The 72089-nt window shown below is 44.8% G+C and overlaps 1 long non-coding RNA gene across 3 annotated transcripts; it reads right to left on the bottom strand.

Annotated features, from left to right (window-relative positions):
* Positions 1–30690: 30690 nt before the first annotated feature.
* Positions 30691–52068, bottom strand: LOC143819380 (uncharacterized). 3 transcript variants are annotated; one of them, XR_013224940.1, is made up of 5 exons: positions 51881–52068; positions 46219–46494; positions 43743–43891; positions 37130–37235; positions 30691–32714 (listed from the first exon to the last, which is right to left on the bottom strand). It is a non-coding gene; the product is annotated as an uncharacterized LOC143819380 (long non-coding RNA). The 3 variants fall into 3 exon arrangements; XR_013224942.1 differs by having other exon boundaries at positions 37130–37232; XR_013224941.1 differs by lacking the exon at positions 51881–52068 and adding an exon at positions 47947–48068.
* Between the last annotated feature and the right edge of the window lie 20021 nt (positions 52069–72089).

The raw sequence follows: 72089 nt of genomic DNA, 5'->3' as shown, positions 1-72089 counted from the left end.
GTCCCTAAGAGACTGGGTCTAGCCTTAAAGAGACAGCATCAGAGAGATCAGAATGGTAAGTGGTCCGTGTTCCTATCTAATTCACTGACTCTATGGTAAGGAATCTTCTCCTGCTGTAGACTGAGGCAAGAGACATTGCACAGGGCACAAATTCCAACAGCAGCAACTCTGATTGTCTTACTAACTGTGGCCATCCCTGTTTATCTTTCCAAATTCTAATGTGATTTAGGCTGCTCTGGCACAAGGTACTTTCCTGTAATTCCCTTTTGATGGAGGAAGACACGCACCTCTTTAGGGTAATAGATCTGTGGAATCCAGCTATGTAATTGCATATAACATCTTCCTAAGTACTTAGTGCCATGCATTCTTCTGCTTCCAAGTTGGAGCATTTTGTATGAAGGTTAGGAGCTGTTTATCTCTTCATCTCTTTCAACAGTTGAAGAAGAAGAAGAAGAAGAAGAAGAAGAAGAAGAAGAAGAAGAAGAAGAAGAAGAGTTGCCTTTTATATGGTTCTCAGTGGACACAGCACACTTGTTCCCTTGCTGGGCTTGGATGTCTGAGTATCCAATTTCAGGAAAAGAAGCTAGTATTTTCTACAAAATCCAATGTTACCAGTTATAATGGAGCGGAACGAACTTACCTGTGCCACTCGGCTGGGGAAGGACGGGCAGAGGAATAGGCGGCTCGACGCACGTGTGCCGGCCAGGAGCGCTCGCTGTGGTGTGCGCACGTTAGGTGGGCAGGGCTTCAGTGTCTCGTTGGGACGCTGGGATGTCGCTTCCCTGCCTCTTCGCCGGAATACAGGCGAGCGATCCCACCCTCCCACCTTCTTTTCTAATTATTTGTGTTTTGTTTGTATTGTTCTTGTCACAGCATATGGAACACAGGAGAATGAGCCTGTTAAGGGAGCCAGTGTGTGATCGGCCTCCCCTTGGGGACTGGGGCCTCCTTAAGGGGATGGTAGTAACGAGCACCCAGCCGACCCGGCGGGGTGGGCAAGGGAAACTCGTTAATTGACCAGATAGCTCTGGAGGTAGTCAAGGTGGTTCGCGCCCTTTGGCCCTCTATATGGGTTATCTCCTGTGAGTAGGAAATCTGATTTGAAGTCTGTATTCCCGGCAGGGAACATTGATGGACTTCTTGTCAGGTTTCATGTGGGTGGGCAGTCAGTGAACTGCTTAGGTAAGGCTCATTCCCCTCATATAGCGCCAACTCTCTGTGGGAGGTTTTTGATTAAAGCTGTGGCCATTTTAAGCCAACATTTGAGTCTTCCTTCTGCCAGACTGGCCTCGTACCAGCCAATCGATGCCACTAGCAGCCAGTTTATAACAACAGAAGGACTATCAAGATAGAGCTAAACAATTTAATTCATAAGTTGTCATCTTATGGCTATTATCCCAGAATTTTTATCTAAAATTTAGAATCTCTCATATACAGAAACATAAAATTTCATGGTCTAACTGTGAATGCCTTTCTGCTTGCTAATTCAGATTATTATGCAGGGAATGCTTCATACATGCCAGCGTATCATCTGCTTTCCGCTTTCCTGGATACACAATATTTGGCGATTTGCACCTGGGTGAAATTCCTACTGAAATGTGACATGGTTAGGTCAGAAATGGTGGATATATCGGTCAATGGCTGTTACAGATAATCATGTAATAGGACAACCATGCTCAAAAGAAGTATATCATGAAATCTAATAGACTCGTTAAAAAAAACAAGAGAGGGAAATTTGGTTGTAAGATGATCTCAGTTGGGGAGATTCTCAAAGTCCAGAACTAGAATGGTGGGTAAGAATAGACCAGATCACATGACCACCTAGGGAGGAGAACCTCAGTAGTGGTAATGGATACTCCTGCTGAGATTAATGGAAAGGGAATTTACAAAACGTTCTTGAAGTTTTCTGCTCTGACAACTGCTGCTACAGTTACCCTGAGGCTTCCCAATATACAATGCAACTTCTTCACATGGGGGGGAGGGCGGGAGGAAAAGAACAACCCCTTCATCCTCTTTCAGAATCTCTCTGAAACACAAATATTTATCATGCTTAAGTGAAGACAGCAATTGGCTATTCCACACTGTGACGGTTAACCTCGTCAAAAAGGGAATACATCTGGCTCTTGGTGTGTCTCTCAATTTGACTCACTTAACAAAGTTGTGAGTCACTGACACAATCGTGGCTGAAAGGATGCTTATGTATTCCCACACAGATGGGTTTTAATCTATTGTCCTCTGTTTGTACAGAAACCTAATCCCCTAAACTGGCATGAGGGAAAATGACAAGACTGCTGGAATAAAACAAATAGGACAAGAAATCCTTGCTGTTCTTTATTTTTTTTTAAATGTCTCCTTTCTGCACACAACACTAAGGAAAGCTATATTCAAGAGGGATGCTGCAAGAAGCAGGGAGAAGTCAAATCCTGCTAGCAAACAAGACCATTTTGTATTGTCTCGACTGGGGGAAAAGAAACATCCAGCTACGTTTCCCTACTTAATACCAATAAACAGCTTAGTAGAAGAAGAATGCTTTTCGGAATTATGCCTACTGTTAAGAAATTTTCCCTGTTGTAGGAGACATACACCAAGGTATGGGTTGAGTTTTCCACTAAGTTAGAGCACAGGTTGCAGACAATGTGCCTGGTGGTACATAATGGAGGTGGTACACAATGGAGTAAGAAGGTTTAAAAAAATATATCAAAGCCCGGGCTCCCATTCAAGTCCATGTGTTATGTTGCAAACAAACAGGCCAGAAGGAAGGCGACTCTTGGTTGCCAATATGGAGTGATCTAAGTAGGTGAAAGCTGGCCAGAATTTACTAGCCTGAACCAGAATATAGAAAGCCATAAAATGAGACCAGAGTCTTGTGAGACCTGAATTGGTTCCCCAGGGCTCGTAACTGCCCCAAGTTGGATGGCAAATAAGTCAAATACTTTAATTTTTCATCCCAGCAGAGAAACATCTCAATGATCTTTATTGAAACAAGCAATCATTCCCATTGGGGCATGATCTCCTCTCTTTCCCTCTCTCTCCAGTCTGAGAAAGCCAGGATCATGTCCCCCTCTTGATTTACATGAGAGTAGACCTACCAAAGCCAAAGGTGCGGCTCTCCTATACAATCCACCAGTCAATCTTTGTCCCTTCACATCTTTCTCCACTGTGGGGAAAGCCCTACTTTTTGTTGCACCTTTTTAATGTGTTCAGGTTTAATATGTCAGGGGCCAAGTAGCAGTCAAAGAAAAACGTAATCTCTGGGCTTCAGAGCTGCTGTTTGAGAGCCGACTGAGCTTTAGATGAGAAACAACGGGGCTACTTTCATGTAAGGAAGTCAGGTGAAGCTAACAATAGTGCCATTCCCAGAAGTGGCATGACATGCACAGAAATGCAGTCTGAAGAACACCTGTGAGAAGATCAGACTCACCGGAAAAGACAAAAGTGTTGGGCAAAGTTGAAGGCAGTGGGAAAAGGGGAAGCCCTACCTGAGATGGGTGGACTCAGTAAAGGAAACCACAGTGGCCAGCTGTGCAAGGCTGTTAACAATAGGACCTTTGGGAGGACATTAACTCTTGGGGTCACCCCAAATTGGAAGTGACGGTGTCACTCCATAGACACATAATAATTTTTATTCTCAGTACACATACATCAGCCACCAGGGCAGTTTGAGCTTGATCCATGAGCTTGCACAGAGTGTAAACTCAATATTCAGTGGAAGAAAAGTAGGGTTTTAGACTCTGCTTTTCACTGCCCAAAGGAATCTCAAAGTGGCTTACAATCACCTTCCCTTTCCTCTCCCCACAACATATACCCTGTGGGGTAGGTAAGACTGAGAGAGCCCTGATATTACTGCTTGTTCAGAACAGCTCTATCAGTGCTCTGGCAAGCCTGAGGTCACCCAGCATGTGGATGAGGAGCGGAGAATGAAACCCGGCTCCCCAGATTAGAAGCCAGCACTCTGAACTATTCCACCAAGCTGGTTCCCACATGGAACACGGTGGGTAACGTTTGCTGTGCTGTACATGGCGAAGGCTGCACATTGTTTTTGCATATTGATATTTCACTACCTCATCTGAAGATGATCATGGAAGTAGTTAGTTCTGGTGCAAAGCTGGGTTATCCAGATTGCAGGTTTGGAAAAAGTGTGGGAAACCCTTTTTTCTAGTCTGGGAATATCTGGCTGAACTAGGCAGAGGACGGGCAACGTTCAGCTTGCCAAAAAAAAATAACAAATGTCTGCATGCAATCCCTGGCGAAGCCGGTCGGTTATTCCAGCCAGTAATTTTTCATCATGGTAAGAGTTTGCACAGAATGTGATTGAGGATTGCCATTCACTTGTCGAACCAGCCTTGGATTTAGCCTCCGTCCTCTGTCTGTTCTGTGTTCAAAGTTGAGAAAGTCTCTGAACAGACGCCTGGCATGTCCTTTCTGTTCAGCCAGATGGTATTTGAATCTCCTATTAAAATTTTTAGACTCTGCTCTTTTGCTCTTTCTTTTCTTTTACATTTGCAAGAGTGTAACACACACACGCACACACACACACAAATGGGTCCTTTTTCTCTGCCGCCAGGATATGCTAATAAAGTCTTCCTATGGCAGCTTTATTGAGGCGTGGGGAATTTTTGCTTCTTTGCAGCTCTGCACAGGTAGCTGTAGAGAAGGGGATCACTTGCTTTCTCTGGGCTTGGAATCTTGTAGCTATTATGAATGGGGGTTTTTTGTTTTGGGTTTTTTTTCCTTATGTGCTTCATGTTCCCTCTCCTGTAAACAGTATTCCTCAAAAGTGAATGTCCATAATTTCCTTTATATAACAGTGATCATACAAAAAATGTATCCCAAAAAATGGGTATGATTAATTTGTAACACTTAATCGTGCCCATCTTTCTTATTATTTGATTTCTTGGACCCTCCCCCCCTCCCCCCAATCCAACTGGGCTTGGGGTAATTCACAGCAATTTAAACATTAAAAGCAATCCACAATAAAATCAACCCCATATATATTATTTTTTTTAATTATAATTTTTAAAATGCTCCATCATTCTGCAATTCTGAAATTATATTCAGATTGCTATTGTCTTGCTGGAGAATTCCCAGCCATTTTTGGAGAGGATCCTGCAATGGAGGGAAAGATTGGGGTGGAGAGAAAGGAAAAAGATGGGGAAAGGGTCCAATGTAGCTCTAATCTAAAATCACCCTGTATGCCAGGTGGAAGAGTACCATTTAACAGGCCCTGCAGAATCTTTCCAACTCCATCCAGGGCATAGATCTGTTGAGGCCAATGAATGTAAACAAGTTGGTACTGGCTGAGCACAGCATTCTTTGGGGAACCTATTAAGAGAAATGGTTCCTCTAATATATATTAATTAATTATGCCCATATGTATATGTTTGTGCATGTCATCTAGATATAGGTGTATTCATTTCATTCCATTCATTCAAAGAAGCCTACATAGTGCATAGATTTTTAGACCAAAAAAAAAATAGAAAAAAGAACAGTCATCACTTTTGGAATAAGTAAATATTGAATGCATGATTAAAAATACCAAAATTGCTAGATAATAACTGCATAGTTAACTGGGCACTGAATTAATGGCAGCAGCTCGACTTTTTTGTACAGCTGAAATTGGCAACTGCTGGAGATATATGATATTCATTTCATTATCTATCAGTGCAGAAGGTGAGACAACCTCTACATGAGACTGGTTGTGATGTATGCCAGAGGTTTCCATGCTTGCCCTGATGCTATTTAGTATCCATATGAGATCCCTAATTGAGATCACCCAGAAGTCTGGGAGTGCATTGTCATCAGTATGTTGATGGCTCTTGTGATGAAATGACACTTCACCCAAGTATCTGTGTAAGAATTTTTGATTTTGCCTGATTAATGCTGAAACTCAAACTGAGAAGCAGGCTGGTCCTGCCCCCTTTTCCTATTCCAAGTGGTAGAGGAGCAATAAATGTCCCATAGGATAATTAACAAGGCAACCCAAGAAGGCAAAATAAAGACACTCAGTCTGAAAACCGATGAAGTGGTTTTCATCTTATTTTTCCCAGCTGTATTGAAATCACAGGGAGAGCATTATGGGGACTGTGGGAAGGAGAAGACTGACTCTGTGAAAGAATGAATGCTTTAGGAAGCAGCCATGTTAGGTACTCAAAGGAAGCCATGTTTCCACAAGCAGCTATTCTTTGGAGGATTCATTTGGAGGTTGTCATTCAGGAAAGGCAAGCTTTAGAAAGCTGTCATTGACTGGCATGTGGTCTGATGAAGGATGACTAGTAAGATGGAAAAGGTAATTAAAATGATCTTACTCAGAACAATCAACCTGGATGTGAGAATCTCTGATTACTCCCAATAAGCAGGCTTTATTTATGAAAAGAAAACTCTTTACTGCAAGATTAACAAACTGGATGTCATGGGATCTTTGCTAGGACTGAGGATTCTAATCAAACTACTTTATGTACCCTTTGCCATTGGCCCTTTCCTATGCCAAATGGTTTGGACACAAAGACATTCTCTGCATGAAGGTGCCTGTTGAGATTGAGAGTCCTGGGAAGGATGACAGTTCCCAGGTGCATTACAGTGGTGAAGCAGAAAGCTTGAGGTCCGGGGCCCACTACATTCATGCCAACTCTAGTCCGTAATAAAAGATCAAAACCAAGGTGGTGAGGCTGAAGATCATTAAGCCTTGTATATCCTCTCTGCAGTGCAGGTAAAGCTGCTATTACAGGCATGACCATTGTCAAGAATCAAATCACAGAGCAGAAATACACAATGTAAAACAACATGGCATATAGGATGGCAAAAGCATAGCATGGTTTTGACAATGAACCAATTAAGTTTTTAGCAAATTGGAAGATGTACTTTACTCTTGCAGTGTCAGAAGGCTTGTAGAATGGAACTCTTTATAAGAACCTGGTTCATATCATAGGTTGGAAGGCGGCATGAAATAGCCTGGCTTCAGCAGTTCATGAAATCTAAGCAGGGACAGTTCTTGGACAGGACACCACCAAAGAAGACTCTGCAGAGGGCAGCAATGCAAACCACATTTGCATGTATTGAAGGGCTTAAGGAGACAGTGGTGTGCCTTCTCTTGAAAAAAAATATTGCTGGACCTGCGGGACCCCGCCAGCTGCTACCTGGTCATGCATTTTACATTTCTGGGAAAGATATTTGAGTGGGCCGCAGAAGACCAGCTCCTGGGATTTCTGAAAGAAATTTCTGCCCTAGATCCATACCAGTTTGGCTTTTGTCCTGGCCACGGGGTAGACACTGTGCTGGTCACCCTGCTGGATTATACCAGGGTGGTTTAGCCATCCTCATGCTTTTAGATCTAACGGCCTCATTTGATGTGGTCGATCACAAGCTGTTGTTCCACTGCCTCACTGGGGCCAGAATTAGGGGAACTGCACTGAAATGGCTGGTCCCCTTTCTCCAGAACTGGACTCAGAGGGTTGCAATGGGGGAGGAGATGTCTAGCCCCTTTGTGCTCCTATGTGGGGTACCACAGGGGACAATAATCTCCCCCTATACTTTTTAACATCTATGTGTGCCTTCTATTCCAACTGGCCTGGGGCTTTGGGCTGGGATGTCACCAATATAAAGATGACACTCAGCTCTACATCCTAATGGATGGATGGATGGCCTGACTCCCCCCCGCCCCCCCCCCCAAAAAAATTTGCCAGTTGTTCGGAAGCAGTGGCTGGATGGCTCAGGCCTTTTTGGCCCTGGCCCCAACCTGGTGGAATGAGCTCCCAGAAGAGCGGAGGGCCCTATCTAGGTTGCACAGGGCATGCCAGATGGAGATCTTCCACCAGGTGTTTGGTTGAGGCCAGGAAGATGACTGGGGTTGTCAGCTGTGGGTCCCCCCTGGCTATGTGTTGAGATCAGTCCCCAGGTTTATGTCCTCTAGGTTATTGCCTAGATCCCCAAGGCTGGAATAGTAGAGCTGGGACTGAGAGATTCTCTTTTTGTAGTTTATGCTGCCATTTATTGCTCTGTTTGTCCTGGAATTTTAGTGGGGGATTATGGGGTTTTATTGTGATTTGTATTACTTTTATATTGTAAACTACCAGGAGATGGGTGTTGCTACAAGTGGTGGTATAGAAATTGAAATATAAATAAATAAGCAAACACAAAATTTAGAAAATTGGAAAAAAGGGATGGTGTGGGGGATGGCGAAAGGGTTAGCTTTCCTGAGCCATTACAATCCAAGATGAAATCTGGAAAAGATGGGAGGCCTTGAGTCAGGTGGACCCACAAGTTTGGAAGTGTTGGAGTTTATTCTCAAAGAAGACTTTCTATAATGTCCTAAATATAAATGTGGATCACCACATACTTATTTCTAAGCATCTTAAAAATACCATGAAAATACCTAATAACCCAAAGTCTGTCAGTTTCAGTTTTATTAAGGTTTAATAGCTCATAAGCCATATACCAAAACATTCCTGATTTTTTTTAATCGAGTAAAACAGAAGTTTGCTACATCAACAACACAATTTTGACAGCAACTGCTCCAGGAGATCTTCCATGGCACTGAACATAATCAGTTCAGTTATTTTCTTTTCAAAGAGGTGCTCAAATCATTAGCAAGAAGAGCAAATGGAGGTTCTTCTTAGAGTAGCTGCATCTAACTGTACGCCATTAGACATAATTTATCCATCCTAACCTTAGACCTTAAAAGCCTGCACATTAATGTAATGTGTCACTTAATTAAGGGAAGCAGGGAAAGACTCAAAGATTATAGCCACCGGAGCTGTCAAGCATCCTAGCCGACAAAAAAGAAGGAAAGATGAGCACAAAAAACAGATCATAAGTGGAGGAAATATTCCCCAGTGGTACCAATGGAACTAATCAGGAAATTAAAACTGGAAAGTTCAAGATTTTTTCCTAACACTCTCTATTGAGAAGACAAAAAGTAATGTCAAAATCACTTCTAAGAGACTTTGAAGTTGGTGGAGAAGGACTGGAAAAGGTGGACACTTGTATATTCTTGGGATTCAGATTAGAACAAGATGGCCAGCATGCTCGAGAAGTGAAGAGAAAGCTAACCCCAGGAAGAAAGGTTCTAACAAACCTTGGAAGTATTTTGAAGGACAAAAGTATTTCGCTCGTAACAAAGATCAGAATTGTCAAAACCATGGTCTTCCTCTGATAATGTATGTATGTGAAAACTGGACCCTAAGGAAGAACGTGAGAAAGAAGATAGATGCCTTTGAATTCTGGACCTGGAGGTGATTTACTGAGAATACCACAAACTGCAAGAAGTACAAATCAATCTATTTTGGATCAAATTAAACACAACTACTGTCTTGAGGCAACGATTGGTAAACAAAACGTCTCTTACTTTGATCACATAATGTGTGCAAATGGTGGATTCAAACAAATGATGGTACTGGGTAAGCCAGTTTGGTGTAGTGGTTAGGATTGCGGACTTCTAGATCTGGCATGCTGGGTTCGATTCTGCACTCCCCTACATGCAGCAAGCTGAGTGACCTTGGCCTCACTATGGCACTGATAAAGCTGTTCTGACTGAGCAGTAATATGAGGGCTCTCTCAGCCTCACCCACCTCACAGTGTTGTGGGGAGAGGAAAGGCAAGGCAACTGTAAGCCACTTTGAGCCTCCTTTGGGTAGAGAAAAGCAGCCTATAAGAACCAACTCTTGGCCTTTGTTCAGAAAGTTACCATGAGTTGAAAATGACTTGTCGGAATGGAACAACCACAATCATTAGATGGGGTCATCCGAGCAGGCACCTCCTTACCTGTCTTCATTCAAACCCTGATGTACAGTTCAAGCACTGACAGGTTTGGAAACCTCACAGACCTTGGGTTTCCATACCACTCTCCCTTAAGTGCCTTGTCATCCATACAATATTATTTTCATTTAAAAAATGAGATCATGGAAGAGAACTGAGAATACTCTATTTAGATCTGTCACAATAATCCAACCCCAAGGAACAGCTCAGCCACTGACAGGAAGTCAGTTTATTGAAGAAATACCCATTTCACTGATATTCATTTGTGACTCTGCTTCTACAGCTCCAGGGGAAAAAAATGCCATTTTCATTTGAATTCAAGATCATTTATAACACTCATAAATATCGGAATGCTAATATCATCCAAATATCTTCAGAATCAAACTCTTTTACAGGTTTAGCTATCTTTGCTCCTGAAAAGACCCATAACTTCCAATAGATTTGATATAACTCAATTATGTTGGCCTGTTAAGAAATTATCGCAATCCAGCCCTGCTCTGCATATTTCACTTAATTATCACTCAAAAGCTGCTTTCCCTTGGTATGCAAAAGAAATGATTTGAAACCCAAAATGACTGTTATCTCTCCCCACCATTGCAGATATCACACAGAGAAAAATGTAACCACGAGAGAAATATCGGTACTTGAAGGCTGGCAAATTAATCGAGTGTGCATTGAGTAGTTTCTGTCCCTATCTGAATACAGATCCTTGAAAGTATTGCTGGGAATGCCTCCCCTAAACCAAATAACACAGAATGCTACTTTACCTAGGTACGTATAGTCCAACATACTGTTTCCTATTGGCCTGATCTCTCTGGAAGCTCCCAAGCAAAACAGGAAGGCAATGACTCAACCACTGCTGCCTTCATTGTGGGGTATTTAGAGGTATACCAGTCTGTCGTTTAGTTAGGAGTTATAGCTCAATAGTAGACTGTTGGCTTTTTACACAAAAGAACCCAGGTTCAATTTCCAGTTGAAAGGATCTGGTTATAGGTAAAGTGAACAATATCATGTTGAGGCCCTGGAGCTTCATATCCTGCCAAATTCTTATCCCAAGAACTTCAGAGAACCATAGAAGGGGCTGTACAGGTCTTCTAGTTCAGCCCCTTGATCATTGCACGGTCAGCATGATCCATGATAAGTTTCTGTCCAGACGCTGTTTTAAGATCTTCAGTAAGGTGGAGCTGCTGAACTACTCTGAATGTTTTTTCCCCCTTGATATCTAGCCAGTACCATTCTAGACACAGTTTAAAGCCATTAATCCTATCATCTGCTGCCAACAGGAACCACTCCCTGCCCTCCTCCAAGTGACAACCTTTCATATAATTTAGGAGAACAATAGTATCCTCTCTCAATCCTTTATTTTCCAGGCTAAATTTCCCCAAGTTTCTCAGCCTGTTCTCATTGGGCTTGGTCCCCATGCCCTGGATCATCCTTGTCACTCTCTTCTGCACGCTCTCAACTCTGTCCACGTCCTTTTATGAAGTGAAGCCTCCAGAACCACACACAGTACTCCAGGTGTGCCCTGGTCAATGCAGTACACAGTGGGACTATGACATCTTGCAGTTTTGATGTGATGCCTCTGTTGATACAGCTGAAGACTGTGTTTGCCTTCTTTACTACATCACTACACTGTCTGCTTATATTTAGCTTACAGTCCATAAGTGCACCATGATCTTGTTCACACACACCACTACCAAGAAGTGTATCTCCCATCCAGTAACATTTGTTTCTGCATGACAATGGAAACAAGACAGCAGAGTGGGTCAAAAAGAAAGTTCTCTTGAGCTCGAAGAAGAAGAAGAAGAAGAAGAAGAGTTGGTTCATGCTGCTTTTCTCTACCCAAAGGAGTCTCAAAGCGGCTTACAGTTGCCTTCCCTTTCCTCTCCTCACAACAGACACTCTGTGAGGGAGGTGAGGCTGAGAGAGCCCTGATATCACTGCTGGGTATGAACAGCTTTATCAGTGTTGTGGCAATCTCAAGGTCACCCAGCTGGTTGCGTATGGATGAGCGCAGAATCAAATACAGCTTGCCAGATTAGAAGTCCGCACTCCTAACCACTACACCAAGCTGGCTCTAACAGCTTTATAGTTATGATATACAATGGATTCATGCTTCTCTCAACTTCCTCCTTCATTGTTGGACATCCACTTGGTGTCATTCATCTGTCCTTTCTCCAGGTCTTCTCTAAGGGGATATTGGAAGAGAGTTAAAGAGCATAGCATCCAATTTTCACTGCAAGATGCTGTGCTATCACTTGTACATTACATCAGCAATGGATGACCTAACTTTTCAGTTTAATAATTCTTGATGTTGAAGGGTCCATAGAATCTTTTTGGGGGGGACTATGGGTTTGTGTGAATTTTATGGGAATGTGGGCATTTTATTTTATGCTTACTGTTTTAAACCACTGCAAACCGGCTGGGACAAGAGTGGTGGTCAATCAATCAATCAATTAACCAATCAATCAATCAATAAACCATCTTACTATTTTTATAACTGAGTAACCAAGTACTGAGTAACCAAGTACGCATTTGTTGTTGTAAATTTTTATTTTGTAGGTCTCATACTTTGGCCACCTCATGAGAAGGAAGGACTCCCTGGAGAACAGCCTAATGCTGGGAGCGATTGAGGACAAAAAAAGAAAGGTACGACAGAGAACAAGGTGGCTGGATGGAGTCACTGAAGTGGTCTGTGTGAGCTTAAATGGACTCCGGGTAATGGTAAAGTACAGGAAGACCTGGAGGATCATTGTCCATGGGGTCACGATGGGTTGGACATGACTTCACAACTAATACCAAAAAAGACCATATGAATAAATATTAATGCTTGCACATTGGCCCAATCTTCCCTTTGAGGCGACTCTGGGATCGAGCACAGTACCAGCTTGTGTATGTAACAGCTAAGATGTATCCATCTAAAAAAAAGATCAGTTACATTGTCCTTTATTCCTGTTCTCTACCCCCCCCCCCCCAGTCCTTCTTCCTCTGAGAATTCCAGAGGGCCTGATTGGTCGTTCATTGCCAGGTTCTCTGCCTAGCTAACAGATTTCAAATGTGACCGGCAGATAAGGACAAAAGGGGACTGACCTGCTTTTCTTCCTCACATTGTCCTCAGCATGTCTTTTCTCAAACCTGTCTTACTCTAATCCTTTAGAAAATAATGCAGTCTGAGAACATCATGGTGTTCAGACAGGAAGGCATGGTAGAAATTATTGATTCATTTTAAGCCCCATCTCCCCCCAAAAAGACCTCCAGTGGTTTGACAGGGAAATGGCAGCTCACATGTCCAAGACAGGTATGTGCAGTGAGGAACTGCTTTGCAAGAGGTTGGTAATTTAGAAAACTGATAGTTTGCCATTGTTTACAAGGTAATTGAGCCCTTCAGAACTCAAGGCAGACAACAAATAGTAGTTGTACAAATCTTAATTTGTATGGAAATAATGATGCAAAACAGTAAATGGGAAACTCCTCTGCACACACTGAGCTGCTGCTGCAAATGCCTTTGAATTTGCAGTGACAATGAAAGCAATTTTGAGGCTTCCTCCTTGTTCTATATTCTTCACTTGTGTGTCTGTTGCTGGTGAGGGGGGGGGGACTGCTCTACATGTGCTTTGCTCCCTCCAGTGGTTAATTTGATATTACATCTATGTCCAGCATAAAAGCCTGCCATTTAAATATGCAGGAAGCTATGCCAGACATAAAATGATGTAATCTAGAATCGGCCACACAGAACAACAAAAAATTGTACACACCAACTAGGAAAATCAGAATGTGAGATCCTTTACTGTATGGACTGAGCCTAAAACTATCCCCCTAATTATAACCATTTGAGAAAAACCTCTGCTGGCTCAAAATAACTCTAATTTTAGCTCTCGTTTTATCCCCAGAACTTATCCTTGAGGTTGGCTGAGCAGCAATAATTATAACTTTTCCAGTGAGGTCCTTTGCTAAGAAGAAACTCTGACAGCAAACAACTGTTCCCCTATTTCACATTGGTTCTTCAGTATCAGTAGAATGCACTGAAGTTAGTCTTTTCTTCCTGTTTTATCTGGCCGTTTTAGCATGAACAAATTAAAAAGAGATAAAAAGCTATTTGGGTAATTGTACTTTAGGAAATAAGGGAAGGTGCTCTGCTTAATGATATAGCGATTTATGGAATTTAGGGAGCCCATGAAACCACAGTGAAAATTAAATGCAGGAATGAGATCTGTGGAGAATAGGATTAGCTGTGTGGGAAATGATTATTGGGTCTTTAGAGGGATCAAGAAAAAATATATGACAAAAGAACGAGCTTTTTGCAAAGGTTAACAGTCTATATAATGGCAATGAAAGTTCAAACTAAGTAACTACCACACCAGAAGGATTCTGGTTTATCATGATAGCAGCAGTGGTTTGGGTTGTGTATCAGCTATGGGCAAAAGAGGGTGACATATTCTAACACGTGTTTTTATATGTCTCCTTTCTGGGGAGCTTTTGAAACCAGACAAATCAGTTTCCCTTCCCTGCTGTTTTGAAATCTTATAGAATAGTGATCCCCAACCTGTGGGCTGCGGACCACATGTGGTCCTTCGACTAACTGGAGGTGGGCCCCGAAGAACGCCTTCTCCCCCCCCCCCCGGCCCTTTACTTCATCCCCCCCAGCCCTTTACAACACACTTCGTTGTTGTGGCGTGTCTGTATCCTATTTTTAAGGGATGTTTAAATATTACCATAGCGATCAGAGAGCGCTAGGGCAGTGGTTGAGAGTAGAGGAGTAAACTACCCCCCCCCACCGGGCCTCAGTAAAAGGCGTTGAGTGGTCCCCGGTGAGTGGTCCCCGGCGTTGAGTGGTCCCCGGTGATAAAAAGGTTGGGGACCACTGTTATAAAAGGTAGGGATACATGAACCCATACCTGTTTTGCTTTATTAGCCCCTGTTTTGTGGAGTCCTGATTCTTCACATTATGAGAAGACAAGGGTCACCAGAAGAGACAATAAATGCTAGAAGAAGCTGAAGGGGCCAGTGAGAAGAAGACCCAAAATATGATGGATCAACTTGAAAATGGAAGCCACAGCCTATAGCTTCCAAGACCTGAGCAAAGCTGTTAATATTAATAATAGGATGTTTGAGATGTCACTCATTCATAAGATCAGCATAAATCGGAAGCAATTTAACAGCATTTAAAAAACACAATTTCCCCCACTCACATTCTTTTCTTTTTTTAAAAAAAATACAAATTCAGTAGTTTTTGACAATATAAATTCAGTGGTTCTGTTAACTTTGGAGCCATTCTTGACAGTTTTTCATGTCATTATTAGTGTTTATTGGATTTCCAGTGGATTGTCATGTATCCATGTATAAATTGCATCCATTGTTACATACTTACTAATCCTTGCAGGGTGGGGGTATGGAAAGGCATGAGTACCCCCTGCTCTCAGAGATAAAGAATTCTCTCTTTTGTAAACATTCTTTATTAGCTCACTGCTGGCAGCCAGTTTAGCAGGCTTGTAAAAGAACCATACAAAACTGCCAGTGTCTGAGACAAAGCAGCAAGTATCCCAGATTCCCCAGCTTGGTGTGGTGTTCAGGAGTGTGGACTTCTAATCTGGCAAGCTGGGTTCGATTCTGCACTCCTCCACATGCAGCCAGCTGGTTGACCTTGGGTTTGTCACAGCACTGATAAAGCTGTTCTCCTTGAGCAGTAATATCAAAGCTCACTCAACCTCACCTACCTCACAGGGTGTCTCTTGTGGGGAGAGGAAAGGGAAGGCCGCTTTCAGACTCCTTGGGATAGATAAAAGTAGGGTATAAAATTTATTATTCTTGGGAGGCAATTGTAAGCCACTTTGAAACTCCTTCTGGTAGAGAAAGCAGTGGATAAGAACCAACTCTTCTCCTTCTCCTTCTCCTTCTCCTTCTCCTTCTCCTTCTCCTTCTCCTTATTCGTATTCTTCAATAAAAGCAACCAAGAGCTTTAACAGCACAGGGTATACAAACTAATCTTCTTCTTCTTCTTCTTCTTCTTCTTCTTCTTCTTCTTCTTCTTCTTCTTCTTCTTCTTCTTCTTCTTCTTCTTCTTCTTCTTCTTCTTCTTCTTCTTCATGCAGGCCAAACAGATGTTCAACATGGATTTCATCCTGATTCAGTCACAAAATATGGGGCCTTGTCTACTATGTGGCTCCCTCTTATAAGAGCACTGTGGCACCATCCTGAACATTGAAAGGGCTGAGAATCAAATTATCTCAGATTATGATGAAACCCATAATCTGCAACAAACTGACTATGGAAGGAGTGTGGGTTGAGACATGGGAGACAGGCAGTGGTGGCAGAGCTGGGGAGGGGTGGCGTTGAGCCACACTTGCTGCGCTGCTGCCACCACTACTGCCTGTCTTCCATGCCTAGCCCTGCGCTCCTGACAATGGGGCCAGCCATGCAAGATAGGTAGCAGTAGTGGTGGCACAGTGTGCAGGGTTCAGCCCCATGCCTGTCCAGCCACTGCTGGTCATCTACTGGGGCAGAACAAACAGACTAACAAACATCACATCCATAGCTATTTCCATTTCAGGGGTTTGCCAGTAGATGTGTTTCCACATGAAAATTGTTCTTCTTGTTTTTGTTGTTGTTATATACTTGGCCAAAATGGAATTCTAAATAGCCCTTTTTCAGTGATTTTCTGGTCTACAGTCTTGAACTTGGTGGATGTATATAAATGACCCAACTTCACTAAGTTCATCAAGATTCTACCTGGCCTTTTGAGAAATTATGAACTCTTAACTCCAGTTCCCCAAGTCTATAAAACACACAGTTGGATCACTCCTGCCAGCTACATACATCTGGCTTGAATTACTTCTACCTGTTTGGCATACTGTCTACAGGGCTTTTCAGTGTGTGGATTCTTATACAAATAAATCTCAAAGAGCAATATACCCCTCCCAGTCACTGCCAATGCAACAGTCACATTAAGTGAAATACTGGCTGGGGAGGGGTGACATTTCAAAATTCTAGTCAACTGAATTTTCCAAGTAGCATTCAGATTTGATTATTTATAAGATATAATAATTTTTTCTGCATGCATCCTCAAGAAATATACAGTAACAGCCTATATTGAATGGATTTCAAAAATAGCATTGTACGGCCAATAGAAAATGCAGACATGCACACCACAGTCAGATATTATCACTCTACCAAGTGGTGACATCCTGACCCCTATGTGGAGAGCGAAAGTCTTGTAATGAAGCCTAGGATAAAGGGGAGGTGAAGTTCTTCGTATGAAGAGGGAACCCATAGAAGTGTGTGTGTGTGTGTGTGTAGGGGTGGACTTCTATTCCCAATTTTAACTGAAAATTGTAGGGGACATTCTGAAACATGATGTGGTTGCCAAGACAACAAAGAATAGCACTTGAAGTCTCAAATGGTTATCTCACAAGAATGCCACTGCCATTTTGGTTTCTGGATACCAAATATTCATCTGTCTTTTGTTTCCAATGTTGGGCACCAGGGGGATTAAAGGGGACCAGTGTGATACACATTAAAAAAATACATTCCCAATTTTATGCAAAGATCTAAAATATAGGGGGGGGGGAGAAGTAGACAGATGGGTTGTGATTTCTCATTGGTTACCCAGACATTATAATTTATTGCTTAAGATAAAAACAAGACTACAAAACAACAACTGGGACTTTAAACCCATGAAAAAAACAACTTAGAGTCACCATGTTGACACCCACAGAGGGCTGGCTGGATGCAGACATGACCATCCCAGCAGCCTGTTGGCCGGGCATGCTGCCGGCTCGCAGCACACACAACATCAGGGCAAGGTGGGACCCGTGGTGCCCATAAAAGGCAACACATACATGGGTCCCGGGCCTCTTGCCCAGGACGCCACGGAGAGCAGCTTCGGAGAGCAACATCACAAGGGCATCTCTGGACTCTGCGGGTTTTGGTGCAGTCCACTGACGGCTAGGTCAGGCTCCCTCTCCCATACTGTGCCTTCCCTCCTGTGGGGAGGTAATATAGCTATAACCATGTTCATACCCAACATTGTTGTGTCATGTCTTATTCCAGCCTAAATGCCCTCCTGCAAGTCAATTAGTTTGTTACGCCCAAGTAAACAAGATCCGTTTGGGCATACTCAGAGTTAAGCCATGTACTGACACTGAAGGGTAGCTAATTCATAAGAGCACAGCCACCACCAATAAAGCCCTATCTCTATATTATGTTAGATCCTAAACATGCAAAATGGAACAAAATCTAGCAGGGGGGGCACACTATAAGACCATTGTGTTGGTAAGTCAAATGAGGCTATTGTACACTAAATGTGCCATATGCCTACTTAAAATTAGCCATTATTATTAACGGCAGTGTTCCCTGGCTTCTATAAAAGAAACGTGCTTGAGTTTGGGCACAAATCACTGCTTAATTTTGGAGGCGTGTCACTTTCTCTGCTTTCTCTGGAGTGGTTTGCAATACTGATCTTTTCAATTGGAAAAGAGGGAATCTTTTTTTTTTTAATGTTCTGTTTGTAAATTCCCCTAATTGCTGCCTCAGCTGCTGACTGTGGGGGGAAAGGCAACACTCTGAAAATTGACAGATGGTGTTCCAAGTTTAGCAGGCCGGATCACAGAAACATTCCTGTTTACATCAGGGAAAGAGCCGAAAGTCTCTGCCACGCAAGATAACAACCATTACGAAAACCATCATGTAAGAAAGACCTCAAGATTTGTCTGCTGAGATGATTTTCATTGTTGGGAAATATTGGCGCTAATGGCTGAATGGTTCTTTGACATTTCAGTTACTCCCTTTGTGGCTTTGGTGAGAACTCTCTCTGATCACAAGGGCTGCCACTAAAAACTCATCCTCCATGCTGAACTCTCCCATTTTCCGTCTGTTCAGTGTAGTAAACTGCAGCTCATGTCCTGACATCATGATGTGCATTCTTCTCCCAAACACCCCCTTGCATATACCAATGACGAAAGGTGGGGAGTATGGAAATCCGCAACGTGATGGCCAAAGGACACATAAGGAGGTTTTATGGCTCCCCAAGGAGGAGGGAAACTCACCATAGGACTGGTGTTTGTCAACATTTATCACAATGTGAAATTCTGTCCTCAAAGGCCATGAATCAGTTAAAATTTGTAGTATACATAGAGATGATCGAGATGTTTTTCTGTGACAACAGCCTCTCTATGATATAATGTGTGAGGTTCTTTATAGTCATTTTGGGTTTTATTTTTCAAAGTAATGGAAGCCAAACAGTCCCTTACTTGCACGTTTTTGGACGTTTCAGTAACAAAGTTTGCATGTGTAGATTATTTGCATTTTTACTTATGCATATATTGTATCATAAGTATATAACTCATGCATAAACTACCTTCGCATTACTGCGGAGATGACCGTCTTGATAACATATCTCAGAGACTCTCACATCCAAGGCAACAGTAAACACATGCAAACTGTCTGTACTGCACATCTACTAATTTATTAATGTTTTACCTAATATATTGCTTAACTGCCTGCCTTGTTCATGGTCCCAAGGAGATTCACAAAATGAATTTTGGAAAAACAATCCGATAGGCTGTAGCCTAACCGTCCTCACAGATAAGTGTGAGGCATTCCTCTCTCTCAAGTAGTTTTCCTCTAGAGGATGGCTGAGCTACTTTACAGAGCGAACATTCCAATAGCAAATAAAAGTGAGCTTTTTCACATTCTCATTCTTCTGGCTCTTGTTCTGTTGTTTGATTTCCCCCTGTTCAACATGCGTTTTACTGCCTCTAGTGGTCAGTGTGATATTGCATCACTATGACCGTTTATGCACTGGGGACTTCACTGCCCCAGTTCCCATACAGGAGCACAAATCTGGGGCGGATGAGGCACACTGGGCCAAATGCTCCTTGAGAGCCAGTTTGGTGTAGTGGTTAGGAATGCGGACTTCTAATCTGGCATGCCAGGTTCGATTCTGCGCTCCCCCACATACAGCCAGCTGGGTGACCTTGGGCTCGCCAAGGCACTGATAAAACTGTTCTGACCGGGCAGTGATATCAGGGCTCTCTCAGCCTCACCCACCCCACTGGGTGTCTGTTGTGGGGAGAGGAATGGGAAGGCGATTGTAAGCCGCTTTGAGCCTCCTTCGGGTAGGTAAAAGTGGCATATAAGAACCAACTCTTCTTCTTCTTCTTCTTCTTCTTCTTCTTCTTCGTGTGCGTGCAGGAAGAGGGGGGCCAACCTGCCACCACTAAAACTCCAGACTGCAGCCTGGCATGAAACCTCCATTGTGTAAACGGTCTATGTCTGGCATAGAATCATAGAATCATAGAGTTGGAAGGGGTCATACAGGCCATCTAGTCCAACTCCCTGCTCAATGTAGGATCAGCCCAAAGCATCTTAAAGCATCCAAGAAAAGTGTGTATCCAACCTTTGCTTGAAGACTGCCAGTGAGGGGGAGCTCACCAGCTCCTTAGGTAGCCTATTCCACGGCTAAACTACTCTGACTGTGAACATTTTCTCCTTATATCTAGCCTACATCGTTGTACTTGTAGTTTAAACCTATTACTGTGTGTCCTTTCCTCTGCAGCCAACAGAAACAGCATCCTGCCCTCCTCCAAGTGACAACCTTTCAAATACTTAAAGAGAGCTATCATGTCCCCTCTCAACCTCCTTTTCTCCAGGCTGAACATGCCCAAGTCCCTCAACCTATCTTCATAGGGCTTGGTCCCTTGGCCCTAGATCATCTTCGTCGCTCTCATTTGTACCCTTTCAATTTTATCTACATCCTTCTTGAAGTGAGGCCTCCAGAACTGCACACAGTACTTCAGGTGTGGTCAGACCAGTGCCGTATACAATGGGACTATGACATCTTGTGATTTTGATGTGATGCCCCTGTTGATACAGCCCCAAATGGCATTTGCCTTTTTTACCGCTGCATCACACTGCCTGCTCAGGTTTAGTTTACAATACACAAGTACCCCAAGGTCTCGTTCACACACAGTGTTACCTAGAAGCGTATCCCCCATCCAGTAGGCATGCTTTTCATTTTTCTGATCCAGATGCAGAACTTTACACTTATCTTTATTAAATTGCATCTTATTCTCATTTGCCCATTTTCCATTGTGTTCAGATCTTGTTGAACTCTGTCTCTATCTTCCGGAGTATTTGCCAGTCCTCCCAATTTGGTGTCATCTGCAAACTTGATGAGTAGTCCCTCCACCCCCTCATCTAGATCATTAATAAATATGTTAAAAAGTACCGGGCCGAGCACCGAGCCCTGAGGTACCCCGCTACTCACCTCCCTCCAGTCTGATGAAGCACCATTGACAACAACTCTTTGAGTGTGGTTCTCTAGCCAATTCCTTATCCACCTAACTATCTGAAAATCCAGATTGCAGTCCTTCAAATTATCCATCAGAACATCATGGGGAACCTTGTCAAAAGCTTTACTAAAATCCAAGTAAATGACATCAACTGAATTTCCCCGATCCAGCAAACTTGTTACTTGGTCAAAAAAGGAAACCAGGTTGGTCTGACAGGATCTGTTGGAGACAAATCCATGCTGACTTCTTTGGATCGCCAAATTGTCCTCCAGATGTTTGCAGATCGCTCCCTTTAATATCTGCTCCATTATCTTCACAACAGAGGTCAGACTCACTGGTGTGTAGTTTCCCGGGTCATTTCTTCCTCCCTTTTTTGAAGATCGGAATAATGTTAGCTCTCTTCCAGTCCTCCGGGACATCTCCAGTCCTTAAAGAGGTCCCGAAGATGATGATGGACAAGGGCTGTGCAAGTTCTCCGGAAAGTTCTTTGAGCACTCTCGGGTGCATTTCATCCGGACCAAGGGATTTGAACTCATCCAGTGCAGCTAAATGCCTCTCAACAACCTCTCTGTCCATGTCAACCTGCCACCCAGACACTATCCCTTGGCTACTGCCATCTCTAGATGTGCCTAACCCCTTGACCTGTGGGAAAAAAAGATGTAATATAGGCGCTGAGCCTTTTTGCTTTCTCTGCATCCTCCGTTAGAGTTTGTCCTTCTGCACCCAACAGTGGGCCTATTGCCTCCTTTACTTTATGTTTGCTCCTCACATAACTGAAAAACCCAGATGTGTGCTGGGAAACAAACTCTGCAAAGCATCCTAATTCATGCAACTTTCTGATCTGCCTTGCTGACAATTTCATTTATCAAATGGTAGATGAACCCACAAGAGGTTTGGCCATACTGGACTTAATACTGACCAACAGGCAAGAGTTGGTGGATGAGGTGAAGGAGGTGGGGACCCTAGGGGAAAGTGACTATGTCCTCATAGAATTCCTTTTGAGATGGGGAGCCAAGGAAGCTTGTAGCCAGACGCGGATGTTGCCCTTCAATATATTGGGATTTTTTTTTTGCCTGAGAACTTGCTTGGCCTGATATTCACCCAGTCTGAGTAGGTCATTTGGGATCAATCCAGGCACAGAAATGGGTCAATAGGTGGCCCCTAGTTCGTTCAGATTGCTCTTTATGAACATGGCCACTATCACGAAACAATACATTGCCAAACAGGGCCCTGGGAACCGCTCATCTGCTCCTGATTGCCGATCATTTCATAAAGATGTACTCCAAACTATTCCTATTTCCTAGTTTCCAAATGTACTCTATGTCAGGGGTAGTCAACCTGTAGTCCTCCAGCTGTCCATGGACTACAATTCCCACGAGCCCCTGCCAGCATTTGCTGGCAGGGGCTCATGGGAGTTGTAGTCCATGAACACCTGGAGGACCACACGTTGACTACCCCTGCTCTATGGCAAATGAGGTTATTGAAAACTATTAAGCCTGGGCTAGAAAACAAGCAAGTTCTGTAATTGATGGCTCTATCACATTTAATAGGTATCGGATATCCAAAGGATATTGATGAAGCTGAACAAACAGTTCTTCAAATCATGCATAGAAAACTGCATAATCCCCCTATTAGCCAGCAGCTCTAAATCTAATTTTGAATAACCTGGAAAGAATTATTGGATGACAAACTATCTTATTAATGTTTCCCCTTTGCTGTAGTACAACTCCCACTTGCTGAGGTGGCTGCCTATAAACAACTGGGAGCACCCCTTTCGATTTCAGCAACTCGTGTAATTCTGCACTTACTGCAATAATAGCGGGTTGAGGGAAGAAAGCAAATGAAAGTAATTTCTCCCTTAGATGCGATTGCCCTTAACACCAATTAGAAAGGGGTGCCATAGGCCTAGGCGGGATTGTTGTTTAGGAAGCAGGATCAGGTATAGTTACCACTTCAAAACACAGAGAGATCATGAATGGTGTTGTAATACAGTAAGAAAAAGCACTAAGATCACAAGGGGGTCATCGATGGAATGTGTCCTCCAGTGGAAGGTGACTTATGGAAAATCCCATGAGGCTTTCAAGGGAAGCAATGAACAGGGGTGGTTTGCCATTGCCTGCCCCCATGTCATGACCCTGATGTTCCCAGGAGCTCACCTGCTTCGCTTCCACTATCTGACAGGATATGGCATGCCTGGGCTATCCAGGCTGGGTAGCCTTGAAGAAAAATTGTCTCAAAAGTTAGAATAAAAGCAAAGTGAACAATGAAATCAGTGCCCTCATTTTTAGTTGTGAAAAGCTGGAGGGAATGAGGGTATATATTGAGGTGCCAATTTTTCTCTCCTCTCTGCACCTTGAAGTGGCTCTTGATGAGTACAACTCATAGAGTAACCCTACCCAAAATTACTGAGAGCCACTGAAATCAATGAAATGATTCTGCATAGGATTTCACCGTCCTTAAAGCAACTTACTGTACTGTTACACGAATAGCAAAGCTTAAATAAGCAAAGAAGAATGAAACACCCAGCGGATTAAAATAATAACAAAAATTATACTCCACTTTGCCCTACCAGAAGGAGTCTCAAAGCGGATTACAATCACCTTCCCTTCCTCTCCCCACAACAGATATCCTGTGAGGGAAATGAGGCTGAGAGAGCTTCTGACAGGAATGAGCTATTAGGACTGTGAGTACCCCATGGTCATCTAGCTGGCTGCATGTGGATGAGCAGGGACTCAAACCTGGCTAGCCAGATTAGAAGCCGCTGCTCTTAACCACTACACCAAGCAGTGATGCCTGAGTAGTTTATATGATTTGGTCATGACAAAGGCCTTCCTGCCAGCCATTGAGGAGGAAATGGATGGCACTGATCCATTGCCTATCATTCTGAATATTCCTTAGATCAAATTATCAGGTACAAGGCTACAGGTCCTTGGGCAAACCATCTCCCTGTTGACGCCCACCAGAGGTGGGCATTTGCATGACTGGTGGAAAAGCTGTCTTCACATTCCTTACATGCCCTCGTGTCATTTTGAGATCAATTTCGATACAGACTCCATCTTTTATTGCTGGCTCCATGCTAAGATGTATACATGTATAGGAATAAAATAATGGGAACCCCATGGAAATCAATAAACAACTGGCCCATCATCACCTGTGAATTCTAGGCCATGCAGAGATTTGAACCTGGCTTGGTTATGAAATCTGAACTCTAATCTGGAAATCTGGGTTTGATTCCCCACTCCTCCACATGCAGCCAGCTGGGTGACCTTGGGCCAATCACTGTTCTCTTAGCAGTGTTCTCACAGAGCAGTGATCTTAGAGCTCTTTGAACCTCACCTGCTTCACGGGGTGCCCATTGTGGGGAGAGGAAGGGAAAGGTATTGGTAAATCACTTTGGGTCTCCTCTGGGTAGTAAAAAACAGCTTTTCTTTTTTTTATGTTTTAAAAATGTGGCTGGATAACCATAGTCAGTTCAAAAGGCCAAGACATTTGAGCATGACTGGTCATGATATACATAGTGAGGTACCTACAGTATGTTTACCAAGGTTCATCGGTTTTCCAAGCCTGAGTCCTGCCAAAAAACACCAGAAAACTTATTTGATTAATGACAACAGTGAGACAAGAGTAATGAGTACCTACATCAAAACTAACACTTTCCCTAAAATATAACACTTTCAACAGCATTATTTTCTGTCTCCAGTCCATGTGTCAAAGAACTGAATCTTTTTTTGCATAGAGCTCATCAAACCAGCTTGGATCAAGTTCATTTTGAACCTGAAAACACAATAGAGGAAGACCTATAGAATTCCTACTCTGATCTTCCACCTACAGAGCATAGAGCTTTATATAATCAATCACAAAATTACAATCCTCTCCTCTATGAATTTGAAACAAGGCTAATACATATTTTGACTGAAGACAGAATCGCTGTTCAGTTGACCCAAATGACAGTTAACCAAGAGAGGGACAAGGGAAAGCTAGTTTCCAAGTGTTTGTTGAACTTGCCTTCAATGAAAGCTGCTTTGGATATTAAGGTTGGACAGGAAGGGGTTTTCCCCCTTGGAACTAATTGACTTCTTCCTCCTCCCATTACTGATGGAAATGGAGCAGTAAATCATTGGATTAAGCCGTCATCTCCAACAGAAGGCAAAAAAATGCAGTGGCTGCCAAAGGGAGAATGGTGACGACGTAAAATTCTCCATAATAAAATGAATCAAGGAAGAATGAGAATCATGTACTGGTGAATAATAGTTGACACTTTTAGAGGTTCAGATTGAGCACTGTTGAGAAGTGAGTATGGTTCCACAAGGATCTCCACTGACCAAGGGACATTGCTAAAATAGTTTGGAAAGTTCTGGAGCAGGAGGAGGCAATCTTTTTGGTCCAAGTGGCAAAAAAGCACCCAAAATATCTATCTATTAAGATGCTGATGTGCCACAAACAAAAGGGGGAAATATGCCAGACACACTGGGAACAAGCTGAGGCCCAGCATTGCTAATACATTAGAGATATAAGTACCACCATTGAAAACCTCTTTATAAGGTGTGAAGAATGTTATTTCCCCCTTGGAAGTTTGAAATGAGCAAAATCCTGGGAGAGCTTAATGCCCTTCAAGAGCTTTTCCAGTTCCCCAGGGCCTGTAAGATAGAGCTATTCCACCAGGTTGAGGCCAGGGTGGTTCAATTAAGGTCCCCCCACCAAACTGGAGAGAACATTCAGCCTCCCACTCCATCTGTCTCCTGAGGCACGGGATTATGGGTAGCTTGTTGAGCTGTGTGGAGATTTATATACTGTTTTATAGGGTTTTATTAAAATGAAGAACCAAAAGAACCAAGGCAGTGGGATCCTTTGGCTTTACAACATTCAGCTGCACGTTTGTTACAACATTTAATCTCTTTCCTCCCATTTTCGCACAGAGAACAACTGATTTGTTTTCACTGTCTACTACTTATTCTTAATCTCTAACAAAATGGCCACCAAAAGATATTTTATCAGCCAGTATAAATCACAAATTGACCATCTAAAGTCACCACTAAATCTGTCTTTTGAATCAAAAGTATCTATAATATATTGTTAAGACCAACAAAGATTTATTCAAGGCATGAGCTTTCGAGTGAGCTTTCATTAGTCTGAGGAAGAGTGCTTGCACTCGAAAGCTCATGCCTTGAATAAATCTTTGTTGATCTTAAAGGTGTTACTGGACTGCTGCTTCAGTCCCACAAAGCTACCCACTTGAATCTACAATATATTGTATACGTGACCCAAGCAATATATATTCAGTCTACAAGGAAAAATTACATTTGACTGCATCCTCATACCTATGGGGTATGAGAGGAGAGGAGCCTCAGCTAGCAAAGGTTTGGCCAATTTGGGAGGGGACAAGTCAACCTGTCCAAATAAGGACATACCTTGGCTGAATTTCTTTTTAAAATTCAAATTCAAAGAATTTTTAAAATTAAATTTCCCCCGTGCAGCAGATTACCTAGGGCAATCTCCTCGAATCCTAATTGAAATTGCTGAATTAACACTATAATATCACAGATTATCTTGAGGAATGAGGAGGAGACATTACTGCTTCCCTGCTTACCCCATAGTAAACCACCATTTTAATGGCACTCACTCCAGAAACATAGCTGTATTTGTCTGGACAGATGGAGCATGAAAAGTCAGCCAGACATCTTATCACCCAGACAGCTGTTAGAAATGCACTAGCTCAGGGATTCCCCACCAGGGGTTTGTCGACACCTGGGTGTCTTTGGAAGCTTCCAAGATGTCTGCAGCCTTTCCCCTGCTGCCTTAAGGAACTCGGACACAAGCTAGGGAACCAGTCACTTTCATTGTTCCCCCTGCCCTCCTCCAAACCATGAGTGATTTTTCTCATGGTAGGATGGATGCCTACTCCCATCTTAAATCGCCTCCTGTCTCTCCCCCCTCAATCCACCTCAAGTCTGCCCATTCATGTGTGTGGTGATGGTACTTCCAGTGACATGGCTCTTCCAGGGGGCATGGCAGAGAAGTGTGGCCAGGTGACACCACTTCCAGGCGCCCCTCAAAACCTGAAAAATTGTTTCAGGGGCTCCTCCATGGTCAAAAGTTTGAAACAGGAAAGGATTTGTAGCCATTTAAAATCCAAAGCAAAACCATGCAGCAACAAAAAGTGCCTAATGTAACGCAAACAGAAGGGGGAAACATGCTTCACCCTTAGATACCATTGTCAAAAATAAAGATGCCTTTGCAAAATGAAAAGAAAAAAAAATCAATAGATCTTCAAAGGAGGATTTATACACAGCCATCCGTTCTTCATGAAGATTTCATCCCATAAATTTGACCGCACATTGAGTGTTAAAGAGCTCTGACCTTTTACAAGAGACATAAATAAGCTTTAATAATACCCTCTGAAAAATAGATGTAATTTAATTTATGGCATTTAAACACACACACACAGTGCTTTCTCTGGGCGGCATCGCTATAAATCATAAGAAGAATTATTCTGCAGATTACGCATTTGCCTTCTGGATCTTTCAGAAAACAGAGCGATATGAATAGACTTCTCCTTTAAAGAACTTATTCAAAGCCTCTGTGTTTTATTGGTGTTAATTCCAGAACATAACCCTCTCCTTTGGCAGCCTGACAATTTTGGAGATTTCAAAGATCCATTAATTCTCCTTCCTGTAACCTCGCCTGTAATTCTTGATAGTGTTGATGTGCTGTTAACTCAGGTACGGAGAGTCTTGCCAACAAGCCAAGAGGGGAAGGGACAATCTGGCCTGCTGCTGGACCAGAGCATCTTTTCTTGCAAGATCAGCAGGTAAACTTTGTTTGATAGCATGAAGATAAGCATTCTATTACCAACAAAATGAACTCATCTTAACAGCACATGAGCAAGGGTCGGGGTGCTGGTGGGGGTGGGAGACGGCTGATTGCTAACTATGATGTTTACACATGCAACAGTCCCCAGCCCCCTCTTGGACACATGTGTTAACATAGTGGCAAGAAGTTGTGTGTGTCAGTGAAGCCATGGACCCAAACTCCTAGCAGAGTCGCTCAAGGTAGAACAGCCACATTGATAGACCATCCTAGAAGAAGAGTTTGTTTTTATATCCCGCTTTTTACTACCCAAAGGAGTCTCTACAATTGCCTCCCCTTCCTCTCCCAATGGAAACCCAGTGAGGCAGGTGGGGCTGAGAATTCAGACAGGTCTGCTCTGTGCAAACAGCTCTATCTGGACTATGACAAGCCCAAGGTCACCCAGGTGGCCACAAGTTGAGGACTGGAGAAACAAACTTGGCTCACCAGATTAGAAGCTACCACTCTTAATCACTACACCAAGTGGTATATGATGCATCCACCCCACTTTAGGGATCAATAGCCACATCAGCAGAAGAGAACAGGCTGTTCCAATGGTGAGGGGACAGATGAATCTTTGAAGGGTAGCTACTGTTTGGTGTAGTAGTTAGGAGTGCGGACTTCTAAACTGGCATGCCAGGTTCGATTCTGCGCTCCTCCACATGCAACCAGCTGGGTGACCTTGGGCTCGCCATGGCACTGATAAAACTGTTCTGACCGGGCAGTGATATCAGCGCTCTCTCAGCCTCACCCACCCCACAGGGTGTCTGTTGTGGGGAGAGGAATGGGAAGGCGACTGTGAGCCGCTTTGAGTCTCCTTCAGGTAGGGAAAAGTGGCATATAAGAACCAACTCTTCTTCTTCTTCTTCTTCTTCTTCTTCTTCTACTGTAGCAGTAGTAGAAGATTTTGCCAGTCCCTGCTCCCAACCATCAACCCCTGCCCCCCACCAAGTATCACCTGGCTATTGGGGGGATTAACCAGTAGAAAGAGGAAGAGCCAGGCTATGTTACCAGGGTCACATAGGATATGACATCACCATGCCACCAACTTCCAGATGATGTTCTAGAATTTTGGCAGAAACTATGGTTGAAGCCAATTTTACCATAGAGTCTGGTCTAGAAAAAAGAGTTTGCATAGTAGTTGGCATCAAGATGTAGTTGGCATCATGGACTACATTTCCCACAGTGTGCCCTGAGCACCTTTGGTCTAAACTCAAGCATATGTAAACTCCATAGAAGAAGAGGAAGAAGAAGACATCAAGAATGACACTATTTCCCCTGAGTAAAAGTCAGGGGAGGAAGGCAAATATGGGGGGGGGGGGGAGTTGGGGAGTTTTAAAATAAAATATTGCATTTTTTCTTCTTTATCCTCAGTGGTCTAATCTGAGCCTCTTTAGAAGGCTCTAAGCTAAGAACAACCATCTCCTAATCATGACTGCTGGTTTCCAGACTTTCCTGCTAAGAGTGTTTTCACTGCCTTAGCTAACAAAACCTTGCCTCTAGCCCCATCTAGCATGAAACCACAGTGGCTCTGATCTTAGATTTGTTGCCGGGCTAAGAGTCAATAACCAGCAATTGAACCATTCAGACTATGGCCTCCGGTGCTGCTCGTGCACTCAAGCCAAAATGAATTCTATTTTCTCCTCTGTGCATGTTGCCCTTTCGTTCAGGGGAACGTGTCAATACAGACTGGTATCCCCATCCCTATGTGAGCCTGTAGCCAGTATTATACTATTAATATATATAAGGACTTGTCGCTGATGAAAGACTCTCACTGAAAATGGATATTACCTGGATTCCGTTTTGAGAGAAGTCCTACAGAATAAAGAAACAAGTAAAACTACAAAAATAGGACACTTTCCTTTCTTTTATGAATAATCTATTATATTGCCAGTGGAAAGGTCTGTTTCTCTCTGTTTGGCTTAATTATTAGACTGTCCTTCTTATACTCTTGTATGCCCTTTCATTGCTTGCAAAATCTGACAATATGGAAGGCAATGTAAAGGGAAAGGAAGCCATCAATACTCTAATGGATATTGTATCTATGCCTATGAAACTTTGAGGCCATTATGGGAACTTTTATGCCAAAGTTTGAATATAATTATTATATGAGGGCCTTCAGAGCTATATAGACCAGACTTTCTGAACTTTTTTTTACCATTGAGAAATCCCTGAAATATTCTTCAGGCATTCAGAAACTCTAGAAGTGGTGTGATAAATGCAGGATATGGTTGGGAAGCATTGCTGTGTACCTTTCCACCTCCCAGGCCCATCATTGGACATTGGACACACACACACACCCAGCCTGGTGTAGTAGTTAGGAGTGGGGACTTCTAATCTGGTAAGCCAGGTTTGATTCCGTGCTCCCTTATATGCCACCAGCTGGGTGACCTTGGGCTCGCCACAGCACTGATAAAGCTGTTCTGACCGAGCAGTAATATCAGGGCTCTCTCAGCCTCACCTTCCTCACAGGTTGTCTGTGGTGGAGAGAAGAAAGGGAAGATGATCATAAGCCACTTCGAGGCTCCTTCTGGTAAAGAGAAGTTGCATATAAGAACCAACTCTTCTTATAAATATTTAACTGGTACTCATTCGGGAAACCCTTCCAGGGCCATCAAGGAACCCCAGAGTTTCATGAAACCCTGGTTGAGAAAGCCTGACATAGACTCTTCTCTGGAGATACACATAATGGTTATCAACATTTTGCTTCCTTATCATACAATAAACAATGTCAAGACTTTCCAACTCATTATTGAGATTTTTATTCATTTTAAAGTAAAAAACCCCCTTTGATATTGCCATGATATTGTCATGCTGTTTACATTATTCTTGTGTTGGTCTTTAAAGTGCCATTGCTCTTCATTATGTCATATGAATTATAATTACATCATGTATTTCATTCTAGTTTCATGCAAAATGTGCACCTGTCCTTTTCTTTTGCTCAGCAGTCTCCTTGTCCTTTCCAAATTGCCATTAGGCTAAGCACTTTGTGGCGGTCTCTCTACCAGGGGGACGACAGCCCATAAAATCAATAGCCTTGTCATGCCGGATTTCTTCCCAAAGCGAGAAGAGCTGCCAGCTCCTCTTATCGAAATCTCAAGGGGAATTAAATTAGGTTGTTCATGGTCCAGAAGTCCCAAAATGCAAGTTAAAGCAAGCTAAACAAGACTCCCTAAGTGCAGTCGTACATAAATGACTTACAAAACAGGGCATTGCCAAGGGTCTGCTCCTCTCTAGACATTCAAATGGAACTGAATCAGCAGTTGGGGGTGGGACAAAGACATGACCAATGTAATAGTGGCATCACACAGCCAAATGACTTTCCCCAGTAACAGTCTTCAATGGTCATTTTCAGAGGTCTCTATTTAGAGTCATGTCTCATAGCCGCAAGGGAGTGGCGGGGAATAAATCTAATAATAATAATAATAATAATAGTAGTAGTAGTAGTAGTAGTAGTAGTAGTAGTAGTAGTAGTAGTAGTAGTAGTAGTCACTTCACAAGTTCTGCTGCGGATGATGGAAGCCAAACAACAGGACAACCCATGCACAAGGTTAGACTTTCTACAGAATGGAGTCCCCAAGTATGCACCCCCCAAGACTTCTTAAATTAACCACTCTGTGAGACAGGATGCTGGATTAGAGCTGGGATTTTTTAAATATTCAGTTTATGGTGGATTTTTTAATACCTTGCTATTCATATTTGAAGGACTCCAAAAGTAGTTTACAATCACCATTTCCTTCCTCTCCCCACAACAGACATCCTTAAGATAGGTGGGGCTGAGAGGGCTTCAGAAGAACTGTTCAGCAAACAGAGTCTTAAGAGAATTGTGACCAGCCTAAGGTCACCCAGCTGACTTCATGTGGAAGAGCAGGAACCAAACCTGGCTCACTAGATTAGAAGCTGCCACTCTTAAGCACTACACCAGCTGGCTCTTGGATTAGATGCCCTACTGTTCTGATCCAGCAAGTCTCTTCTTATGTAAAAAAGGGAAGGGGGAGAGAATATATAAAACCTGCTTAACAAGGGCTGTAACTGCTGTAAAAGTAATGTTCCACCAGCTAAATATGTTATCCAGCCTAAAAGATGTATTCACAATATGTTCCTTGCTGGTGATACATCGGGTATGCTTGCCATAAATGCCTATAGTTTTATTTATTTAATTAATTTCTATGCCACCTCTCCTAGACCAGCTAGCCTGCAGTGGCTTACAACAATGTATCCATAAACCCATAAAACCAACAAACATTAAAAGCTTCCTCCCACTCTCCCCAACCACCCTCCCATCCCTTCCCCTACCAGCTGCAAAACTGGTGTTGTATGTGTCTGGGGGGACATGATAAAGGCAAGGAATCTGAAGGCACCGGAAGAGGGACAGATCTTCTATGTCCTGGCCTCAATCAAATACCTGACAGAAGAGGTCTGTTTTTGCAGGCCTTGCAGAACTGAAGAAGTTCCAGAAGGGCCCTCAGCTTTTCCGGGAGCTCATTCCACCAGGCAGGGGCCAGGGCTGAAAAAGCTCTGGTGCTGGTCGAGGCCAAGTGAACCTCACAAGAGCCAGGGATCTCCAACCTGTGTGTAGCTGCAGAATGCAAATCCCTATGGGGGGGGGGGGCTCAGGGGGTTAAAAGGTCCCTCCCAGACTGTATATGGCCTTGAAGGTCAATACCAAAACCTTGAACTTGATCCGGTATTCAACTGCATGCAATAACACAAACTGCAAAACTTGGCCATTGCAAAGTGTTGTTTCTCAGATGTCTGGAGGTTCCATATCCTATAAGTCATCTCTAACTTTCCAAGGGAAGTTGTAGAAGTTATATCCGATGTCACTGTCTTGAAGAAAAACACAGACATACGAATTATGATTTAGAATCGGAACACACCAGTCAGTTAGTCCTAAAAACTTCACCTCATGCAAGGATAATCAAATACTGCAAATGTTATGTGCCAACAATTTCACACCATACCATCCCAGAAATCTTGAGGTGGACTCCTGCAGTGGCCAGCTAACAACTCAACGTGCCAAATGGACAAATGAACAAATGTCATGTGAAAATAGGAAATTCCCCAAGGCAATTATGTCGTTTCAGCCAGGCCCGTTCAAGACAGAAAAAAGACAGGAAAAGCGAATGGGCTTCTTAAATAAAAGAAACCTTAACTAAACTTCTGTGAATCAGAAAATAGAATTGTCCCAGCTGGTATAATAATTTTCAACCTGGCCTGGATAGCTCAGGCCAGTCTGGTCTCCTTAGACCTCATAAACTAAGCATAGTCAACCATGGGAGACCACCAAGGTATATCAGGGTTATAATGCAGAGGTAGGCAATTGCAAACCACCACTGAACGTCTCTTACCTTGAAAACCCTATGGTAGGTCTTCACAGGTTGGCTGTGTCCAGCTAGCTCTGCCTATTGGCTTCTCAGCAATATATGACTTTTCAACATCACTACCACACTTCTTTAGCCCTGACCTGGATAGCCCAGGCTAGCCCGACATTGTGAGATCTCGGAAGCTAAGCAGGGTTTGACCCTGTCTAATTTTTGGATGGGAGACCATCAAGAAATACCAGGGTTATGAGATAGAGGCAGACAAAGGCAAAGCACTTCTAAGCATCTATTGACTTGTAAACCCTACAGGGTCTCTATAAGTCAGCTGTGGCTTGATGACACTTATTGCCCTGAAATGATCCCAGACCCCACCCCTCACTTTTGGGCTGATTGACAGGAAGTTGCTGGATTTTCATTCACTGCTTCTCAGCTCCAACAAGAATTGCATGCTTCCCAATGGGCTTCCCTTAAGAAGAGTGATGGAGTGAGGAGTGAAACAATATTTTCTTAATTATTGCCAGTGTCAGGCCGACCACAAGGCCAGAGGAAACTGGAATTGTTTATGTTAACAGAGAATTGGGAAAGAGACTAAAGTTGCCTTTTGTGACCTTTCTGGGGAGTTGGCATGGATACAATAGGGTGGTCCAGTGGGATGTGCAAGGGGGTGGAGACCCCAGGTTATCGGCTTGACCTGAAAGGACATCATCTTTCCCCACCTTCAATGGAAGTCTCCTGTAAACTTTTGTTCTGCATACAGATTTGGGAATCATCTCTGTGTCTATATTTCTTCTGCAGTAAAAATATAAAAAGGTTTATCTCTCCTTGTGATTCTTTGGGATGGGCAAAAGGTACCCTAATTTGGCTGTTTGACCATCAAGAGGTCAGGGAGAATTTTGCATAGGGTTGCCATCTACAGCTGGCAACTTGCCAGGAAGAATTGGGGAGCAGAAACATGTGCACTGGTATTGAACCAGCACACAATGCTATTTCCAGCATAAAACCAGAGGTGACAACTTCAGGTTGGCTGACATGCTAGGATTCACCAAAACTTTGACATCCCATGTTGGCGTGCCCATTTTCCTTCTGCTGGCTTACAAATTGCTGACCGGGAAATTCCAGGAGGCCTCCCTCCAGACTTGCCTTCCCGGGAAATGTGCTGAAACTGCAGTCCCATAGGACCAAACACACAAGAAAAGATGCAACCCAAAGAAACAATGCTATGCCTCATTGCAAGCAACGACTGTGATAGCGCCATTTCTCTGTCTCTGCTGTGGTTGACACATACAAAAGTGAAAATAGCAAAGTCTACCTTCCAACTATGACACTGTGTGTCCCTTGCTAAGTGGTGAGCTGTTGCACACAACAGAAAGACAACACTGCCAATCCGGCTCTTCTCGGTATACAAGCTCACCCCACAGGGGATGAAAGCACGGCATTACACTGTTTTTTTAAAGCCAGTTCCTGGGTTCTGGCTCTAGTTCACTTTCAAGCATGACCAAAAACAATTGTCAGCACAGTGTTATGCAGAGAAGGAAAGGAATATGTTCTCATTGGCTCCCAGCAAATTCTATGGAACAAAGAGCTAATCAACAAGCCGTCCATGATCCAAAGTATCTCATAAAAAGCCTGGAAAATTCAGCACAGAGCTTGTCATTTTTCCTATGCCAACCCTTTAGAATATCTATATCCACAGAAAAAAGCACAATTCATAGATTCATATGGTCCAAGTAGAGATGCTAGCTTCCAGGTGGGACCTGAGGATCTTCTGTAATTATAGTTTTTCTGCAGATTACAGAGATAAGTTCTCGTGGAGAAAATGGATGCATTGGAGGGTGGACCCTATGTCACTGCTCCCACTGAAGTTCCTGTTATCCCCAGGCTTCACCCTGACACCTCCAGGAGCTTCTCAACCAGACCCCCCATCCCCTTCTGGTAGCCAGGGGGAACCTGACAGCCCTACATCCAAGTGTACTCTAGAGCAGTCATTCTCAGCTAGTGTTACTAGTAACCCCAGGATTACTTCATTTGGGGGGAGGGTTAGAGAGAGAGAGAGAGACTTTCTCCTCATCCATCTGGGAAGTAGTGCCCTTGTTGAATTCACACACCATGGAAAAAGAATGGGAGGGAAGAGCTGAATCTTCTGCACTCCCCCATTGGCTCCTCCCATTTTTCTGCTCTCAGAATTTCTTCTCAGAGCCCCACTGGCAACAAAATGGCTGGAGGAAGGCTGTTGCAAGCAAATGGACCCAGATATTCAAGCAGGAGAAGAATGTGATGCCACACGGTGCACACTGTAAACATATAATTTCTGTGGGTGTGGCATGGAGGCATGGTCAGTTGGTATCACTTCCGGAGTTACTTGAAGCCTGAAGAATATTTCAGGGGTCTCTCCACGGTCAAACATTTGCAACAAGCTGCTCTACAACATCTTTATTTTTCTGGGCACACCTCAACATGCCTTCTGAGCAATTCCTGATCTTCCAGAACAGGGGTAGTCAATCTGTGGTCCTCCAGATGTTCTTGGATTACAATTCCCATGAGTCTCTGCCAGCAAATGCTGGCAGAGGCTCATGGGAATTGTAGTCCAAGAACATCTGGAGGACCACAGGTTGACTACCCCTGTTCTAGAACATTCTAGCAACTGCACTGTAATGACTCAGTGAGATGGTAGTCATAAGTGGCGATTACCCAACTTTTTGCTTATGTTATTGTGGTTGAGCAAACTAGGGACTAGGCGAGACGTCACATTAAAACAACTAATTAACACCGAAGCAGCTAAAAGTCCTTTTTTGTTTAGCTACAAGTATGCAAGCTGCACACCTACAGCCCTAAAATATTAAAGAGTCCCTGTGGGCAGTTTATGAACCATAGCTTTTCAAGTGTCTCCACCTACACAGGTCTTCATTTGCCAAGAATGTGCATAATTAAAACTACATCTGGCTACTCCTGCTTGATTGCTTCTGTTCATTGCTTTTGACTCCTACCCTAAATCAAAATGTGACATCTTGACAGCAATAAATAAGTTTCAAACTTTTGCTTAGAACTTCTTGCTTTAAAGCGCACATTAACATATTTTATTAGATGCTAAATCTCTGATAAGGTCTGGCAAGAATCTCTTTGCAGTATCTAGAACTATGGAATTATTTCAGACCATTCATCTGGCTACAAGCGCCTAAGGCACCACGCGAATGGCATCATCTTTGAATCAGGCCCTCAACTACTTGCTCAGTGTCTGTGAGGCATTGCTTTATAATTATTATGTATTCGATTTGTATGAGCGCCACTCTCGGAAACCGGCTCATGGTGGTTCACAATATTTTAATACAAATCAATGCATGAAAACCATTAAAATTCCCCATTAAAAACCATTAAAATTCTAAACGTTCTTTAGAGAAGTATGTTTATGGGAATTAGAGGAGTTGTGCATACTTTCGTACATATTGGCTTCAAGCTGATACCAGAGTTCATTTATAGGACTCTGGGTAGACCTCGTGTCCCCAGCTTGTACACTGAACTGTCCCATCAGGGCAAAAATTCTGAACTGACAAAAGGTAGTGCCATGTCAGGTGGAAAGAATCTCTGCCAAAAGAAACATCCTCCAAAAATGCATCTTCACAGAAGAAGCATCTTCACAAGATGCATCTAATAAAATATTAGAAGGGGTGGGAGGGAGATAAAGCACCAATGGATGGCACTTCATCTTTCCTCATTGGTTCAGAATTTCCAAACATGGGCTTCCACAAGTGCATTATCTCTGCATCTGGTTAACTCAGAGCATCAGCTAAGAGGCAGTGTGGTGCTGTGGTGAAGAGCAGCAACCTGGAGAACCGGATTTGATTCCCCTCTTCTCCTCCACATGCAGCCAGCTGGGTGACCTTAGGCAAGTCTCACTTCTCTCAGAGCTCTCTCAGCCTCACCTACCTCACAGGCTGTCTGTTTTGGGGAGAGGAAGGGCCGACGATTGTAAAAAGCCGGGTAAGAAAAAACAGTTCTTCTACTTCTGCTACTGCTGTTGCTGTTGTTGCTGCTGCAGAGAAAGGGAAAAAGAAAAACCACCAACAGGAAGAAGAAGAAAAACCTGTAGAAAAGACCCAGGTCTATTCCGCACAGCGTTAATGATGCTGAAGTTTTACCATTGTGTAACACTATTTATTTTCCATTATTCATAACATCGTACACAATCTGCAACACTCCTGCAAAAATCGCTTTATTGTAGTGCTTTCAGGGAATCCACACTGCTAGACTCTTAAGAACAACCTGCAACACATCCGAAAAAAAACATGTGCGTTCTCAATATAGTGGTAGCAAGCGTGTCCCTCCCTATGCTCTCGCACGCGAGCTTCTGGCGTCGCGATTGCCATCTCCCCCCCCTTAAACCGGGAAAAGCAATTAATAAGCGATGCTTCTTTGGCTGAAATCCCTCCACAAGCAATTGCCTGTAAAGTTTCCAAGCACAATACAGTCCCCTGTTTGACACTGCCTATAATTTTGCCCAGAAATTGCATGGGGGGGGGGGTTAAAACTTTAAGAGCATGTAAACGATTAAGCCCCAACTCCTACGCCAGTGGACAGGGTCTTTCTGATACATTGAATGAACAAATATGTGTTGCTACTGGTGTTTTCGGGTTTTTAAAAAAACAGTTTTTACAGGGAAGCACGAACACAACAGTTAATTGGCTGCTCTGTTTGATTGACGACCAGGGGCCGGAGGAAGCACAGAAAAATATAGCCTCCTTTGTTGCAGTTTCGGCGACACCGGAAACTTGTGCGTTACAAGAACAGTGCTAGTGGGAGAACCATTTTTTCGATAGAAACGGCTGTATGCGTTACCAAGAACTGCTGCTTTTGATTGCAGCGATTTTCAATAGTGCACTGAATTAGCAACATTGCCCATTGTGCGGAATGGCCCCCAGAATATATTGTCCAATATATCATCCAGAGGAGCTGATTAACAGGAGGGAAATTATACAGAACAAGAAAATAGAAGCCACTTCAAATAATGTAAACTAGTCACAGGATTTAGAATGGTTGGAATCCCACCTATGGACTGTCTTGAGGCTTGAAGCAAAACTGAGTTTTCTCTTTTTGCATCAGCATTTATTACTTTCCTTCATGGTTCAGACTCAAAAGCAGCTTTTTGAACATCACTTAACCTTCCTCCATTTTCCCCAAATTACTTCCTTGAAAGGTAGGCCAGGCTGAAAGTTTGTGACAGGCACCTTGCTTCCATGGCAGAAATTAGGATTCCAACCTGAGTTGCCCAGGGTCCTAGGCCCATTCTGCACACATTGGATAATGCACTTTCAATGTGCTTTGACTGCTGGATTTTCCTATGCGGAATAGGAAAATCTACTTCTAAAGTGCACTGAAAGTGCATTATTTATTGTGTGCAGAACAGGCCCTGGTCTGCCTGTCCATTCACCATACTTATGGTTGTCAGCTCTGGGCTGGAAAATACCTGGATATTTTTTTGGGGGGGCGGGGAGCGTGAGAAGAGCAATGTTTCTGAAGGAGAGAGATTTCAGCAAGGTATAATGCCAGAGATGCCACTAGGCATTTGCATTTCAGATCACTTTGAATGAAAAGTTCCCAAATCAGGCTCAGGAATGGATCATTTGGAAATTATCTGACCCCCCTGGCCCAATCTTCTTGGAACTTGGGGAGTCTTTTGAGAAGGGCTCTTAAAGCTACCCTGAAATTTTGGAGCCAAACAGAAATTGGGAAAGTCCCATAGACTTTAATGGTGCAGTTGACTTTGAGGGCACCAATTTGCTTTGGAGCCAAATCAATTCAGCCAGCTCCAAAACCAAATCAGCTTATTTGGACAGATCAGATTCAGCCCCAAGTCTGTGTGTAACACTGTGTGTGAACAAGACCTTGGGGTACTTGTGGATTGTAAACTAAACATGAGCAGGCAGTGTGATGCAGCGGTAAAAAAGGCAAATGCCATTTTGGGCTGTATCAACAGGGGCATCACAACCAAATCACAAGATGTCATAGTCCCATTGTATACGGTAGCGATCCCCAACCTGTGGGCTGCGGACCACATGTGGTCCGTTGACTAATTGGAGGTGGACAGCGAAGGACGCCTCCCCCCGCCCCCCCGGCCCTTTACTTCATACCCCCCGGCCCTATACAACACACTTTGGGTGTCATTGTCTCCCATCACTCCCAGATGAGACTATCTTGTTGCAGAGAAACAAGCTCAGGGTTCCCATTGATTTGCCATTGTCATGAGTTAAAATTTCCATGAAAATAAAATGTTCCTTATGTTCATTGTTGTGGTGTGTCTGTATCTTATTTTGAAGGGATGTTTAAACATTACCATAGTGATCAGAGAGTGTTAGGGCAGTGGTTGAGAGTAGAGGAGTAAACTACACCCCCACACACACACCGGGCCTCAGTAAAAGACGTTGAGTGGTCCCCGGTGATAAAATGGTTGGGGACCACTAGTATACGGTACTGGTCAAACCACACCTGGAGTACCAGTTCTGGAGGCCTCACTTCAAGAAGGACATAGATAAAATTGAAAGGGTACAGAAAAGAGTGACGAGGATCATCTGGGGCCAAGGGACCAAGCCCTATGAAGATAGGTTGAGGGACTTGGGAATGTTCAGCTTGGAGAAAAGGAGGTTGAGAGGGGACATGATAGCCCTCTTTAAGTATTTGAAAGGTTGTCACTTGAAGGAGGGCAGGATGCTGTTTCTGTTGGCTGCAGAGGAGAGGACATGCAGTAATGGGTTTAAACTTCAAGTACAACGATACAGGCTAGATATCAGGGAAAATATCTTTAACTTCTTAGCTCATTGTTTGGTAATGGAAAATGTAGTTTTTCTCATGCCTAGTAAGATTCCAGAGGTGACTGAAGCGTGTTGGAAGGTTTTTGCTGTGGGCAATGAGGTATCGTGAATTGAATGCATTATATTTTAATGTCTGACTCAATTTGTGTTGTAGCTGTAACCGATTCCCTTGACTATATTGCTTTTCCATGCCAATAAAGCCTTTGCTATGCCATGCTACGATATGTATGAAGATGTCACAGCGCTGGGCAATGCTTGGCAATTTCATTTGGCACATGCCCCCCCCTCCCACCCACCCCCAAAACACAGTTTAGAAATGTCTGCTTCCTCACTCATTTTCTCCAGCAGCCTTTTTCCTTTGAGACTTCTCACAGGTCACAAGGATATCACTCAGATCAAGAGAAAAATAAGGAGAAAAAAATCAATTTCTGAAAACCTCTTTCCAGCATCCATGTTATGCTTTGAAAAGTCCGAGGCTGTGCCTTGTGCCTTGTTATTTTGAAGATGTACACAAACATTTGCGCATGAGAACATTGCACACCACTCTCTATCTACAGTACAACATATTTTAATTAGGCAAATGTTAGTCTTCTGTGTTCAGGTGAGACAGTCTGTGGGGATAACAATTTACCTTTCAGAATGGCAAATTATGGATGTTGCACAATGTCAAGGGTGGTGTGGATACAGTCAAAGAAGGAAAAGGAAGAGAGGACAGAATCCACTGCTTATTTCTCCTTCGGAGCAGCACAATGCAGCCATGATTAACCAAAATCAAAGAACCATAGAGTTGGAAGGGACCATGATATGTATATATCCAAATGCTGCTTAAAGGGTGCCAGTGAGGAGGGGCTCACCATTTCCTTAAGCAGTCAATTCCACTGCTGAACTACTTTGACTGTGAAAATTGTTTTCCTGATATCTAGCTGGTATGTTCTACATGTAGTTTAAAGCCATTACTGTGGGTCCTATCCTCTGCTGCCAACAGGAACTGCTCCCTGCCGTCCTCTAGGTGACAATCTTTCAAATACTTCAAGAGAGCCATCACGTCCCCTTTCAACCTCCTCTTCTCCAGACTGAAGATTCCCAAGTCCCTCAGCTGTTTCTCATAGGGCTTGGTCTCATCACTCTCTTCTGCATCCTCTTCGTTTTGTCAATATCCTTTCTGAAGTAAGGCCTCCAGAACTGCACACTATATCCCAAGCATGGTCTGACCCATGTGCTGTACAGCGGGACTATGGCATTTTGTGATTCTGATATGATACCTCTGTTGATACAGCTCAAGATTGCATTTGCTTTCCTTACTGCTGTATCATACTGCCTGCTCATATTTAGCTTATTGTCCTCAAGTACCCCAAGATCTCATTCACACACATTGCTACCCAGAAGTGTATCTCCCATTCAGTATGCATTCTTCTCATTTTGTGACACAAATGTAGAACTCTGTACTTTTCTCTATTGAATTGCATCTTGTTCTCATTGGCCCACATTTCCAGTGTGTTCAGCACTAGTTGAACTCTAGCTCCATCACCTGAGATGTTGCTACTCCTTCTAATTGGATGTCATTTGCAAATTTAAGGAGGAATCTCTTCACTCCCTCATCCAGATCACTGACTGAAATGTTGAAAAGTACTGGATCCAGTACCAAGCCCTTTGGCACACCTGCTCACCTCCTTCCAACCTGGTAAAATAATATTGACAACTACTCTTTGGGTGTGGTTTTCTAGCCAATTCCCTATCCAACCAACTATCCAAAATCCCATCAGAAAATCATGGGAAAGCTTGTTAAAACCCAGGTAAACATCAACTGAGGTTCAAGATCTAGTAAGCCTGTGATGCATGTGATCCCCTCCAGCTTTTGAGGCCTGCAGGAAAGCCTTTTACAGATGTGCAAATTCTAGCTGGATAAAGACATAGGTATCTACAGTATTTGTTACAGTCCTGATTGATTCAAGTGGCAGTCTTGAGATTGTTCATAGTAGAATAGTAAGGTTTTGGCTCTTGATTCAGCATAGTTGCTGTGGAATAAACTGCAATCAAGCATGTCAAGGACATTTCTAGCCTCATCGAGCCTCTTAAAAGGAATATTCCAGGACAATCCATGTGTTGATATTCTTTCCTCCTGAAGCTATACATTTCCAAAAAGGAAGACATACTGGCTACCATTGGAAGAAAGGTTTAAAGCCCCTGCATGAAGATTACTTCAACTTACGACAAAATGGCTGATGGATGCAAATATTTAGCCACGGTAATTCAAAGGTATGATTTCTCCCCCTATCTAGTTCAGATTTATTAATGCTAAAAAATGTTACGTTTTCCTTTGCAGCACAATATATGCTGAGCAACACATTTTACCAAATTAATGAGGTCATGTAAGCTATTGGTATTTTCATTTTTGCAGTCTAGCAGGAACACTTAATTCACCATTATGCTTAGGTTGTCTAATGTCTAAGCAGATCACAAGCTTGTATTTTGCCTGCATATATAAGTTTACTCAAAATGTTTATTAGATACCTTTCCACTTAAAATTCTCTTAAGTCTACAGGGTTTCCCACTGCACTCTGTGAATCAATGAACAGGTTGGAACGTAAAACATGGCAGGGAGGGGGCTTAAACTGTCCTCCAGATATTGCAAGGAGCCGAGACAATTTTTTCCCAGTATCACAGAACATACTACTTTACTATCTGAAATAGAGTTCAACAAAAATTGAGTCCAATAGCACCCTTAAGACCAACAAAGATGTATTCAAGGCATGACCTTTTGGGTGCAAGCACTCTTCCTCAGAGGTGTCAAATGATCTCCAGTCACAGAACATCAGTTCAGCTGAAGAAAATGGCCACTTTGAAAGGTGAACTCTATGATGTTGTTCCCCCATTGAAGCCCCTCCCTTCCCTAACCTCCTCAAGCTCAACCCCCCCCCCCAAAAAAAAAAAAATTCCAGGTATATCCCAACCCAGAGCTGGCAGCCATAGCCATCAGGAATTATCATGAAGAGCCTCTTGTGGCGCAGAGTGGTAAGGCAGCTCTCTGAAAGCTTTGCCCATGAGGTTGGGAGTTCAATCCCAGCAGCTGGCTCAAGGTTGACTCAGCCTTCCATCCTTCCGAGGTCGGTAAAATGAGTACCCAGCTTGCTGGGGGGTAAACGGTCATGACTGGGGAAGGCACTGGCAAACCACCCCGTATTGAGTCTGCCATGAAAACGCTAGAGGGCATCACCCCAAGGGTCACACATGACTCGGTGCTTGCACAGGGGATACCTTTACCTTTACCTTTAACAATACCAGTGAAAGGGGACTTCATTTTCCAAGAATGGAAAGTCCGGTAACTGCTTCTTGAAGAAGATCTTGCCCTTCCTCTGAGTGCCTAATTGAAACAACTCCCCTGGGAAAATGGCAATTGGGGAGGGGGGTGCAGGGGTGAGGAATGGCATGGGCTAAGGGGCTGGGTTTGGGGTTTTAGTAGTTTTATTTATTGTGAATGGCTGTAAGCCACCACGAGCTGGCAGGCCCAGGAGTGGCCGTCTAGAAATATAAATAAACAATAAATAAACAAACAAACCCTACTCGTAAAGTGCACTGAAAGTATATTACCCAACGTGTGCAGAATGATTGTGTTTATGTCACATTGGCATTTGAGGAGTGCATTTTAATTTTTTGTAAAAATCCTCCTCAAGACTTTCTGTCTCTCGAAAAATATTTCCCTTCTAGGACCCAAGAACGGACCACCTGCAACTCACCATTTTCTCATCCTCTGTAGAGTTTTGCCACTTGCCAGTGCCTGCCACTCTAATTTATGTCGGCCTTCGATTCCCATTTCCTTCTCTGCGAGATAACCTAAAAGATCGGCTGTGGCCTGCTGCGATAATTCTTGTAGATCCTGAGAAATCTGAGAGACACGACAACAGGAATAACCTTCACATTGTTCCATCCTCGGAGCTAGCTAAACACACACACACACACACACATATCCCCCCCCCCCCAAAAAAAAGAACGGCACCCTCCCCACCACAGTCCCTGAAGCGAGAGTTATGGAAAGGCACACACCACTTCAGGAAGCCCTTTCAGGACCACCTCATAGCACAAAGCCAGAGATTTGTCCTGGGGGAAGGGATGTGTGCGGTCAGTGATAGAGCTGGAGCACTGGAATGACAGTGTGATGTGGACAAGAATGACCAGGGTTTTGTAAAGGTCAGAATGATACCCGTTAAAATGGAGTGCTTCCAGGGCAGCTCTCCAAAAGATTCTAGGTAACAACATAGGATGTCCACCCCACCCCCCATTTTCACCATATGCTCAGCCACAGCATTACAAAAGAAACCAGCTATACAGTAGATTCAGATGGGTGGATTTTGATATCTGATGATGTGTGCATGCGCCAGAAAGCGTACACCTTGAATAAAACTTTGTTGGTCTTTAAGGTGTTGATGGACAAACTTTGTTCTAGATATGCTGTAGTGAGAGTCTTAGATTATGAACGGAGAGCTCTCAGTCCAAATTCCCACTGCATCATCATCTTATCATCATGACCTTCGCTTTTGTATCCCACCCTTCCAAGGTAGCTCAGAGTGGGTAACAACATACCAATCTCCTAGTAAAATTAAGAATTAACATTAGAACACCACTTCTAGTAGCCCCCCCCCCCCTAACTTGTGGAGGTTTCTCCCCCTGAGATTCACGAAGGGCAGATCTTCCTCTGTATCAGCAGTGAGGCCAGTATTTCACGATGGTCAACCATAGGTGGAACAGCTCTGTCGTGCAGGACCTATGGAACTGGTTACAGTCTGGCAGGGCCCTGATCTCTTTCGGCAGAGTGTTTCACCAGGCAGGGCCAACGCTGGTTGAGGCCAATCTCACTTCCTTGGATCTTGAAATTCTTTGGTGACATTATACTAATCACCATTTTGTAAGCTAACCTACCTGATAGGGTTGTCGGTTCTGAGTTGGGAACCAGGGGAGATGTGGCGAGGGGACCCAGGGGAGGGTGGGGAATGAGGATGGGAGGGACTTCAGTGGGGTATAAGACCATTGAGAGACTCTTCCAAAACAACCACTTTCTCCAGGGTTGGGGTGGCCAAACAGCAGCTCTCCAGATGTCCATGGACTAGAATTCCCAAGAGTCCCTATATTCTATGGGCAACTGGAGAGCCAGTTTGGCCAGCCCTGCTCCATGGGAACTGGTTTATATCTCCTGGAGTTCAGTTGGAATACCAGGAGATTTCCAGCTACCACCCAGAGGCTGGTTGCCCTAGCTTCTTGTGAGGCGATAATGAAGGACTGAGACCACATGTATACTAGCCTGAACTCTTTGGTGTAAGTGGATAAAAACTAGACACAGAAAACCTCCCTTTCTCTTCGGTTTGTATCAGAAGTGTCTTCTGTCAGGAACATGGGGTCAAAGTGAAGTAGAGACACTTGCAGAAGGAACACCAGAAATCCCTTGTTGCTCCAACCAGCAAACGAGGGAGGAATGCTTTCATAGTGGCCAAGCCACAAAACCAAATGAGCCACTCCAGCCTACTGGCATGAGAGATGTCTTTGGGTCTGAAGGATCTCTCTCCTTTGGCCAGAACCTGGTTCTAATGCAACTGTCAACTGGGCAGACTCTGCAGCTGGCAGAGCACATACCTGGCCACCTTGATATGAGTTTATGGCAGCGGCAGCTCCAGCTGAGGATCAGATGGAGGTTCTAGTGCTTCCCCTTCAGACTGCCACCCCTTCACACTGCCACCCTACAGGGGAGCTGGTACCCACAGGCAGCACCTGCTTCTGCCCACCACCCACTATTCATTTGGGGAAGAGAAGCCATTCTCGCCTAACTCCATCCAAGTCCATGGCAGCTCCAGGCAGGTGCCGTCACCATGTGAAAATTAAAGCCTGCCCCCACCAACTCTGGGTTCTGCTTTGCCATGGCCTCCCAGCAGCCTGTGGGGGACCAGGACTCATTGGGGGGGGTCAAAGGAATGAGGAAATAGGGCAAGCATCAGCAGGAGTCACCCACCCACGCACGCATTCTCTCAGCTGTGCAGTTCCTTTGCCACCCACTCATTGGCCTGCCCCACAGCTTCCCCCAAGGACATGGAGGGAGGGCCACCATCCCACTGGCCTGCCAACCAGAATCTTCCTGAACCCCTCCTGGCTATGCCACCAAGCTGAACACTCTAATGCACCAGGCTATTCAGCAGGAGAAGCAGTTTAATGAAGGGGCAGATTAACCTAGCACAGTTCCTTTGACTGTTCCCCCATTCATTGGCCAATAGTCAATTTATCAAGTATTCAAAGAGGAACTCCTCGCACTCCTCCTATGGGAGCGGCATTGGCTTTCGTCTTTCAGGCATTCCCTACGGTCAAGCCTTGTACTTCTGTTGGATGCCGTTTCCTCTGTTTCTCTCTTCTTTGTCGCGGTTCCTCCGGAGCTGCAGAGAGGATGTTGAGCCAATTCCAAAAAAGAAACTTGGCACGCTTGGTAGTATCGAGGCCGAACAATGCCTCCTGGCAATGGAGGCAAAACAGAAGGACACAGTCTTTTTGAATGCAGCCTTGTTTGGAAAGCAAGTAGGGATGGCACAGCAAAACAGGAAAAGCAGAAGACAGGAAAACGGCAGACAACAAAAAGACAATTAAGTGGTCAAATGACAGCTTATTTTAGCATGCTGCGCTTATTCTATTAGTCACCAGAAAGCTGGCTGACAAGTGGACAACAGTAGTCCAGTTCCCGTCTCTTCGGGCCTGGTGTTTTCCTCCTGACACGAATTCAGCGAGTTTAAACCGAAGAGTTAATCCCCTAAAGCTTTTGCTGACTCGTCAATGGGCTGCCAGCTCTGACTGCAAGTTTTAATTGCAAGTTAAGCTCATAGTTCATCTATTTTGGAAGCTATTTTGGTTCCACTGCGGTACACAATAATGAAAAAGAAAAAAAAGAAAACATCAAAGATAGCATTTGATTACTAAATGGATATTGTCACGTATTTCATTTCCGATCTCCAGAAAGGCTCCTTCCTGTTGGTAATTTATCGACTATGGGCTTAATTGATTAGCAAGCATATTAATAGCAAAATATAATTCCTTAATCTGTTTTCAGCTATAAATGGTGCTGTTCCACCAGGCATATGGTTGAGTCCAGAGCAAACAACAAAAGCAGTGGGTCTCCCTCTCCCTTAGAGCATACCCCCTGGAACACAGAAGAAGAAGAAGAAGAAGAAGAAGAAGAAGAAGAAGAAGAAGAAGAAGAAGAAGAAGAAGAAGAAGAAGAAGAAGAAGAAGAAGAAGAAGAGCTGGTTCTTAGTTGCCTCTTTTCTCTACTGAAAGGAGTCTCAAAATGGTTTGTTCTTTCCACAACAGGCACCCTGTGAGGTGGGTGAGGCTGAGAGAGCCCTGATATCACTGCTCAGTCAGAGCAACATTATCAGGGCTGTGACAAGCCCAAGCTCACCCAGCTGGCTACATGTGGAGGCGTGTGGAATCAAACCCTGCTCACCAGATTAGAAGCTACCACTCTTAAACCACTACACCAAGCTGGCTTGTTCCAACGATACAGGCTAGGCCAATGGAAAGAATAGTGAGGCACTTAGAATGCTGTTTCTGCATGTGGTTTTATTGGAATTGTTTTACCTCAGTTTCTAACATGCCGAGCACCACCCTGAGCCTTTGTAGGAAGGGGCAGTTTAGTAGTAGTAGTAGTAGTAGTAGTAGTAGTAGTAGTAGTAGTAGTAGTAGTAGTAGTAGTAGTAGTAGTAGTAGTAGTAGTTGTAATATTGTTATTTTTATTGTTATACCATTAGACCACACTGGCTCTCCAGACGAGACTGGAGCAAGAATCAGCAAGCATTCTCCAGTAAACATTATGCCTCAGTGTCATGCCTTCCTCTTTGTCTAATTAGGATTCAGAGACAGGACCATGGTTTCTGGTCAGCAGAGCTCTCTCTGGATTTCCATCCTACCTACCTGCATCATCAACTCCTCACTGCCCACATTGGCAAAGGGAGAGCAACCAGGGCCTTCCTGTTCTGGCTGGCAGAGACCGGTGGCTACATCTAATCCGGTGGCTCGATTTTTGTAGGCACGCTTTTACCCGCTCCAGTGGCATGCAGTTTGGATTTCACTGAGCTAGCATAAAGTAACTCTCTGGAACCCAGCCAAGGTGTTTGTTATCCCATTAGTTCTGGCCTGCTGCAAAAGAAATAGCTTTGCCCAGAAATCCTCTAATTTCAGTTTCCTTTTATAGAACAAAGAACACCTTTATATATATAAAAAAGAACAACAAACGCTCATCCACTAAAATATGCAAATCGCTACTTAAAAGTTGAGACTCGATTAGCAAAGGAATAAGCAGTAAAAAGTGGCTTCATTTCAGAATGAAAACAATGAACGGTTGTTGGCAGAAGATGGAGGGGGGAACGCTTGACTCCCAGAATTCTATTTCCGAACTTTGAAAAGAAGAAGGGTCTGGATTTCGACCCTATTTGTGACAACTGCAATTCCAGAAACAAATGGGGGATAAAGTTATTCAGTTAAAATAAATGGACAGTGAATTAGAAGAAGAAGAGGTGCCGCTGCAGCCTTCAGCACATGAAGGAGCCTGGCGGACAAGATCTCGTATGGCTGGCTGGGATCCCGTGAGAACATGAGATCCAGGGGGCAGCACCTGGCAGGAAGCCGGCATGCTCACGGCATTTACCTTCTTCCCTCCCTCTCTGCTTTCTGTGGTTGGCTATATTGGCTAAACTTTACTAATTGTCACAGCTGGCAGTTTGTAGTCAACCTGTGGTTCTCCAGATGTCCATGGACTACAATTCCCATGAGCCCCTGCCAGCAAATGCTGGCAGGGGCTCATGGAAATTGTAGTCCATGGACATCTGGAGGACCACAGGTTGACTACCCCTGCCTTAGTGGGATGCAACCTGTGCCTGCAGGTCAGGCCCATTGGTGGGAGCTTCCCTAAGAAGCTGCACATGTGATTGGAGGCCACTCTCCGGCTGGGGAGCCGCCTGTGTCACATTGCAAGGTGGCTGGGAGTGCTTCAGTAGAGGCTGAAGCCCATGGAGCTTTCCTATGCTCGCCTTCCCAATAACCAGCAGGCCTGATGGTTAGGGGGAGCCTGAACAGCTGGTTGCTCGGCCCCCTGGGCAGGCCTGCTGATAGGTTTTCCCCCTCCTTGTTAGGCTGCTGTCTGCTGGCAACAACAAGGGAGGGGCTGATGGGTTCTGCTCCCTATGGTTGTGTGTGCCTTTGCTCATGTCCATGTTTGAAATAAAGATGTGGCCAGTGTATGCTGAAGTCGTTATGTCTCTGCATTCTTTGTATGCTGGGAGCTGCCCTCCTGCCTCGCAATTGTATTTTATACTCCGCTTTCACTACTTGAAGAAACCTCAAAGTGGCTTACAATTAGAAATGCGATGAGAACGTGTCCCCACCAGAAGCTTCCCAAATGAATCTAAGAGCTGGTATAACCGTAGATAAGAGGGTGAAGCACAAAATGCCCATTTCAAATGCCACCTGAGCCACCAACTCTCTATATCAGGAGTGGCCAAACTGTGGCTCTCCAGAAGTCCACAGACTACAATTACCATGAGCCCCTGCTCTAGATGTCCATAGAATACCTCCCCCCATCCCAAAGCCATGCAACGCCTTGCTATGGATATTGTAAACTTGATGATTAGGAAAGGTTCTATCCTGTATACCTGGCTTCTGATCATCAGTGGGTCCAAGTGGTTGCTGATGTCCAAGTGGTCGGTCCACATGTGGAGTACTGTGTACAGTTCTGGAGGCCTCACATCAAAAAGGATGTGGACAAAATGGAGAGGGAGCAGAGGAGAACGAGGATGATCTGGGGCCAAGGGACCAAGCCCTACAAGAAAAGGCTGTGGGACTTTGCAAGATTATCACTTGGAGGAGGGCAGGGAGCAGTTCCTGTTGGCCGCAGAGGAGAGGACCTTCAGTAATGGGTTTAAACTATCCATAGAATGGCACCAAATATACATTGATCAGGTCTGTTTGGCCCCATCCAACTCTATGTTTCTACAATTCTATGATGACTGCAGATTTCTCTCACTATTAGAATTGATCTGCAGACAATAGAGACCATGTTTGGTCTTGCAGTAGTTTTGGGTTTTGTAAGTAGCACCCCTTCAGTCATGAAAGGGTTCCGGTGAAGTTCTGGTAAACTAGTTAGCTAATCAATATATTGGAAATAGTACATGCTACTAAGCATTTACACAAAGAGTGGAGATTTGGGGTAGGGGAGGGGCTTCCTTTCTTTTATTCTCAATACCAGAGGGAAAGAAAGGTGCCAAGAGAGCTAAGAAGCAGGCTGGAGTGGGTCATGGCTAGAAAGCCAAGTCACTTAGGTCTTGTTTTTCTTTTCAGGTAACCCTTTCCCCTAAGTTTGTGGTAAACATTTCTTAGAAGCTAAACACACACAACTCTGTGCATTATTCATGTCGTGCTATATTTGTTCTGCTAAATTTTTTTCCTAGCAGGTAGTCCTTACAACAACATTGATAGTGTAGTGGTCAGAGGGTTGGAGTAGGATGTGGGACACCCAGGTTCAAATGCTTCTACTCTGCCTTGGAAATGTGCTGATTGATCTTGGAGAAGACACTCTCTTGAACCCGAATTTTAGCTCACAAGGTCGTTGATGTGAACCAAATCAGCTTATATTACCATTGGCACAAAGGTGCGGCCCCCAATTAGGCCAGTTTCTTCCCAAATGGAAAAACCGGGCGCGAAAATTACCCAGGCCCAGTTTTTGATGCCACGGGGGGGGGGGGGGGGGGACGGGACAAGCAGGATGGGAATGTGTGCACCAGGTGGCACACACAATGGCAGCGTGAGGAGCAGGGTCACAACAGTTGCCCAGCCTCTTCACCACAGGTCGCTGGACAGAGAGCTACTTCCCACCCAGCCTGTTATCATGTTGCTGTTTAGGTCTTTCTGTTTTGTCACAGCTGCATTGGGAAGGGTCAGAAGGACCTTTCTGGGAAAGGCCAGAAGGACAGGTGATTGAATGAGGTGGGAGCCCGGAAATCATTTGTATGCCTCCTCCCCATGGAGGGTCTCTGGGGCAAGGGACCTACCCTCCCGGCTGGGAGGATGGGGAACCCAGGGCACCCCAGAGCCCATATTAGCAGCTGGACAGCTGCCAGGGGCATGCTCATTCTCGTGCCAGGCTAACCCTCAGACATTAAGGTTGGTGTCAATAAAAACTGTGGCCTTGTTAATCCCAAAAAATGAAACTGGAGTCACGTACTGATTGGCCTTATGCCACCCAGCCAGTCAATAATATTTTATCAGCTAAATTCAAGCAATTCTAAAATTAAGTAATTCTTAGCCCCCAATATTGTCTTCACGATCGTAGTAATATCTCCTTTCCCATACAGGCTGATGAATTACTTACTGGCCCCACATCTGGGGTCTGGTCACACTGCTCTCTCCACCCTCACATGGAGCTGGGCCTGAAATTAGAATACTATCAGCTGTGTGAATGAAGTGAATGTAGGGACTATGTAGAAGTAGAAGAGTTGGCTTTTATATGCCACTTTTCTCTACAAGGATTCTCAAAGCGGCTTACAATCACCTTCCCTTTCCTCTCCCCACAACAGGCAACCTGTGAGGGAGGTGAGGCTGAGAAAGCCCTGATGTTACTGCTCTGTGAGGACTGTCATTTCCGCAGATACATTTTGCGTTTTCTGTGTTTCGTATTTGATTGCAATTTTACAAAATTGTTGCAAGGCACCCGGAGACCACTCGAGAAGGGTGGTCTAAAAGTCAAATAAATAAATATGTGCATAAAGCCCCGTGAATACTGAGAAATCCCCCCAAAAAAAGCAAAATCTTTTCTAGATTAATGTCCCAGATTTTTGGAATCCTGCCTACCTACCTTCTCCTTCAGAACTGTTCCATTGATTCCGGATGGATATAAGTCAAAGCCAGAGAGGAAAGCTTATGCAAAGTGGTCTTCGGGGAAGTAGCCGCTTTTCACATGGAAGAGAGCTTTCCAAATTCTTTGTCTCCTAGGAACAACTGAAAAGAAAAAGATGGCTAGTTTTGTAAGCAGCAGCCAGCAAATTCCCCCTCTGCCTTGTCCTCTACCTTCTGTGTTGGAAAACTTCTGAATTTGAAATGACAAAAGAGGTCATGTGGTAGGTTTCACAAGTGAGCTAATCAGCAAATCTATTGTCGAGAGTGACAACGAAGTGGCTGTCTGTTTTGAAGTGACAAAAGGCACAATCATTTCCATCATATTATACCAAATCTACCCCTCCATACACCTCGTCTTCATAGTTCGCATGTTCCCCAAACGTATTTAAAATATGAGGGACTAAGCCCGTTGCATTCAGGAATACAATGGCCACTAGATTAAGGGTGGTGGAGTGGAAAAATTCTGCGGACGGCCTCCCCCCTCCCCAGGACTTGAAAAAGCTGCAGGCAGCTATTATGGAACTCACTGGCAGGGACAGCTCTCACGCAGAGGGGATCTGCAGCCCCCAAGTCTCAGAGGGATGTGGAAGGAGGAGGGGAGGTCAAGGGTGGAGGATGGAAGGTGATTGGCTGGCTTTTGGACAGACAGGCAAGATGGCTGAAGGAGGAGGAACTCAGGGGCGGGACAGCAGCCCTGAGTGGGTGTTAAGCGCTGAGTGGCATTTAAGCCGTGAGACACGCTCCTCCTCCAAGGCCTTACCAGAAATATATAGTAGAACAGATTTGTACACCTGCCTTTCTCACAAGCATTTCAGGATCTAATACACATCAAAACAGTGGAAAGGCAATTAAACAGTAGAAAGACATTAAAAGAAAAGATACACTAAAGACACATTAAAAACCATCTAAAAGTACTTTATGTCCTGCTAGTACTTTATGTCCTGCTAGCAGGACGTCTACCAAGGCTCAGTCACAACTTAGGGATTCACGCCGTTTTGCAGTTTTGCTAGAGGAGAAGACCCCTTGATATCTGGAGGGGGGCTGCATCAGAAGAAAAAGGCACCAATGAAAAGCCTGCCATGAACCTTGAGCAATCAGAAGAAGAAGAAGAAGAGTTGGTTCTTATATGCCGCTTTTCCCTACCCGAAGAAGGCTCAAAGCAGCTTACAGTCGCCTTCCCATTCCTCTCCCCACAACAGACACCCTGTGGGGTGGGTGAGGCTGAGAGAGCCCTGATATCACTGCCCGGTCAGAACAGTTTTTTCAGTGCCGTGGCGAGCCCAAGGTCACCCAGCTGGTTGCATGTGGGGGAGCGCAGAATCGAACCTGGTATGCCAGATTAGAAGTCCAAACCCCTAACCACTACACCAAACTGGCTCTATAAAACATCCCTTAGCCAAGGCAACACTGACAACAAACCTGGCTAAAAGAAATAAACTGCTGCTGCAATTGAAGGAGAAGGAGGAGAAGAAGAAGAAGGAGGAGAAGAAGAAGAAGAAGGAGGAGAAGAAGAAGAAGAAGAAGAAGAAGAAGAAGAAGAAGAAAAGATAATTTAGTACCCAAAGGAATCTCCAAATGACTTATGATTGCCTTCCCTTCCTCACCCCACAAGAGACACCCTGTGAGTAGGTGGAGCTGAGAGAGCTCTGAGAGAACTGTTCTGCAAGAACAGCTCTTAGAGACCCAGGAGTGGCCCAAGGTCACCCGGCTGGCTGCATGTGGAGGAGCGGAGATTCAAACCTGGTTCTGTAGATTTGAGTCTGCTGCTTTTAGCCACTGCACCACGTTGACTCTCTGAGAAAACAAAGGGGCTTTAAGTCTGCTGTCTAGGATTACCAACTTCCAAGATGTGGTTGCAGATCTCCCACTATTGCTGCTTATCTCCAGATGGCAGATATCCGCTTACATGTAGAGAATGGCTACTTTGGAAAGTGGAATATATTATACCCAATGCTCCCCTCCCCAAATCCAACTTCTACAGGCTGCTCCCAACCCAGAACTTACAACCTTATGTGCACCCAGGGTCCTGCAAGACTTTGAAGAAGAGTTGGCTTTTAAACTCTGCCTTTCACAACCCAAAGGAGTCTCAAAGTGGCCCAATATTGCCTTCCCTTCCTATCCCCACAACAGATTCCCTGTGAGGGAGGTGGGGCTGAGTGTGTTCTGAAAGGACAGCTCTGTGAGAACAGTTCTAACAGGAATGTGACTAGCCCAAGGCCATCCACCTGGCTGCATGTGAGGACCGGGGAACCAAATACAGTTCACAAGATTAGAGGGTGTCGCTCCTTACCAGTATACCAGGCTGGCTCTCCGGATAAGCAACAGTACCTTATATTTGGTCTAGAAGCAAACCAGCAAACCAAACTCTCCAGTTTTTTCCTCATGGGAAGATATTCCAGATCTCCCTGCAACCCCACCAGCATCATCTAAAATTCTGGCATCCTCAGCCTGATCTCTCTTTGCGATGTTTGTCATGTTTTCCTTTGCACCTTTGCATGTAGGCAAATTTCGATTTAAAGTGAATCTATGCGGTTAAGATGGTTAAGAGCGGCAAAGAATAACACTCTTATTCTGTTCGGGAGGGCAGTGTAACGTGCATTAAATGTGATCAGGATCCTTCTGCTGACCACCAGCGTCGACAATGAAATCCATCCATCACATCTCGATTGGCAGTTTCAGACGGATGTTCCTGGGCCTGCACCCAAACTGACAACAAATGCTTTGGCCAACGGCGGGGAAAACAATGCATACGCCACCCTCATTGTGAAACGGCCAGATCGCCTCTTCAATAATTCATGGATTATGAATAAATGCCGAGTGACAATTCGGATCGCTGCCGTCGTGGATGTTATCAGCCACGGCATTTCTGAGCAAACAATTCGTGAATGTAGAAAAGAAAGGAGTTTAATGAAAGGGAAGGAGGGGGGAAGAGGAGGGGGGGAAAGAATGCAAGCAGAGGGAACAGGGAGCTGGATTTGCAACAAAGTAGGAACGCACAGAAGGCTGTTGATATATGAAAGCCTGGGTTCGCCTATCGACACAAAGGGGGAGGGGGCGGGAAGCAATAGACTTATTCATTTGCTCGTTTAGATAGGCATGCGCCACTTTTCTGCCCAAAGGGATCCAAAGTGGTTTATGTCATAACACTTCCCACTTAAGGTTGCCAGCTTGGTTTTAGGAAATGCCAAGGAGATTTCGAGCAGTGCCTAGGGGAGGGCAAAGTCTGGGCACAGAAGAGAGATCAACTGGCATGTGAATTCATTAGAATCCACCCTTCAAAGTTGCCCTTTTGTCCAGGGAACTGATTTCTGTCATCAGCAGATCAGTTGTCATTCTTGCAGATGCCCAGGTGCTACCGAGAGGTTGGGACTCCTATCCCCATCTTTGTTTTTCATCTTTACAGCAGCTACCCTGAGAAAAAAAGAGAGAGCAAGACTAGCTGAAGCTCACCTTGAGAGTGTCTCTGGCAGGGTGAGGATTTAAACCTGGCTCTCCTGGAGTCTAATTTCTCAACCAGGATTTTGTGAACCCCTGGGGCTTCTTGACGGCCCTCAAAGGGTTTCCTAAAAGGTTGGGAGCTATCCCGTGCCTAGTTTGCCAGCAACGTGTTTCAAATAAAGCTGTGGATGTGTTGAAGCCTGAGGGAAATTGTCAACCTCCCTCTAACATCGGGAGGGTTCCCCAAAGGGCTTAAGGAGGCAGTGGTGCATCCTTTAGTGAAAAAAAAAACATCACTGGACCCATGGGACCCCACCAGCTACCGTCCAGTCTCTCATCTTGCTTTTCTGGGTAAGGTAGTAGAGTGGGCTGTGGTGGACCATCTCCTGGCATTCTTGGAAGAAAATTCAGCCCTTGAGCCATACCAGTCGGGCTTCTGTCCGACTGGCTCTGGTTGCCTTGATGGACGATATCTGGTGCCAGCTGGATCAAGGTGGTTCAGCCATTCTTGTGCTTTTGTATCTATCAGCCGCATTTGATGAGGTTGACCATGAGTTATTGGCCTACTGCCTTGCCGGGACCAGGATTAGGGGGACTGCACTAAAATGGCTGGTCTCCTTCCTTTGGAACCAGATGCAGAGGGTTGCAGTGGAGGATGAGATATCGGATCCCTGCAGGCTCCCATGTGGGGTACTGCAAGGGGCAATACTCTCCCCCACACTTTTTAACATCTATATACACCCTATAGCCCAGCTGGTCTGGGGATACGGGCTGGGCTGTCACCAATATGCAGATGACACCCAGTTCTAGCTCCTAATAGACAGCTGGACAGACTCCCCTTCCCAGATACATTTGCCAGATGTTTGGAAGCAGTGTCTGGGTGACTCAGGCAGAGTCATCTGAAACTCATCCCCTCTAGGATGGTGGTCCTTTGGCCAGGTAGAAGAGAGCAGGATCAGGAATCGTGGCTCCCATTCCTGGACAGCTTGCAATTAACATTTGTACTACCTGCCAGGGATTTGGGAGTGACCTTTGATGCCTCCCTTTATCAAGAGTAGCCTGAACGACATTTTTCCATCTTTGCCAAGCGCAGCTACTAGCGCCTTACCTGTCCTCCGACCACTTGGCCACTGTGATCCATACAACGGTCACTTCCAAACTAGACTTCTGTAACTCGCTCTACATGGGCCTATCCTTGGCTTTGATCCAGAAACTTCAGCTGGTACAAAATATGGCTGTGAGGGTCCTCACTAAGACATCATGGAGGGTCCGTACTCAGCCAGTGCTTTGTCATCTGCACTGGTGGCCATACCAGTGCAATACCAAGTTTAAGGTTTTGGTATTGACCTTCAAGGCTATATGTGGCCTGGGTCCCACTTACTTGCTTATGCCCCCCACAGAGCCCTTGCTGGTTGTCCTGGGCCCCTGGGACATTCAGCTGGCCTCAACCCGGGCCAGGGCCTTTTCAGTCGTGGCCCCAACCTGGTGGAATGAGCTTCCAGAGGAGCTGAGGCCCTGCTAGAATTGTCAACTTCTCACGGGGCTTGCAAGACAGAGGTCTTCCACCAGGCATACAGTTGAGGCCAGGGTAGAGTCCTGGTGTTTCTATCAGAGGATTCCCCTCGATGCTTTTAGATCTGGCTCCTCACTCCCAGTGGAAGAAGGCTTGACTCTCCAGCTGAAGGGGGGGGGGGGAGGAAGATACATAGTAAGAATGTTAGTTCTCCATCTGTCTATTTTTTATTGTTGTAAGGGGTGTTTTTATGGGGTTTATTGTATTTTTTACTTTTTTATCTCGTGTGAACTGCCACGAGACCACTGGAAGAGCAGAGGTATAAAAATCAAAATATAAATAAATCTATGTGTAGGGGTATTTCTTCCTGCCCAAGTGGCTGCCGGCAAGTCAATAGGAATAGTAATTATAACCTTATTTTTATAGTCCGTCCTTTCTGGTTGCCTCAGAGCAGATCACAGCAGGAATTAACATTACATTGATAAAGAATCGATAAACAGTTTTGTTAACGTTTAAATTAAATAAAGCAATGAGGGCCTCATGTACCCGTTTTTCTACAATACAGGCAAGGTGGTGAAACCCTCTCTCCACTCGGTCAAGCTTAACCCTTGGAAACGCAGCCTGTCACCCCATGCGCAGACAGATGAACCAAAACTTGTGGCATCGGTGCCATTCTTCCGTCAGGTCAATGCTGCATTTCCACAAATTGGTTAAGGTCGCGGGAGAAACAATTTCATAACACCATCGGGTAAATGCAACTGGTAAATTATGGCTCACCTGACCTTTCTTATAACTCCTATAATTGGGAACATATTATTCATAGTGAAGCCAAAGGACACACAGGAATTGGGACCTCCACTGTGATGTCATTGCCTTCCGGCACGATGTGACACTGCCTGGGCCGGGCGCATGGCTTGCAAAACATGATATTAAAGCTCTCCTTCAAACCGTCGGCAGGATTTGCAAATTGCATAACCTGCCTAATTTCTGCTTGGAGAGAGTGTTCTCGCGCACTGCGGAATATGCTCATCAGTCTTTCAGCAACTGTCGCGGGTCGCTAACAATAGCTGTCATTGAGAAAATAATCCTAGGCAATTTTCTACCAGATAATTCAACCTACCATGCTATCTTCTCCAGGGGAGTGAAAAGCCAACGCCACAGGAGCTTAAACGGTTGGCTTTACCCAGAGGAAGATTATTCTGACTCCGAGACAGCCTTGCTTTAAAAAGGTTAGAATCCTACAAATGCTCTATGTTCTGTCAACAGCGCACTATGCTGATAATGGTAAAGTTTAAACAGCCTTCCCAATTATCATCAAATAGCACAGGAGAGCCTCCTCGAAAGCTACCCAAGTCGATTAGCTTATTCCTTCTCTCAAACACCAACAGCTCTCCTGGTTCCTCAGCCTTGAAAATGATACAGATTTGCCTCCATGCAGATCAAGAGGTGAAACTTTCCTGTTATCAGCTGTTCAGAGAAAAAACATTCTGGATTCCATAGCTTGACAGGAAGATTTTAAAAACATTTCAGAGTGACAGTTGGGAGGAAGGAAGAAAAAAGGGGAGAGGGAGATGGCGAGGAGGAGGAGGAGGAGGAGGAGGAGGAGGAGGAGAAGAAGAAGAAGAAGAAGAAGAGGAGTTGGTTTTGAAGGAATCTCAAAGCCGCTTACCATCAACTTCTCTTTATTTCCCCATAACAGATGCCCTGTGAGATGGGTGAGGCTGAGAGAGCTCTGGCAGAACTGCTCTACACAAACATGTCTAACAGAACTGTGATGAGCCCAAGATCCCCCAGCAGGCAGCATGTGGAGGAGGAGTGGGGGAATCCAATCCATCTCGCCAAATTAGAAGTCGCCGCTCCTAACCACTGCATGAAGCTTATTCTCAACACCAAGCTGGCTCTCACAACTTAATTAATTTTAGAGTTGAAATTGCTTCCTCTTTTGCAAATCTGTAGGCCATATATCCCCCAAAATATTAATTCTGATTCCATAATAACATTCTGAAATATTTGTAAATCTATTCATGCTCTTTTTCCTCAGCAGTCTTATTGATACAGCTGTGAATGCACTAAAAAGGGAGGGAAAAGTAGCAGATACTCTTTTACCGAAGAGATTACCACATTTTTTGTCTTCCTGGAAATAGAAGTAGGGAAACAATTCACTTTATTTTCACAGTCAGAGTAGTTCATAGTGGAACTGGCTGCCTAGGTAGGTGGTAAGCTCCTCCTCACTGGTGGTCTTCAAGTAGCACCTGGACTGATACTTAACATGGGTGCCTTAGGACAGAGGTGGCCAAACAGTGGGTCTCCAGATGTCCATGGACTACAGTTACCATGAGCTCCTGCCAACTGTCCATGCTGCTTTAGGCTGATCCTTTATTGAGCAGGGGGTTGGAATCAATTGTTGGGTTTCATGTGCTGTTAAAGCTCTGGGTTACTTTTACTGAAGATGAAGAAGACGAAGAAGAAGAAGAAATTTGTCCTTATATACCACTTTTCTCTACCAGAAGGAGTCTCAAAGCAGATTACAATCGCCTTCCAAGAAGAAGAAAAATTTTTTACTCTGCTTTTATCTACCTTAAGGAATCCTAAATTGGCTTACAATCACCTTTCCTTTCCCTCTCCACAACAGGTATCTCATGAGGTAGGTGGGGCTGAGATAATCCAAGGGCACCTGGAAGGATTCACATGGAGAACCAAGGAATCAAAGCCGGTTTAGAATCTACTGCTCTTAACCAATACACCACTCCATCTCTTTGACTGGCATGTTTTCAGATGGCTGTCTTATTGATATGTTTTTTTATTACTGGTATGATTTGCTTTTTGACTGCCTGTTTGGTTTTTATTGCTGTGAGCTGCCCTTAAGTCAGCTGGAGAGGTGGCATATGAGTTTTCTAGATAAATCAATAATAAAAAAGCATTTTCCCTCAGCCCAGAGATCCATTTCATGAGACTGAGGAGTCGTAAACTTTTTTCCATGCAGCTCACATGTGAGGCAACAACTCCATGCAGAGGAATGAAGAGGAAATGGCATTCCTGACCAAAAACATTTTTGGGGGAAGAGGAAGAGGAAGAAAAAGAACTGGATTCTATACCTTGCTTTTTTAAAACTTCCAAGTAGTCTCCAAATGACTTAAAATCTCCCTCCCTCCCTCTCCACATGACAGTCACCTTGTGAGGTTAGATGGGGATGAGAGAGTTCTGAAAGAACCATGACTGGCCAAGGTCACCCAGCTAGCTTCATGTGGAGGGGTAGGGATGGAATCAGACACGGCTGTCCAGATGAGTGTCCACCAGTACATATGCAAAAAAGGCGGTTCCAGTGCTGAAGAAGTGCATGAGGACACATAGAGCATCATTATTGAATTGGTGTATCCAGTTCAGCCATCGTCAGCCATTTTCCTAGCTGGTGACTAAAGAAGAGTAGGGGGACCTTAAAAATGACAGTAACCATTGCTGAAGAAGTACATGAAGTATATAGCATCATTATTGTGTTATATATGTAGTCAACGTGGTGCTACAAGCAATCATCTAAATGAAGGATTGTAATTCACCCTATCAGAGGGCTTATGGACCAATGGGAACTATCTGTTAAGGACCAATCAGGGCTCTTGGCAGGCTGGCTAGACTTTGTGATGTTCCTATGTTTCTGGTTGGAGTTGGAGTTAATGAAGAACTGATTGTTTTCAAAGAGCTGTGTCTGTGTTTACCAAACCCATAGACTTACTAGATTGAACTGGTGTATCCAGTTCAGTGATCACAAGCCATTTTCATAGTTTGTTGTTGTTGTTGTTTGATTTATTTCCTGCCACTCCCTGGGTAGGCTCATGGTGGGTAACAATTGTCTTAAAAATCCCAATTAAAACCCAATTAAAAGACATTAAAATCATAACATGGCGGCAGCCAATCACAATCTACTCCCACCTGCCAAGGCGATAGAGAATGGGGGAGATGATGTATACTTCAGACCCCCCCCCCCCGGTGGGGGCAATGCTCTACCTCGCAGATCCCAGCCTCAACCATAAACCTGGCGGAAAAGCTCCGTTTTACAGGCCCTGCAGAATGCGGAATTTTACAGGCCCCGCGGAATTATTTAGATTTATAGACACCCACTCTGCCAGAGTGGACTTAGGCTTTGACTAAGGAGGAATGAGGAACCTTTGAAATGGCATTCCCAATGCTACATCTATCCTTTATTTTTTGTACAATGTTACAACTTTACTGCCCCTGCTCAGAAAAATAGGAGGAGGCTTTGTTGCTGATGAATTGCATGATGACATTCCAAAGGAAATGGGGGACAAGTGGGGGACAGATGCAAGAAAGAAATCTCTCCCCCTCCCAATAAATGCTCTTTTGCAGAAGGGGTGCTGCCAAATCAGAGCATCAGCTGGGATTCAACTTGTTAGGAAGCGGTGGCAGTGCGGAAGTGCAGGGAAAGTATTTCTTTTTATAACCCCCCCCAACAAAATCTACAGGGTAAAACAGCCAGCTTTGCTCCTCCACAGCATGAATGAATCCTCTGACTGAACCCACAGTGACCCCTTCCCGGAATTTGTACTGCAAAGCTCCTGAGAACAGGCAAGAGGAAACAACAGCTGCACATCCCGCCTCCTCTCTATTATGTGCATTTGTTGTCGGAGGAAAGCAAACACAATGATGGACCACCTGGAATGCTGACAGTAGGGAGTGAAAGGTGGACCAAGTGGAAAAAAATTGCTGCACTGCTTTACATACCTGATACCGATTTGGAATCAGCTTTCTCAGGGATTCTGCTGTCGTATTACAGGGATTCATAAATCTTCCCAGATAATACATTGGAGCAGTTCGCCTTATGTCCGTTGGCAGGTATATGGAGACATCAGAAATGTCGCAAAAAGCCATTTTGCATACCACAGTGTAGAAAACAAGGCTCAGCATCCAGCACGAGGCCTGTTGTTGAACGTAAATTTATTTAACAGCCTTTTGGCTGTCTCAAGAGAACCACAACTTCGTGTATTCAGCAATCTGTAAATCAGCTGACGATCCCTTTTCTGGCTGCAGAGAGGAAAGGAGTTTGAGCTTCTTCCATAGGAGAAAAGGCATCTTACTTGGCTGAGTGATAAGACAGCGGCTATGCATGGTCAGGGCATGTTTGCAGAGTCAATTTGAATAGCACAAGCTTTCCAAAACTAGGACCTGCTATACCAAACCCTGCCTGCCTTGTGTTTTTACTGCCTTTCTGGAGTTCTGAAATGGGGTTGCCAGATCCCCCTGGTCACCAGTGCAGGATAGGGGGTAGAGCTGCCAACTCCAGGTAGGGAAACTCCTGGAGATTTGAGAAGGGAGCCTGGGAAGGACAGGACACTCAATGAGGTTCGATGTCATAGATTCCACCTGCCAAAGCAACCATTTTCTCCAGGGGAACTGATCTCTGCAGTCTGAGGATTAACTGTAATTCCAGGGGATCCAAGATTCCACCTAGAGGTTGAAACCCCGACTCTAAAATGGAGTGTGGGTTGCCAAGCAACTAGAAAAACAGAGGCAATGACCTGTAAGCTTTTTGCCTTCCTGTATCACCACCTGTGGCCTATACAATATGTGTCGTAGCGGAAATCATATGGTCCATCTTTATTTTTGTTGAATGCAGGCATCTGTAACTCCACCCTAAAGCCCAACACTTAGCCAGCCAGCCTATTTGTATCCTGCCCTTCCGCCAAGGAGCTCAGTGGGATGTACATAATTCTGCTTTCACCATTTTTGTTGTGTAACAGCCTTGTGAGGCAGGTGAGGCTGAACGGGTATACCTGGTCCAAGGTCATTCAGTGTGTTTAAGGTCAGGGTGGGAGATTAGATGACCTCCAGGTGGAACCAGGATGACTTCCAGGATTGTAAGTGATCTCCAGGCTACAGTATCCTAGGAGAAAATGGCTGCATTGAAATGTACTCTATGGAATTATACTTCATTGAAGAGCCTTCCCTTCCCAAAGCCATACCCCCCAAAATCTCCAGGAATATCCCAACCCAGAGTTGGCAAACTTATCAATTTGGAATTTGATCCATCACCGCCCAGATTCTACTTTGACACTCTGACTACTACACTACTGATAGCATCTACTCACCTGAACTTCTTTCTTACATAGTCATCACAGAAATGTCCTACAGCCCTTTTCTGTCCTTGGCTTTCTATGCAGAATGCATTTTACATACACCATCAACATCCATCTGCTTATTATGCAGACTAAACAAGCTCATCTTCACACAAAAAGAATAAATGGCCACAAATCAGCCACTTTAAATCATACTATTCAGAAATCACATGGGCATCCTGTAGCATCTCTCTGAATGCCAGATGCTGGAAGAGGGGGAGTAAAGGAGAAGGCAGTGACAGTCATACCCTGTTAAAGCACTTTCCGGAAGCATCTAGATAGACATTGTTAGGAAAAAATCATAGAATCATACAGATGGAAGGGACCTCCCGGGTCAAGTAGTCCAACACTCTGCAGAATGTAGGAAATGGTCACAACAGCCAAAAGAGAAAGCTGGACTGGATGGATCCTTAGTTCGATCCAGAAGGTTGTTTTCATCCAATTTCATTCATCCCCCCCCCAAGTGGAAGCTGTCATCGAGAGCATCATGGACTGTGTTTGAAATCATGTCCTTTTGCACAGACATATCCAGGTTGCTAGGTGCTCTCTCTCTCTCTCATGGTTCCCATGAGTTTCACATTTGGTGTGTGTGTAAGTGATTCTGCAGCCGAGACAGCCTGAAGCTATTCTACATTATTCCCGAAAACAACGTGGCCTCTAGCTGGCCCAAGGAAACATTCTCAACCACAGTTTGCTGAGACCTGTCAAAGAACATGAATATGTGTGCGGGTGGGTGGGAGGGTTTGTTGGGTGTGTGTGTGTGTGTGCAGGTATATGGGTGCTAAGAGCCAGGAGGATTACTAACTTCTTTCTCTCCTTGACCTAGAAAGTGCTAAACTTCCAGGAAAGAAGAAGGAAGAACATTATTTACGCAAATTAGATTTCAAAGAGAAAGATGTTTATGCCTCAATGAAAAAAATGTCATTATTCAGCAAAGAGGGCTCAATCTGCAAAGGCATGTGGTGAACCTGGGAAACTACTGTTAGCAAACAAGACACATTGCTAACGTTTCTCTTCACCTCCACCAACAACACGTAATTTTCACTTCCGTTGTGATAACCTGAGCTAATGTACCGAACGGAGACGCCAAACAGCCTTCTACCAAATCAGACCATCTGTCCATCGGAGTCACTATGTTCTACTCCGACTGGCAGCTGCTCTCCATGGTCTCACACAGGTCTTTCATATCATCTAGTGCAGTGGTCTACAACCTTTTTATCACCGGGGACCAGTCAATGCTGGACAATTTTACTGAGGCCTGGGGGGGGGGGTAGTCTTTTGCTAAGGGATGTCGATGCCACCGCCTGAGCCCCTGCTCCGCTTGCTTTCTTGCCGGCACCCCTGACTTCCTACCACCCACTGGGGGGCGCTGCCAGCACCAGCTGCACAGTGCCATGGCAAGGGGGAGCCCCAGCCATGGCGGTCACTGGAGAACACCAAAGGTGAGCAAGCGGCAGAGTGGCAGGGCAGCCCCCAAGGCAGCAGCCGGGGAGGAGGACAAGGAGGAGCTGCGGCCCGGTACCGACTGATCCATGAACCAGTCCCTGGATCAGGGTTTGGGGACAGCTGATCTAGTGGTCCTTTCAATGGGAAACGCTTGGGACTGAACATGGAATATTCTTCATGCCACTCAGAATCAATCAATCAGTTCTTTATTTATGGCCATAGTGCTTCTGGACCACATGCCCTCCCTCCCTCCTTCCCTCCTTCCCTCCCACCCCACCCAACCACAAATAAAGAACATGAGTATTTTGGGGGTAGAATACTAAAGAATACTAAAGAGAGCCAGCTTGGTGTAGTGGTTAGAAGTGCGGACTTTGATTCCACGCTCCCCCACATGCAGCCAGCTGGGTGACCTTGGGCTCGCCACAGCACTGATAAAGCTGTTCTGACTGAGCAGTGATATCAGGGCTCTCTCAGCTTCACCCACCTCACAGGGTATCTGTGATGGGGAGAGGAAAAGGAAAGTGACTGTAAGCCGCTTTGAGATTCCTTTGGGTAGAGAAAAATGGCATATAAGAACCAACTCTTCTTCTAAATATGGAAGGGGGTCCTAAGCCTTCACCAACTACAGTATCTGAAGAGCTGACTGTTGGTTGCATAGGTTCTGTGTATGGATTTACTAGGCATGTCCAATTTGATCTGGAGAAACTGAAAAGTACTTGAATTAGTCTTGATTCAGGCATGAATTGGCTGAATCCAGTCTGATTCACCATATGTCTAGAATTCGAATGACCGTATCAGCCTTGGCCGAATAGTGATTTGATTCGGTGATTCGGCGGTTTGGTATTTTGGACAAGTGGCTGTTGAAAGAGAAAGGGAAACATACTTACCTCGCCCGGTCTCATTTTCCCACCTTTCCCCCTACTTCGTGGCTTTAAATGCATGTGCCATAGGGACAGTGTTCCGATACTTTGACTTGAAAGCAATTTTTTCTCCTTCACAGAGACATGATGATGGAGGCCGAACCCAGTGACAGGCTGTGGTTCATCAGGAGAGCATCTGATTGGCATGCAAAAGAAGAATAAGACGAGGTGTTTTTTTTATACCCTGCTTTTAACTGCCTGAAGGAGTCTCAAACAGGCTTACAATCGCCTTCCCTTTCCTCTTCCCACCACAGACACACTGTGAGGTAGGTGAGGCTGAGAGAGCCCTGATAATTCTGCTCGCTCAGAACAGCTTGATCAGTGCTGTGGCAAGCCCAAGGTCACCCAGCTGGTTGCATGTGGGGGAGTGCAGAATCAAACTCGGCTTGCCAGATGAGAAGCCACCATTCTCAACCACTTTGCTAAGCTGGCTGTGATGGACCTGTGGCAATTCAGCAAAAGGCAGTTTCATGTGTTCACACTGGGAAAAAAACTCCCCAAGAGGTACTGATCTGGGACAGCTAGTGGAAAACAGATAAACAGGGACCCAATTTTTGTGGGTGTTTCACAGGCATTTCCCCATCCTGTCCATTCAACAAAGCCTCCCACTGAGAGAACAGCCACAAGCTTTCTAGGCTCCTTCCTCTCCTAGAGAAGAAAGCTTGGTGTAGTGTCAGCATGGCATCATGGTTAAGAGTGGCAGCCTCTAATTTGATGGGTTTGATTCACCACCCCTCCACAGGCAACCAGCTGGGTGACCTTGGACCAGTCACAGATCTCTCAGAGTTCTCTCAGCCTCACAGTGTGTCTGTTGTGGGGAGAGGAAGGTAAGGCAATCGTAAGCTGCTCTGAGACTCCTTCAGGTAGTAAAAGGCGAGGTAGAAAAAACAGCTCTTCTTTTTCTTCTTCTTCTTGTTCTTGTTATTATTCTTGCCCTTGTTCTAAACATAGCCTTGCATTATATTTTCTGTTTTTTTTATCATCTGCAGAATCACTCAGTCACTCTTTTCTATTGAGTCTACACAATTTCCTTGTAAAGCTGATTATTCCTGTGGCCAACACAATATCCTCTGGCAGTGAATTCCACATTTTAACCACTCTCTGTGTAAAGTAGGGTTTTGTTTCGTCTGTCCGGAACCTACCGCCCATTAGATTCATGGGATGTCCTAGGACAGGGGTAGTCAAACTGCGGCCCTCCAGATGTCCATGGACTACAATTCCCAGGAGCCCCTGCCATCGAATGCTGGCAGGGGCTCCTGGTAATTGTAGTCCATGGACATCTGGAGGGCCGCAGTTTGACTACCCCTGTCCTAGGATTTCAGGAGAGAGAGAAAATTTCTGTTTCTCAGCTTCCTGCCCAATGCCCCTCCTCCTTTAGTTGTTGCTTTTCTTAACTCAAAGGGCCCATCCTTTTCTTTCTTCATAGGAAAGGGGCTCCAATGCCCTATTAATCTTACCTGCCACACCCCAAATGGATGTATTTAGCAAGAGGTTTTAAAAAAGAGAGATTCACACCCCTAGGAATTCTTTCCATTTGGCATTTTCAATGCCAGCCATAGCAGACAGCACATGCATAAAGCGTCGTTGTTTTGTATCTCTCATTTGGTTCCTTTGGAACAGACAAATGTTTATTATCCTGTCCAGGCACTGGACAAGCTCACAGAAACCACTTAAAATTGTCCAAGGGCATCACTTCCCAAACTCTACTTCCTGGCAGATGAGACTGATGTGAAAAGAAATGCCAAAAGAAATAAGCAGTGTCTCCTGAATGCTCATGCCCGGCCTCAAATTTGTCTAGTCCTTAAGTTGCTACTAGACTCTTGTTCTTTTTCAAAACCATGAAAGGCTGCCATGATCCTCAAGTACCCTACACGCAGAGGAAGTTGCCCATTATGTGCCTGGATGATTCATTCCTTAGACCATGGCTTGTTCCAATGGAATTCTGCTAGGAATGAGTCATTCTGTCTGCATTAGGTGTGACTGGGCCATCTAGGTCAAGGGTGGGGCTGTGCCTGACTAATAGGGCATCTACTTTGAATGCAATCAACTCAGCCCTTGGCCTCTTCACATAAAAGGATCAGGTATTAGCCAATGTGAAAAGCCTCTGCCTGAAACCCTGAAGAGTCACTGCCAAGCAGAACTGACATGATAGAACAATGATTTTACTCCTGTGATTGTTTCTGGTGGAGAAAAGTTATGCCCAGCATGGTGTTGCAGTTCCAGTATCAGATGAGGATCTGGAAGATGCATGTTTGATGTACCTGCTTTGCCATGGGAACTTGCTTGGGGACCTTGGGGCCATCATACGTTCTCAGCCTTGCAGAGTTATTGTGAGGATACAATGAAGATGAGATTTTTAAAGGCTGTTCTGGGTTCCTACTGGGGAGGAATAAACAACAGAAATATAACAGCAAGATAGTAGACAATCGTCTGGTTTTATTTTTTTGCTAGCTTCAAAGCCCATTACCAAGAACGGGCCTTGAAAGGGCCCCCTCCCCTGGCCCCTGGCCAGGCAGCTTAAGGTGGCTTTGGGCGGCAGCTTGCAACCAGATCAAGTGGGGTGGGCAGGGGCTGGGCAGCTCATTAGGAGGCCTGGGACAGAGCTCCTTAGCAGACAGTCAGCAGGCTGGGATTCCCTCGTGAGCAGGCCCAGCCTAGCAGGCCAAGAGGCCCTCATTAGCAAGCCCTCCACCATGACCCTTTGCCCAAGGCCCTCTCCCCTTACCTGCTGCTGGCTCCAAGCACTGATGCATCTGAGAGCAAAGAGGCTAGAGTCCAGGGATGGAGGGCGGGAGCTGCAGGGGGAAGAGCCAATCAGGGCAAAGCTGGCTGCATCCTGATTGGCCCTATTCTAACTTGGACAGCCGGACACGTCCCACCCCCTAGGCTGTTTCATAAATATATAGAGGAACAACAATGGATAAGGATTTGAATCATACCATTGGAAGGGGCCATATAGGCCATTGTCCAACCTCCTGCTCAATGCAGGAGAGGCCTAAAGCAGGGGTAGTCAACCTGTGGTCCTCCAGATGTTCATGGACTACAATTCCCATGAGCCCCTGCCAGCAAACGCTGGGAGGGGCTCATGGGAATTGTAGCCCATGAACATCTGGAGGACCACAGGTTGACTACCCCTGACCTAGAGCATCCAGGATGAGTAGCTGTCCAGGTGCTGCTTGAAGACTGCCAGTGAGTGGGAACTCATCATCTCCTTAGACAGCCTGTTCCACTGCTGAACTGCTCTGACTGTGAGGGTTTTTTTTTTTACCTGATATCTAGCCAGTACCATTCTACATGCAGTTTAAAGCCATTACTGTAGGTCCTATCTTCTGCTGCCAACAGGAACCACTCCCTGCCTGCCTCCAAGTGACAACCTTTCCGATACTTAAAGAGAGCAATCATGTCCCCTCTCAACTTCCTCTTCTCTAGGCTGAACATTCCCATGCCCTTTCATCCTCATCTCTCTCATCTACAACCACTCCATTTTGTCCATGTCCCTTTTTGATATGAGGCCTCCAAAAAAGCACACAGGACTCCAGGTGCATTCTGACCAATGTGGTATACAACAAGACTATGACACCTTGCAATTCTGATTTGATGCCTTTGTTGTTACAGCCAAGACTCCTTTCACTTTATATTTGTTTCATTTATACTCTGCTTTTCTCCCCAATGGGGACCTAAAGTGGAAGACATTATTTTCATCTCTTCCATTTTATTCCCACAACAACCTGAAACTCAAACCTTCCATGATGGAGGTCCTGTGGCTAGGTCAGATCAGACAGCATGTCTTCCCTGCCTGGATGGTGAACAATTGTAGATCTCTTCCTCAGCCAGGAATTTGGGGATGATCTTTGATGCCTCCTTATCTATGGAGGTACAGATCACCAAAGTAGCCCAATCAGCATTTTCCTATCTGCATGAAGTGAGGCTACTAGCACACTACCTGGTCCCAGAACACCTGACTACAGAGATACATGTGATGATCATCTCCAGACTGGACTTCTATAATTCACTGTCTGTGGGCATTGCCTTGGGTTTGATCCAGAAGCTCCAACTGGTACAGAATGCAACTTCTTGGGTCTTCACAGGAACATCTTGGAGAACCCATGTCCAGCCAGTTCTGAGGCAGCAGTACTGGTTGCTGGTTGTGTTCCAGATCAAATTCAAGGTTCTCATATTGACCTTTAAGGCCTTATGTAGTCTAAGCCCTATGGATCTGAGGGACCATCTGTCCCCTTATACCCCCACACAGGGCACATACTCTGCCGGTATGAACAGACTGATGGCCTCCAGTCCTTGTGAAGTATGCCTGGCCGCAATCAGAGCCAGAGCTCTTTTGTTCCTGGCACTTACCTGTTAAAATGAGCTCCTACATGAACTGGGGGTCCTGCTGGATCTATCACAGTTCCACAGGGCCTGTAAAATGGAGGATTGGAAGATTACTGGGTCATCCCTCTTCCTCACCTTCTGGATGATTCCATCTTAGTTGTTGCATCTTCCTATTATTAGACATGGAGTCCGGCAATTGCCAAGGAACCATTGGCTGTGACAGTGGGTTGCTTTGTGGGTATAATTTTATTATTACTGTATTGTGGTTTTCTTTTTTAATATTGGGGATTTAAGTATTGCATTCATTTTATAATTTGTAAGCCACAGTGAGCCAGTTTCACAGGCTGCAACAGCTAATAAATCACAATATAAATACAAATAAAATAAATAAACCCTGTCAGGTATAGGGATGCCAGTGCCCAGGGGCCTGGAAATCCACAGTTTTACAGTTCATCTCCAGGTGACAGAGATATTGAGGTCCTTCCTTGCCTTAAATCCCACCTACTCCTGGCTGCATCCCCAAAGTCTGTAGGCATTTTCCCACCAAGAACTGGCACCCCTAATCAGGTAGGATAGGTTGCGTGTGTGTGACTAGACTATGGTGACCAGATTGTCCCACATTTGGAGGGACATCTGGGGGCACCTGGCAAATTGTACTGATGTTGAAATTTAAAAATATATATTACTAGAAATAAAGCCCATTTTATTATGTAATAAAATGGGCGGTAGGAGCCGGTCTTCTCTCACCGCAGCGAGGCAGCTTCCGGGGCCGAGAGAAGGCCAGCTCCCACTCCCCCACCCTCCCCCAAGACACAAACTCCATTCTCTTGGCCCCCCACCCTCCCCGAATGGCGGCTCCCGCCCTCCCCCACCCTCCCCGAAGATGGAAGAAGGCGGCACGGCTCCCTCCCCACCGGCGTCTCTCATGAGCCTTCTCCCGGCCGCTCCAGCGCCCGGGAGAAGGCGGCGCAGCCCCCCAGAGAACTCACTGCATCGGCTGGCAGTCCAGTCTACGTGGTGATTCCCTGGCCGGCTCCCCATTGGCAGCTTGGGCCGGGATGGACACTCGGAGGGGCCAATCAGGAGCTGCTTCGTGGCTCCTGATTGGCCCCTCTGCGTTTTTATCCCGGACAGGGCCTGCCCTAACTCCTCCCACACAGCCCTTACTCTTTTATTCAGTCCATGGTGCGCCGCGCCGCGGGGCTGTTTAAAGATTATACTATTTTTGCATTCTATGCGTTCTATGAAAAATGTTCTTGCTCCATATAGACCAAATTTTTAATCAAGACCCCCCCCCCCCGGGTCAATGGTGTCCCACTTTACCAATGTTAAAATCTGGTCACCTGGAAAGCTTCCATGGCAGTGGGTACATCAAACTTGGGTTCCCCAGATGTTAGTCCAGCATGGTCCCCTTTGGAATTCTGGTTTAGCATGGTGGTCACAGTCACAAAATGGCAGTCACAGAGAAGGTCTGTAAAAAGCAGGGGTGGAGCCAGACATAAAATGGCTACTGCAGCTTAACTTCAGACACACAATAAGGGTTCTTGGCCTGTGATGCTGCTAAATATGTACTGGGAAACAAACTCTGTGAAGCGTCCTTAGTCATGCAACTTTCTGACCTGCCTGGCTGACAATTTCATTTATCAAATGGTAGATGAACCCACAAGAGGTTCAGCCATACTGGACTTAATACTGACCAACAGGCAAGACTAGGTGGATGAGGTGAAGGAGGTGGGGACCCTAGGGGGAACTGACCATGTCCTCATAGAATTCCTTTTGAGATGGGGAGCCAAGGAACCTTGTAGCCAGACGCGGATGTTGGATTTTCGTAGGGCAAACTTTAATAAACTCAGAGACATGATGAGTGTCATACCATGGACGACAATGCTGGAAGGGAAGGGAGCATGTGAAGGGTGGGTGCTACTCAAACAAGAGCTATTGCATGCTCAATCAATGACTATCCCAGAAAGATGAAAAAACTGCAGGAGCTCTAAGAAGCCTATTTGGATGAACAGAGAACTTTAAGAGGCACTAAGAAAGAAAAGGGAGATGTTCAGGAAATGGAGGGAAGGACAGAGCTCTAAAGAAGAGTACCTACAGGTTACTAGGCACTGTAGATCAATCATCAGAAAGGCCAAAGCTGAGAGTGAACTAAGATTGGCCAGGGAAGCCCATTATAACAAGAAAAGATTTTTTCAGTTATGTGAGGAGCAAACATAAAGTAAAGGAGGCAATAGGCCCACTGTTGGGTGCGGATGGACAAACTCTAACAGAAGATCAGAGAAAGCAGAAAGGCTTAGTGCCTATTTTACATCTGTTTTTTCCCACAGGTCAAGTGTTTAGGCACATCTAGAGATGGCCATAGCCAAGGGATAGTGTCTGGTTGGCAGATTGACA

This window comes from Paroedura picta, chromosome 10 (assembly GCF_049243985.1).
Source record: "Paroedura picta isolate Pp20150507F chromosome 10, Ppicta_v3.0, whole genome shotgun sequence".
NCBI classification, from domain to species: domain Eukaryota; kingdom Metazoa; phylum Chordata; class Lepidosauria; order Squamata; family Gekkonidae; genus Paroedura; species Paroedura picta.
This window is presented reverse-complemented; position numbering and strand designations above follow the sequence as displayed.